Genomic DNA, 71,620 nt, shown 5'->3' with positions numbered 1-71,620 from the left:
TCTCATGTTAGGATGCAGTACCGGTGCTATAGGGAGAGCTGGTCTTGCTGGGATCGTTGGAATCCATGGATCTTCCCATACCTTGACTTCATAGCCTGAATGTATCTTCTGTCTGATTCCCGTTAGAAGCAACTTTCGCGCAGCACTAATGCTAGACCACACGTATGATGGGTTACTAGCAGAGATTACTCTGAGAGGTGAGCTCATCTTGTAGTATCTTCCCCTTAAAACCCTGGCCACCAATGAGTCTGGGAATTGAACTAGTCTCCATAATTGTTTTGCCAATAAAGCCAAGTTGAACTCATGGATCATACGAAATCCCATCCCACCCTCTTCCCTTGGTAAACAGACTTTTTCCCATTTCGCCCAGTGGATCCCTCTTTTTGGTGGGTTTGAACTCCACCAGAATTTAGCAATGGCACTTGCAAGGTTTTCACATATCTCCAAAGGGAGCAGGAAAGTAGACATTACGTATGTCGGAAGAGCTAGGAGAATAGATTTAATCAACACTTCTTTTCCTCCTTTTGAGAGCCATCTACATGTCCATCCGTTCACTCTATGCATCAGCTTATCCTTCAGAAACGCAAAAAGTTTGCACTTAGAGCCACTGATGTCTTCCGGGATCCCTAGATACGTACCCATTCCACCTTCATTTTGAATTCCCAACACATCTTTAATCTCTTGTTTACTTGTTGCAGTAATCCGCTTACCAAAGAGTAAGGACGATTTATCAAAGTTGATACATTGGCCTGACGCTTTGCCATATTTCCTGACTACTTTCATTACTTCTTCACATTCACGGGGCTCCGCCTTACAGAAGAAAAGGCTATCATCAGCAAAAAGAAGGTGGGACACCGATGGACACGCGCGTGTAACACGCATCCCCGTTATCTTCCCTTGGCTCTCTGCATGATTGAGAAGGCTAGCGAGCGCTTCCGTGCATAGAATAAATATGAAAGGAGACAAAGGATCTCCTTGACGTAGACCTCTGCCTGGAACAATATTTCCCCTTGGCTCTCCATTTATGAGGACCTTATATTTCACCGACGAAATGCATCTCATTATCCATGCGATCCAAATTTCTGAGAAGCCCATCTTGCGCATGACAGCTTCAATAAAAGATCATTCCATCCTATCATATGCTTTGCTCATGTCAGTTTTAATGGCCATCCTCTTATTGCGCCCACTTGGTTTAGTCCTCAGAGCGTGGAACATCTCTTGTGCGATCATAATATTGTCTAAGATCTGTCTCCCAGCAACAAAGGCTGACTGGGTTTCCGATATCAGGCCTGGTAACACTTTCTTTAATCTCTGACATAAGACCTTAGAGATTATCTTGTAGATGACGTTACACAAACTAATGGGTCTGAACTGAGCCATCGCATTAGGCTTTTGTATCTTCGGGATGAGGCATATATTTGTATCATTCAGTCCACTCGCCATTGTTCCCTCAAAGAGGAATTGATTAACCATAAGAGTTAAATCCTCCTTTACTATATCCCAAAATTTTTGATAGAAATGCGCAGTCATCCCATCTGGCCCAGGGGCCTTTTCTGGATGCATAGCAAAAAGCGCTAATTTGACCTCCCATTCAGTGACCGGGGCGATAAGATTGTCATTCATTGCACCAGTGATCGTGGAAGGAACTTGAGCTAGCGCCTCTTCAATGTCCTCTGGATTTGATGATTCAAAAATATGTCTAAAGTAACTAGTAGCAATGGCAACTAGTCCTTCTTCATCCTCAACAATATTCCCATTCTCATCTAAGAGCTGTGTGATCTTATTTCTTGCCCTTCTTTGCTTTGTCAAGGCATGAAAGAATTTTGTGTTTCTATCTCCTTCTCTCAGCCAGAACACCCGACTTTTCTGTTTCCAGAACATTTCTTCAGCTTTAAGAGCATCAGAGAGTTCCTTCAAAGCTGCTGCAATTTCTTCAGTTGGGGCATTATTATCTGCATATAAACCCTCCACTTTTTACTTAAGGTCCTCCACTAATTTCGCCGAGTTGACATTATGTTGCTTCCGCCACTCACTCAAAGCTTTTCTACAACTGGAAATATGTTCCATAATCGTTGCATTGGGAGGAAGATCAGGAGATTTCCATCCCTCAAGGATAACTTGTCTTAGCTCCTCATTATCCAACCATCTTTTGTCAAACTTGAACTTTTTTGATCTTCTCATCGGCTTTATAAGAATGTCTGCCAGAATCGGATGATGATCCGATCCCCATAACCGCATATACTTCACCGCCGAATGGGGAAACTTTTCATGCCAATCTGCATTTCCTACTGCTCTGTCTAAGCGACATCGAACAGTTGATCCGCCTGCTCGCTTCCCCACCCAAGAGAGCATGTCCCCCGTGAAAGGAAACTCTAGCATCCCACAATCATGAAGCATCTGCTTAAAAGGGAGGAATGAACTATCAGGACGTCGTCTTCCTCCTTCTTTCTCATTGTGACATATTATTTCATTAAAATCTCCAATCATGAACCAAGGTCCATTTCTTGTTGTTGAGAAGCGCGTAAGACGCTCCCAAACTTCGTCACGTCTTTCTAGTACAGGGTCTCCATAAACAAATGTCATATAGACTTTTATTCCATCTATGACTGCCTCAATGTCAATCATACGGTTATTTGAAAATAAAACATTAACTTGAAATTCATCCATAAAAAATAAAGCTAAACCTCCGCTGAGTCCAAGTGGCTCAACAGTAAACAAATGATCGAATCCTAAGTTGGCTTGAATGTTTTGCAACAGCAGCCTCCTATTCTTCGTCTCAGAAAGGAACACAAGTCCTGGGCGATGCTTCTGACACATCTCCGTAAGGCGTCGAACTGTGAGGTCGCTCCCTATCCCTCGACAGTTCCAACTGATTGTCTTCATTGATGACTTTTTGGGGTTTTTTTGGACCCCTCCAAACCATTTTCCAAATGAGAACTAGCTTTTGATTTTTTCGAATCGCTAAGGCGATTCTTATTATGTGTGGTTCTCTCATAAGAAGAAAACCTGGACGAGGAATGTTGCCTTTTCATTGGAGAACCCTTGCTCAAAAGCCGTGCCTTTGTGCTTTGCAAACCCAGCGGAACTCTACTTCTTGAACGACTCCTTGAGGACCGAGCTCCTGGGCGATCCATCCTAGCAGCAAAGCGTGATGATGATTCTTGAACGCATTCCACATCTTCCATCGTCTCCAGTTCCGCTCCCAATAAATCATCTTCATCACAATCCATCGTCATAGCATGTTAATCTTTCTCGCCAATACCCGCAATGTCCATATCCTTTAGTGCATCTATAACCAGATCATCACCTTTGGGGGATTGTTGCATTGCCTTCTCCGTAGGAGAGAAAGTCATTGATCGTACAATTTCATGTCCCCGAACCGTAACGTTCGTATCATCAAGAGCGATACGTGATGGTGTGACAATAGCACTAGCCAGTTTCTTCCCACTACTGTGTCTCACGTTTTCAGATCTTGAGGCCACCACCACGTCTTGATCACGAACATGTTCCTGTGCAGCAGAGGATTTCGATGCTCCGCCATTAATTTCTAACGACCTATCAGACGTGTGAAGGCCACCAGACCTGGATTGCTTCTCCCTCCACTGAGACGTCGCACTATGCTCATAGGGAGCAAACCGGCGACCATATCTAGCTGCATTAGTCTTGCCCATCACATGACTATCAACTGACCGACGTCCATTTCTCTCACGGTTATCATAACGTCTGTCTCGATTATAGCCTTCATGAGCAAAAGAACTCTTATATTTGAGCTCTCTGTCAATGCGATGTGAATAGTAATCGTCAGACCTATGCGCTGTAGAGGCAGCCCCATAATGGTATGGCCTAGATAACATACGGTCCTTAGACCCATCCATTATTGGCTGTCGTACTGTGTTGTTTTCTGGTAACTGAACACGATCAAAGACTCCAACCTTAACTGTTTGCGCCTTCATCATCTCCACCTTCTTCGAGCAATAAGACTCTTCATGGGTAAGCAGGCCACATACAGTACAGTGTTTAAACAATAAGTCATACTTGATCGTGATGGTGACTTCCTCTCCAACTGGGGATTGCACTTTCTTCTTAAACACAAGAGGCTTCCTTGTGTCAACATCAATCAGAAGCCGGCCAGCCTCAAGCTCAATGGTATCAACATGGCCGAGCTTTCTGCCAATGTTTTTTAAATTTTTCACTGTCCCAAGATGCAATGGAATTCCAGATATCTCAACCCAAAAAGGTATGATCCATGGATAGTCATCATGAACTATCGGTTCCCACCGCACCAACACAAACATACAGAAATTATAATGGAAGGGCCCCTGCTTAAGAACAGCTTGAAGATCCTCCTCAGATGCAAAGTTGAAAAGAAATTTCCCATTACCAAGATCATTTGCCGTAATTCGATATTGCATCTTCCATTGAGTAGGCATATACTGGATAAGCTTCTCCACATTTTGCTTCTTAGGGTTTAGACCCTTTCCAATAAGAGACATACGATACTCTCGTATTGTGTGCGCATCATCATCATCAAACAATAGGATTGGTTCATCATCTTCTTCATAGAGAATTCCTTTCCCTTTGAGATCTACCATTGGAGTAGCTCTAATACGATTTGAAGAACCCATACAATGATATGGCTTTTCTACCCCTTGGAATGCTAGATCGTAACCAAAAGAGTTTCTAACGCCAAGGTGGAATAGAAACCGGTGACTTGGGGTAGAAGACAACGAGATTGACGACGGGGAACGAATCCAAATCGAGTAGCAAGACAAACGGAGGGAGAGAGACGGGTGATCTAACGCCAAAGAGCATATAGATCAGGAGAAGATCAAAATCTCAATGAAGATCTTGATCTGAGTCGCCGCCATGTTGTGTCGCCATTGTGTAATGTTTCGTTTTATGTAGATCAACTAGTTGTTTGCATATACATGTCGACTCCATAGACCAGATACTAATGAATCCTTCACGTGTACACGAACTAACTTGATCCGGTAACTGGTTAAATTGTTTTCCGGTTTTTGGATAACCGATTATATAGTTGGTACTAAATTTTAAACCTTTATATTAACGGTGAACTTTTTGTATTCTTAAAATTTAGTATTACTTGTGGTGAAAGTAATAGAAAAGTTTTTATTCATAACATAAAAGTTTTTTATATAGGAGATTACACCGTCGTAGATAAATGGAAAAAGTAAAAATCATAATCTAACTAGGAAAAAGGAAAACATAAAGACATAAAGAAAAAGAAAAGCTGACCGACTCTCTCTTTCTTGGGCCGCTGATGGTATAATCTCTTGGTTATGAGTCATCCACAATCTGGTTCATAACACTCCCCCTTGGATGCCATAACCATTTAGAGCTTGTAGTGTGCTTTAATATTGTCTCATTAAAACCTTACCAGGAAAACCCAATTGAGACAAAAACATGGTGAACGAAAAAGAGTACAACACACATTACTCCCCCCTGATTTGGACATTACTGAAGGTCCATCTGACCTCTCCAATTTTCTTCAATCCGTGGGTGATGAAGATCTTGGGCAGAATATGCTTCGTCCTCGAACATGATAGTTGGTTCTTCTTTACCATCGGCCATGCCACAATCTGATCGAACATATTGAGTCATCGACCTCAAATACACACACACGAAATCTTGGATGATGTTGCTATGATATGCACGTACCACCATGTGTAAAACATAACATGTCTGAAAACAAATCAACAAAACCAAATAACCCCTCTTTGGGCTGGTTAGTATAAAATAAACCAAAATCAAAGGCTTCTTCATCATCTTTCTTATGGACCAAACATATCAGTATCTAAAACAAGACTTCTGCATCGTCCATCTCAGGACTAAATGGACTTCTTTATCGTCCACCTTTGGACTGAATGGATCAGTGTCCAAAACAAGTGATCTCACGCCCATGTACTAGATAATGGGTGAGACTGGTCCATATTAACTCTCTTGAGTACCCTTTTCTGTATATACTATTTGATGCACAAGGATTTCATTGTTAATGTACTCAAACTGTAATCTCAAACAAAACTTTGTTTTCCAAGATCTTTCATCTCAAACTCTTTCTTGAGATATTCAACTGTTTGAGAAATTGTATTCAGAGGATACTAGGATATTCAGATCATATACTTTGATGATTATCAATATTGTTCTCGGGAACTTGTTGTACTTTCAGCTCAATACCCTCTAGTACTTTCATTATCCAGTGAACCATATAAATATGCAGTCACTACATCAATTTGCTGCAAGTCTAATTTTCTCTCTTATATAGCCAGACTTATGAGAAATCTAAAAGTAGTTGCATCCACCACATGGGAGTATGTCTCCTCATAATCTATTACTGGTCTTTGTGAGAATCTTTGTGCAACATCAGCTTTATATCTCACAATTTATATTCCTCACACGACCCATTTATATCCACTGGTTTTAACATCATATGGCGTCTTAATCATATGGCCAAATACGCATTTCTTCTTTAAACTATTTAACCCCACGTTTCCATTCAATTCAATTTGTTCTACGAGTGCGCACTATTATATTGACGTGGATTCATGATCATCGCTTATATTCATAAATTCAAGTGCTACCTTGTATGCAAATAAATCATCTTATGTCGACATTCCTTATTGGTTCCATTATGTTCCAAACATGATATAATCGATTGAGATTCATTATTATCAGGACCTTTAATACTTTGCAGCTTGGCGTCCCAAGCTACATTGTTTGGTACTTTAGAGCCGGCCGGCCTTATCTCCATGTCTGGGATGGTTTTCTTAGTAACCTCGGATTTGGATTTTGATTATCATTATCTGCACCTTTCTTTTGTTTCCGAGGATTCTTATCTTTTGGAACCTATTGGTCTACCACATTTCATACTTTGTCTAGACTCTGTAGCAACTTGATTGTGTCTCTTCTTGGGCATCAAATTCGTTGGTGCTTTACAAGCTGGTTTATATATGAGTTAGTCATTCTTTTTTAGGTCAGCAAATGTGTCTGGCATTTGATTAGCTAGCTTTGTAAATGTATAATCTTTGCACGTCTATTTCACATTCTTTAGTCCGAGGATCTTGCCAAGACATTGATGGTTGATTCCATTCTATTTCTTTTACCATTCTTTTACCAGCTTTATTATTTTTTTCTCCTCCTGGTCTTAAAATAATCTGTGTACCTGGCCTCAAATATAATCACCCATAGTTGGCTCAAAGTACTTTATTATTGTGGGAGAATCATATCCAACATATATCTTCATCCTCTCTTTAAAGTCTCATCTTAGTTCTCTGTGGTGGAGCAATTAGTACATAGACAACACATCCAAATATCTTATGATGGGGTATGTCTGGCTCTTGACCCGTTAATAATTCTGATAGGGGATATCTATGCTCACTGAATGGCCTAATGTGTATTAACTTAGGTGCATGTAAATTTCGTGTGGCCCAAGCTGTGAATGAGAGTTTTGACCTCATAAGTTATGGTCTATCAATCAGCTATTTGCGTTTTAAAAGATTTCGGCCAAGCCGTTCTTGGTATGGACATGTATCACAGAATTTCCACACTTACCCCATGGACATACCATAATCATTTAAACGCTTGGGACATGTATTCACCAGTATTATCTAGACATATAGTCTTTATTATGAAAAAGGGGCTCGTAGCCGTTTTACTGGTGATGGCCTAATGAGTTTCCCTTGTGTACATGCTACACACGTGAGATTCTTTGGGTTAACTCTTCTTATCTTTTAATGTGTGCCTTTTGAATATCAATTTTTGCATCATGTTTGGACCAGGATGGCCAATCCGGTCGTGCCATAAAGTGTATATTTTCACAGGCTTTTAGCCTCTATCATATTGATCTATGCATAGTCTAGGTCAGTAGAGAATGCAGGTATAGTCTTTAGGACTTATTATGGCTTTGGGCGATTTTATACATATATCTGAAGGAACTCTTTGTTTCTTTCGCCCATTGTTTCAATATGGAAACCATTCATTCTTATATCTTTAAAACTTAATAGGCTGCTCTTTCTCTTAGAGCTGGGTGAAGATAAGGAATCACTGATTTCTAGATGCATACCCTTCGGCAATAATATATTAGCCTAGCCATAGTCTTCTTTCAGACTGGCGATACCTGCTTTAGTACTTATATTGGCGTTTTTCAGTATACTCATATAGAAAAATCATTCATTCATTTAATCTAAGCAGACAATGTAATAGAAATAAATTCAAGGAGATAAAAATCAGAGAAAGCATACAAGCAAAGCAATCACACAAGTTTGATGTCGAAATCAGATTATCAACTTGATTCTTTTAGGCAATAATAAGTCTCATATTCCATAAGATCATCTTGATCATGTTCGAAATTATTTGCACCATCTTTATAGACCAAGTGGGTTTCAGGATTCTTCCCTTTCAGACTCTCTTTGATAGAGGTCACAAAAATGTTTGGGAGTCCTTCACATCTTAGCCCAATGGTTCCCCATTCCACATCTATGGCACACTGATTTGGTCGAGCTTTGTGGTTTAAAGGATATACCACGACCACTGCCTTGACCATTGCTCAAATTGGGTTGATACCCACGGCATCTTCCGTAGTGATTCCCATGCCCAAATGTGTTATAGTGGCCATGGCCACGTCCTTTCCACCCTCCACGGCTATGACCGTGTGGTCTATCATTCTGGACGTGGTTACCTTTTTTTTCTTATGCGGCCTTATTGGTATCAGGTAATGGGGTTAATCCAGGAGGTCTCAATTCACTGTTTCTCATCAGTAATCCATTATTTTGCCCAGCTAGCAACAGACTCATCCACGGACTTATAGTCCTGGATTCTAGGATTCCTCCAATCAAATAGGGCCTTTGGTAATAACACCGTTCTTTGGTGATCATATCTCGATTTTTTAACTCTGTCCAAAGGTCTAGAGGATTCTCTATAGTCAGATACTGATCTTTGAGACTCTTAATAAGATGATGGCTAATAATTAATATTGCCATGTATCAATCTTTCTCATTTGGCATTATCGCCTTTTGTGATTCATTCACCAAGTCTTTTGACTTTAGGATAAACTCAGTATCCATTGCCCATTTCAAATAATTATCTCCTGGGAGATTTAGGGCAACAAAATCCAAGTTGATTTTCGATATCTCAAATCATATATCAATCAATTTTAGATCTCATAAAATATTTAACATACGGTCATAAACAAGACATGCTATCATGTCAATACATTTCTAATAAGCAAACAAGCCACACGGCCAAATGTGATATAATGCAATAAGGCCACACGGCCAAAGTGATATATGATGCATAATAAGTCACACAGATTTATCAAGCAAGGGTATCGACCAAATAAGTAATTTCTATATGTTTTCATGCGGCCATATGGTTATAATGCAAACCTAGCATACTGATTCTATATGTACAGGAGTGGAATTATGGAACCTCAATTTAAAACAATCTTATCATGCAAATGTGATAATAATCAGATCATGCAAAGGTGATAATAATCAGATCATGCGCATAACATAAACATGTTGGTCAGGATGATATATGATGCAAACTGGCCACACGGCCAAGTAGATATGATGCACTCAATCTTAGCAATTGGATTCTATATGTGCAAGGGTAATATTAAAACATTCAATCAAGGTTTAGCAATTAATCAATCAATTTCAGGTATGAGATTTAGCTAGACTAACAATCAGATTCAATTAGGTTTTATCAAGACTAGCAATTGGATCAATAATCAAAAATAATCAAACGGATTCAAGCATTACACAATTTAGGGTTTCGATACAAAAATAGAGGTTCAATCATGAAAAACCAAAACAATCAGTTTCAAAGCTGATTCTATCAATTTTATTAATCAGTTTCAAGGATGATATTTATCAGTTTCAAGGCTGATATCAGCAAGATGGAATCAAGCAATCTGATTTTAGGAATACGCAAATTAGGGTTTAGGGTTTCAATTCGAAATTAGGGTTTTATCAATCAATCAGCTTCCAGTAAATAATCTTAAACCTCAGAACAGTTGATTATACATGAAACTATCAACCTAGTATAATATGAAACCTCAAAACATTCAATTCGGATTATGCAATACACGGATTCTATTTTTGGGTTTATCAATTCGAATTAGGGCTTATATTATAAAATATTCTAACATGCAATATTAAACCTCAAATCATTCAATCAGGTTATAAAAACTATCAATCCTAACTCACACGGATTTAAACCTCAAAGAAACATCCAATCAATCAAATAAAACAATTCATGCACACGTAATTTTACAGATTTTAGGGTTTCACTTTGAACATTAGTTCATTCGATTCTGGGTTCTTAGAGTTTATATATACCTTAAACCTTTGATGGGTTGAATGGACCACCAAGAGAATGAGCTTACGTGGACTGGTACAAACTGGAACCTTACGCGGACTGGTCCAAACTGTTTCCTTGCGTTCCGCGAGCTGAGATCGGGTACACGTTGAGATCGAAAGTGATTAGGGTTTATCGATAGAGAGAGAGAGAGAGATCGATGGAGATTCAGATAGAGATCGAAAACTTAACTTGGGTTGAGCTGATCGGGATCGTTGGTACGCGAGCTGGTACTTGCAGTCAAAGAACTCGTAGATCTGGAACAATTTGATAACAAACTGGAACAGGCTGATCGTACAATCTGGAATAGTTGAGGCGTACTGAAACTTGCAGAGATCAGTCCACAGATCGATCTTGTTGAGAACAGTGGTCGAATACAGATCATGGTCATGATCAAAGAGAGGTGATCGATAGAGATTAGGGTTTTAGCAATGGATAGATATTTAGGGTTTATGGTCGATATTTTAGCTTAGGGTTTTAGAGATCAATCGTGCTGATAACGTGTTGTGAAAGTAATGAAAAGAAAGTAATGAAAAAGTCTATTTTTATTCATAACATAGATATTCCTTATATAGGAAATTACACCGTCATAGATAAATGGAAAAAGTACAAATCATAATCCAAATAGGAAAAGAGAAAACATAAAAACATAAGGAAAATGAAAAGCTGGCCGACTCTCTTTTTTTTGGACCACTGATGGTATAATCTCTTGGTTATGAACCATCCACAATCTGGTTCATAACATTACTTATTTTTTCTTTCCTTTAACACAATGAATTGTTGTTTTATGATCGTTTCTCGTTTTGAACCCATCTACTTATTTGTAATTATTAGACTTATTTAAAAGTTTCTCAAAAAGAAAAGAAAACTCAATTTATAATTATGTAGTTATTATACAACTTACAATACCAATCGTTTTGTTTATTAGAATATCCTCATAAAAACATAGATACGTTAGTCTATACGGGCTTCAAACAAAATATTTAAAAAAATAATGTGAAAATTCGGTTCAAAGAATTGGTTTTCGCTTCCGAACATTATTTTGTTCTTAAACGGCTGCCTAACAAAAACAGAGAACCTTACAAAATAGCCCTTTTTTGGTGTAAATGTCCTTTAATTCTTCATTAAAAAATGCATGATTTAGACATAAAAATCTTAGAAATGTAAATCTCTTATATATTCTCTCTCACTGGTCCTTAAGGTTGTGTAGAATAATCTATCCTAGAAACATCTCCTTAATCTGTATAGTAGATCGCACTTCACCCCTAAGAAAACGAACACATACTCAATACCCAATCGTTACTCAATTAATTCTAGATATCAGGTAATAGAAAACCATCAGAGGGAACTATTTAAATTATTTCATCATGAACAATATATATGTATATGTAAATGATCTTTAGTAACATTTGATTAGCATACTGAACCGACATTGAGATACAACGCGCTGTGAACAAACACAAATAAATTTTGAAAACAGCAAAAAGATTTAAAAAATTTCCAGTTGAGGTAAATATCCGCTTAAAGTTTGTATATTGATTATGTGAATGAATAAATTTACAATATTTAGCTTTATATTTAACCTCATATTTATACTAGTCTCAAAATTTGATATTTTTTTTCTTTTAGAAAAACACTTTTATCTCATTAAAATCACTTTTAAAATCTTAAAATGAATACTGTGGCACAAAGACTTTGGGTCCCCACATTTTCTACATGTCCATCGTGATCACGGAGATTTAAATCACTTCTACAATTAACAAAATGTATTAAAATATTAACGCATACTGCTTGAATATTATATAGATGATTTAGGCCTCTGAACCTGAATCTGGGAAAGTTAATCTTTTTTTATTGAGAAAGGACTTATGGGAAAGTTAATCTTACAAGTTACAATTATTATTTGGACAGATATACAATTTGTCTTTGTATAAATTTATATATCAAGCCATGTGGCGAATTGAAAAAATATTACTCAAGTCTTATTGTCTGGAGAAAACATAAAAACATCTCTTAAGCTCTACGTCTATTTTCTTATTAAATTAGACCAAACAGGTTCTTTACATTATCTAGACCAAATATTGAATGCTTTTCATGCACTTTATTTTATGAGATATTTAAAGTGTTGTGCATTTTCCGGTAAAACGTCGTAATCGTTTATTCGTAATAACATTTTTGTAATCTCCAACTGTTTGGCTCTTGGGAAGTCACCTGGGTCGTGCTTATACTTTGATCCAACCATAAATATCTTATACTTTTATTAGTATATGCGACTCGGCTATAAATTCTCATTATTGGAAATAGGAATTCAAAATTAGATCAATATATATTTATGTTGTTGAACTGGCAACATTTTGAATACCTTTTCCACTTTACAATCCATCAATTAAGATACAGCCGATATATTGAATGAATGCAAATGTGACACATCTAGTCTAGTTAAATCAATTGGACATCTTGTCTTTGCTCCCACTGAGCAACAAGCCGTCCCAACCGACCTCAATATGACTCTTATTGTGCCACATGTACACCTTAAACCGTATCACGGACAACACCTCCAAACAGAACACTACCTACCCTTGATTCCTGTCTCGCCCCATCTCCATCCAACGGTCCTTATTCACTGCCATTGATGGCCCACGTAACTACGTAAGGCTCATTCGATCCAGCTCGTGTGTCTTCGAGTCCTGGCAAAAGAGTGAATGAGTGAGTGAATGGCGACATGTTGAAGTGCGGTTTTTAGGTGCGGATTTTGAAAACCGCATTAATTCACCAATCACCTATTTATTAACCAATTTGCGATTTTCCAAAAGAAAAAAAAAATCTCTGCGGTTTTCTAAACAAAGCATGAAAAGCATTCAATATTTGGTCTAGATAATGTAAAGTTAAAGTTAATCTACATGCAGTAATATGTACACTAAAAGGTACTAGTTGTTGCAAACTTAAAGAACTGTAAAGCTTCTGTATATTATTAATGAATAAGTGTTTACTTTATATAGAGATTACAAGAGAGATAAATAAAAATACAATAATAAGAAAAATTACAAATCATAAACATAACGAATTAGGAAATATGCAAGTTGTAGCCGCATCTCTCTCCTCTCCAAGTCTCGCGGCCGCCTCTCTCTCTTTAGGGTTGGACCGTCTCTCTCTCTAAGTGTATGGGCCGATTATGGACCGGGCCAGTTATGGACATCCACCAATTGATTTATAACACTCCTCCCTTGGATGCCATAACTATACAGGGATTGTAATACGCTTAATGTTGTCTCATTAAAACTTTATCAGGAAAACCCAGTGGGACAAAACCATGATGAAGAAAAAAGAGTACAACACGTACTACTCCCCCTGATGTGAACCTCAGTGGAGGTCCTTCAGCCTACGCATCCCAATCTGATGCGTGAGCTTCCTGACCGTGCAGGTAGGAAGTGCCTTGGTGAATAGGTCAGCTGAATTGTCACTGGATCGTACTTGGACGACTTGGACCTCACCGGCTTTCTGAAGCTCGTGAGTAAAGAAGAACTTAGGCAATATGTGCTTCGTCCTATCACCTTTTATGTAACCGTCCTTGACCTGAGCAATGCACGCAGCATTGTCCTCATACATCACGGTTGGCTTTTTGTACTCGGCCATCCCGCAATCAGCTCAGACGTGTTGGGTCATCTACCTCAACCAAACACACTCGCGGCTGGCCTCATGTATGGCCAAGATTTCCGAGTGATTAGATGAAGTGGCCGCGATGGTTTGTTTCATGGAACGCCATGATATGGTCGTACCTCCATGTGTAAAGACATATCATGTCTGTGATCGAGCTTGATGTGGATCTGATAAATAACCAGCATCAGTAAAGCCAACTAAACCATCTTTGTTATGGTTAGTATAATATAGACTCAAGTCTTTTGTTCCTTGTAGGTAACGAAGAACATGTTTGATCCCATTCCAATGCCTCTGGGTCGGACAGGAGCTAAACCTATATAGTAGGTTCACAACAAAGCTTATATCAGGCCGTGTGTGAGTTGCCAAGTACATTAAAGCTCCTATGGCACTGAGATATGGCATTTCGAGACCTAGGTCATCTTCATCGCCCATCTTGGGACGGAATGAGTCAGTGTCCATGCCGAGAGACCTCACGACCATGGGACTGGTCAGAGAATGGCAATCGGCCATATTGAATCTCTTGAGTACCTTTTCAGTGTATGTCATCTGATGCACAGGGATCCCATCATTTATGTACTCAAGTTGTAATCCCAAACAAAATTTTGTTTTCCCGAGATCTTTCATCTCGAATTCTTTCTTAAGGTATTCAACCGTTTGAGAAATTGTATCCAGCGGTTCCTAGGATATTCAGATCATATATTTCGATGATTATCAATATTGTTCTCGAGAACTTGTTGTACATTCAGCTCAATACCCTCTAATACTTTCATTATCCAGTGGACCATATAAATATGCAGTCACTACATCAGTTTGCTGCAAGTATAATTTTCTCTCTTATATAGCCAGACTTATGAGAAATCTTAAAAGTAGTTGCATCCACCACATGGGAGTTTATCTCTTCATAATCTATTACTGGTCTTTGTGAAAATCCTTGTGCAACATTAGCTTTATATCTCACGATTTCTATTCCTCACAAGACCCATTTATATCCACTGGTTTTAACATCATATGGCGTCTTAATCATATGGTCAAATACGCTTTTCTTCTTTAAACTATTTAACCCCACGTTTCCATTCAATCTGTTCTACGAGTGCAAACTCTTATATTGACGTGGGTTCATGATCTTCGCTTATATTCATAAATTCAAATGCTACCTTGTATCATCTTATGTCGACATTCCTTATTGTGTTTCATTATGTTCCAGACATGATATAATCGATTGAGATTCATTATTATCAGGACCTTTAATACTTTGCAGCTTGGCGTCCCAAGCTACATTGTTTGGTACTTGTACCTTAGAGCCGGCCGGCCTTATCTCTATGTCTGGTATGGTTTCCTTGAACTCGGATTTTTTTTTATCATTCTATGCACCTTTCTCTTTTTGTTTTCGAGGATTCTTATCTTTTGGAACTTATTGGTCTATCTTGTATAGACTCTGTAGCAACTTGACTGTGTCTCTCTTAGACATCAATTTAGTTGGTGCTTTACAAGCTGGTTTATATATGACTTAGTGATTCTTTTTTGGGTCAGCAAATGTGTTTGGCATTTGATTAGCTAGCTTTGTAAATGTATAATCTTTGGACATCTATTTCACATTCTTTAGTCCGAGGATCTTGCCAAGACAATGATGGTCGATGTCATTTTGTTTCTCTTACCAGCTTATTATTCTCTCCCCCTAATGTTGGATAGTCGGATCCATTAAACTTTGCAATCCGTGTTCTTGGCCACTAAATAGATCACTCATATTTGGCTCAAGGTACTACATTATTTGTGGGAGATTCATATCCAACATATATCCCCATCCTCATCCTCTTCTAAGGATCCATCTTAGACGGCACATATATTTGTGGTGACTTATCCAAATATCTCAAGATGTTATATGTCTGGCTCATGACCCGTAATAAATTTGAGATTGGAATATCTATGCTCACTTAATGGTCTGATGCTTATTAGTTAAGATGCATGTAAATTCGTGTGTCCCCAAGCCTTGGACTGAGAGTTTGGACCTATGGGTAATGGCCAATACAGATTTATAAAAAGATTCAGCCAAGCTATATATAGTATGGACATGTACGGATTTGTCCTCACTGCCCCCTCATGGACATACTATAATCTTTAAGTGCTTTGGGACATCATGGCCTAATGAGTTTCCCTTGTGTTCATGCTACACACGTGAGATTCTATGGGATAACTCTTTGTGCCCTTTCCAATATCAATTTCGCATCATGTTTTGGACCAGGATGGCCAATCCGGTCATACCATAAAGTGTATAATTTCGTGGGTAAACCATTCTGGTTACCATGACTATTGCCTCTATCATACTGATCTTGGCATAGTCTAGATCAATAGAGAATGCATGTATAGTTTTTTAGGACTCATTATGGCCTTGTGCGATTTTATACATATATCTGAAGGAACTCTTTGTTTCCTTCGCCCATAGTTTCAATATGGAAACCATTCATTCTTATATCTCTATATAATCTCAGTGGGTTTTTCTGGGTGAATATAAAGCATCTAAATGTTTGCCCTTATACATATCTGGCCATAGCCCTTAATGTGTACCATACCCGCAAATCATATTGGCGTTTTCAAAAATCATTCATTCCTTTTATTAAGTTTTAATAAAACAAGTTCATAGAAATGAAAAACATAGAAATGAAAAAAATCAAAACAAAGAACATAGAATTTAGATTACAAATGTCGAAATCAATCTTCAGTTTTTTTATAGATAATCTAAAATTTCATAATCCATAAGATCGTCCTTCTCATGATTGAAGTCGTTTTCATCATCTTGGTAAGTCATATGGGCTTCAGGATTCTTCCCTTTCAAGCTCTCTTGATAGAGGTCAACTAGATGCTTGAGAGTCCTACAAGACTTAGCCCAATGATTGATCGTTCCACATCAATGGCACACGTATTTCTCTGATTTAGTCGAGTGTTGGGGTTTGAAAGAAGATCCACGGCCACGACCATGACCTCGTCCAAATGAGCCATGGTCTCGTCCATGGTCTCGACAATTTCCTCGCCCGCGGCCAAAGGATCTTCGACCGCGGCCACGTCCGTTCGATTTGTCTCGACCACGGCCATGCTGGCCGTTTCCTTGTACGTGGTTGGACTCTTTATTGTCCTCTGTAGCGTGTGCATCAGGTAGTGGGGCTGATCCAAGTGGTCTCATCTGACTGTTTCTCATTAGTAATTCATTGTTCTGCTCAGCGAGCAAGAGACAAGAAATAAGATTAGCATAGGTTTTGAAACCTTTATCTCGGTACTGTTGTTGTAACAGCACATTGCTTGCATGGAAAGTGGAAAAGGTTTTCTCAAGCATATCTTGTTCTGTAATACTTTCACCACACAGTTTCATTTTAGAAACAATCTTAAACAGTGCAGAGTTATATTCGTCCACAGACTTAAAGTCTTGGATCCTCAGATTCGTCCAATCAAACCGAGCTTTTGGTAAGATCACCGTTCTCTGGTGATCATATCTCGATTTCAATTCATTCCAAAGATCTAGTGGATTCTCAATGGTTAGGTATTGATCCTTGAGACTCTCAGCTAGATGATGACGAATGATCAAGATGGCTCTGTAACGATCCTTTTCATTGGCATTATTGTTCTCGGTGATACACTCACCGAGTCCCTTGGATTTCAGGATGATCTTAGCATCGAGCGCCCACTGAAGGTAATTGTCTCCAGATAGATTTAGGGCAGCGAAATCAAGGTTGTTGATTTTCGACATCTGAAGTTATAGATTAATATTTTTAGATCATTTAGGAATAGTTTTTAATGTTTAAACGATTAGGGTTTTATGTTCAAACAATCAAACAAGCCTTCACAGCCAAGATCTATGCCTCACGGCCAATGAGCAAGCCGCACGGCCATGGATGCAAACTAGTTCGTTTTTATGCATTTAGTTTGTCGTGTAATTGCAATCCTAACATGGTTTGTTTCTATCAGTTCATGATGCAATCAAAACAAGCAAACCTATCGGCCAAGCAAAGATCAAGCCACACGGCTATTTGATTCAATTCAACACCATTTCTAGAATAAATTCTAAGAGTAATTGCAATCAATCAATGTGATTAAGTAATGGTATGAATGCAACAAGGCCACACGGCCACGAGTATGATCAAGTCTAGAACAGTTTAACCTAATATGTAGTTTCAGATTTCGATTTTAAAATAATCTAAACTAGGTCATTAGGGTTTTAGTTTAAACAACCTAAACAATCAGATTCGAGTTTGAACAATCCTAACAATAGTTCTAGGTGATCAAATCAACCAATCAATGTTCAATTTCAAACAATCAAAATCGATTTTCAGAATTAGGGTTTTAAGGTTTCGATTTTATTAACAAGCAATTTCAATTTCAGGATGATCAAATTCAACCTCAATCAATCAGTTTTAATTAATCAATAGTTTTCAAATTAGGGTTTAGGGATTTCGAAAATTTGATCTTAGATCAAATGGATTTGATTTGAGATTCAAAACCTTTAAGGTTCTGATTTTAATTGATCAATGGATCAATCTCGATTTTTAGGGTTTGGGGATCGAACTTATAGAGCTTTGATTTACTCGCTTAGGGATTGATCTATTATCCCATGGCTTTCATCTTAGAGATTATATTTTAGGGTTTCATTCTTTACAATCAACCAAATTCGATTCATTATGTTCTTAGAATTCGAAATACCTTTAGTTTAGTTGTTTGTAGAAACCGGACCACCAAGAATGAACCTCGAGCTTAGACACGATCGGGACGCAAGCTGGCTGGGACTCGAGCTGTACACGAGCTGTCTTGGATGCGAGCTGGAACAGAGTCGCGAATGGATTAGGGTTCGTCGGTATCGTCGGGTTCGGATTAGGGTTTCAAAGCAAATCGGCGCGCACTATATCTGTGCGTGAGGGCGCGTCGGTGGTCAGATCGACAAGCGGTTTACACTGACTGATTTGTCTCGGCCAGGGCTTCGATTTGATATCTTGATTGTTTTCTGGGTCCTCACGGTTTGGGAGAACGGCCTCTTCGAAGTTCCGAGGCAGATTCCTTTTCATTTAGGGTTTTAGGGTTTTAGCGATTTGGTTTTAGGCTCAGGGTGTTAGAGGCTATCGTGCTGATAACTTGTTGCAAACTTAAGGATTTAGAACTGTAAGTTTTTGTATATTATTAATGAATAAGTGTTCCCTTTATATAGGGGTTACAAGACAGATAAATGGAAATACAATAATAGGAAAGATTACAAATCATAAACATAAACGAATTAGGAAATAGGCAAGTTGTAGCCGCCTCTCTCTGCTCTCCAAGTCTCGCGGCCGCCTCTCTCTCTCTAGGGTTGGGCCGTCTCTCTCTCTAAGTGTATGGACCGTTATGGACCGGGCCGGTTATGGACATCCACCAATTGATTTATAACACTAGTATGTTTAAAAATGGGTTGTAATAAGGCTAATAATCTTTCTTGATTTTGATAAATTATATGAAGCAAACATATAGGGTTTTCATTACACATCTTAATTAATAAAGAAACTATACAGTATAGTTTTTTTTGTATTCACTATATCTTTATTATAGCATTCAAACAATACTTTACATCTTTTTAACATTAATATCCAAATATTTAATTTAAACAAATATCAAACATTTTTATATTTTATAAGAGATAAATAAAAATATTATTACAATTCGTATAAATTTCCCAAAACCGGTGATCCAGAATACTTAAAATATAAATTATGTACAAAATTTTTAGTTCTATTTAATTTTTTTAAAAATATTAAAAATTTAATTTGTATTTTGTATTGTAAAAATAATTTTTTTAGTTAAACTTATATTAAAAAGAAAATTTATAAATCAGAAATTATATTGCAAATCAGATTTAAAATTTAAAATTATAAAAAATATGATGACATTATCACTAAACAAATAACTTTAATTTCTAATCGTATTAATATATTTTATTTTACATTATTTTCTATCAAAACCACACTACTTTTTTTTATCAAAACCGCACTATTTTTTTTTCAAATCCGCACTTGTCCTGCAAACCGCATGAACTGCGGTTGGACCGTACCGTACTTTAATTCCGCACCGCTTATATTACCAAAACCACGGTTACCATTCGGACCCTGAGTTTAGTTGACCCGACCCATATTTCTCTGTAGTAAACGGATACTTCCACGGTGTCGTAGTAAACGCCAACGTTCTTTTGGTTATGAGCCGTTATCTTGAAGGTTGCTTATATGAGAACTCGTGGATGTGGACACGGGGTTGGTGAGGACGCAGACTGATCCATAAGATGAAAAAAAACATTGCCTAACATACAAAAGTTATAAGAAAATGGCATATATGAGTTTAAAGACTCTTGTTGTGAAGCTTTCTTAGGACATCTCCAACCCATAACACTATTTTAGTGTCAAAATCACACCATTTTAGTATAATTTTAGCATTAAATTTTTTTTAGTATCCAACCACAACACCAAATATTACACCAAAAAGAATATTCTTTATAATTATATTATTAATATTCTTTTAGTTTTAATAAATAATAATTATTATATAAATATATTATATAACAAAATATTATATTAAAATATTAATAGATTTCAAATGTAAATATATTATATTAAAATATTACTTTTTAATTTCGTAATTTAAATTTTCAATGTTTAAATTAAAATTTGTTATGTATTTTAAATTTTCAATGTTTACACTTAAGAGATAACAAAATAATTATGGTAAACTTATTTTTATTTAAAATAACTGATGCAACTATAAAAAAGGTAATATAAATCAAATGTAGTTAGATAATACTGAAATAACAGTTTTTGTTTAACAAAAAAAAAACAGTTTTGATTTAACAAAAAAACAGTTTTGAAAAAGAAAAAATTGCCGTTGCTACAGTGTACCACCAAATATGGCGTGCCACTGTAGCAAGAAAGAGAATCATACTATAATGCCGTCATATTTACAGTCTCGTTGGAGAGAAAAAACATAAAATTCAACATTATCTTACCGTTTTACCGTCTGGCTGGAGTTGACCTTAGACCTTGTGAGTCGGCTGATGGGTCGGATCTTACCGGTAAGGAGTCGATCTGGTTATGCATTTTTTATTTTTGTGTTAATGGTGGTGGGTAAATTGGTAATGGGAAGTAATAATAAATAATGTGAATTGAGTGGTGGCTTAGTGATAAAAAAAAAAAAAAAAAAAAGAGTGGTGGCTTGTGAGGTTTATGTAGTCAAACTAAAACTATATAATCGGTGCTATTCTAAAATAAAGCCAAAGGTACCTTGGATAAATATAATGAGTATATCATATTGGGAAGAAAATAATTGACAACTAAGTACATAAATGATGATATTTGGTGTTTGTTTTCAGGGAATGAATGATGCTAAAAAGAGGACGATGTTGAACCACAGACATGTTGGTTTAATTCATTTACTTGCTATTAACCAAACTGAGCCCATCACATTATCACTTACTCAGCCCAATGCAATGTATGAGGAAGCCCATCATCAGGTGGAGAAAAAACACGCTCAAGGCGTGGGAGAGGAAGATACACGACGAAGGAGTGTGCACGGCTTGACTGCAACGGTCTCATTTCCAGCTCACCAAATCGTCACCACCAATAGATTCGACGTGCTCCAATCAGGTGTTAGGGCGTACTAGAGATAAGGATGACATATTTGTATAAATAGATGATGGGTTGTAACGTTGGTCTTAAGTTGAATATCAAAAAAGCATTTCAGTAAAGTGATTTCTCCTTCCATATTCTTGTGTTTCACATGGTATCAGAGCTCAGCAAGTAAATCCTGAGCCATGGCCGAACCACCAGATCAGATCTCCACTCCATCTCTGAGCATTTCACAATGCGTGACGTTGAAGCTTTCTTCCACAAACTACCTTTTGTGGAAGACACAATTCGAGTCTTTTCTCTCCAGTCAATCGCTGCTAGGGTTCATCAACGGGTCCTCTCCTCGTCCGTCGCCAACTGTTCAAGTCCGAAATGGTGATGTTGTGATAGAGGAAGCTAACCCTGAGTTTGTTAAATGGATTCGGCGCGACCAGTTGGTTATGGCTTGGCTGTTTGGGTTGTTTTCAGAAGAAGCTCTTCGTTCCGTGTATAGTCTCACCTCCGCTCAGGACGCCTGGTTCAGTTTTGGGAAGAAATACAATCGAGTTTCCGCTACCCGCAAGCTCGATCTTCAGAGGAATCCACAAGGTATGTCAAAGAAAGACAAGACCATGACTGTGTATCTGAACGAGGTTAAATCTGTTTGTGATCAACTTGATTCTATTGGATGTCCTGTGTCTGAACAAGAGATGATTTACGCTGCTCTCACCGGTTTTGGTCGTGAGTATGAGTCTATTTGTACAGTTATTGAGCATTCTATGGACTCCTCTCCTAATGCAACCTTTGAAGATGCCATCTTTAAACTTGTCAACTTCGATGACAAGTTAAAAGTGTACAATGAGGCTGCTACTCCGACACCTCACTTAGCCTTTCATACCAGTCGAGGATACTCCAACAGAGGTCGTGGTTTCTTCAATAACAAAGGAAACAGAGGACATGGCTCTGGTTCCTACTCAACCAGAGGTAGAGGGTTTCATCAACAGTTCTCAGGAGGCAACTCCGGTTCCAGACCAACCTGCCAGATCTGTGGTCGATATGGTCACACAGCTGATCGTTGCTACAACCGATTTGATCAACAGTTTCAGACTCCAGAGAACCTTCACAATGTGATAACAACTATGAAACTCTATGATCAAGTCCAGCTCTCTGGTCAAGAATGGTCTCCAGACTCAGCTGCTTCTGCTCATATCACAAATGATGGATCTCAACTGCAATCTTCTGCGCCTTATCTTGGTAACGATCAGGTTATAGTTGGAAATGGCGACTATCTCCCCATCACACACATTGGGTATATTCCTCTGCACACGCCAAAAGGTATTCTGCCTTTAGATGATGTTCTAGTGTGTCCAGCTATAACTAAATCATTGCTTTCTGTATCAAAACTCACCTCAGATTATCCGTGTGAATTTACATTTGATGATGAATCTGTATTGGTTAAGGACAAGGTGACAAAGCAGGTGATAACTCAAGGTCACAGGCATAAAGATCTCTATATTCTGAAGGATACCCGGTTTCAGGCTTTCTACTCTACGCGTCAGCAAGCTGCTTGTGAGAAGATTTGGCACCAGAGGCTTGGCCATGCTCACTCGGATATTCTTTTTCTTCTTTCTAGAAATAAGGCAATCATTTTGAATAAGGCAAGTGCCAAGTCTGTTTGTGATGCATGTCATTTTGGGAAAAGCTGTAAACTTCCCTTTCTTGAGTCTGATTTTGTTTCTTCACGCTCTTTGGAGCGTATACATTGTGATTTGTAGGGTCCAAGCCCAGTGATTTCTAATCAAGGATTTAAGTTTTATGTTATCTTCATTGACCATCACACAATATTCACTTGGTTGTATCCATTGAAGCAAAAGTCAGATTTTTACTCACTCTTTGTCAGTTTCAAGCAACTTATAGAGAATCAATTTCAGAGTAAAATCTTACAGTTTCAGTGTGATGGTGGAGGAGAATTTCTCAGTAAGCAGTTCTTGATGCTTCTGTCTCAGTCCGGTATTCAGCAACGCATCTCTTGTCCTCACACGCCTCAGCAAAATGGTTTAGCAGAGAGGAAACATCGGCATTTGACAGAACTTGGCATTACAATGATGTATCATGGCCGTGTTCCTCAACAGTTTTGGGTTGAAGCTTTCTTTACTGCAGTCTTTCTGATTAATCTTCTACCTGCTTCTCCTCTTCCTGACCACAAGAGTCCTTATCAGATGTTGTTTGGCTTCCCTCCGGTGTATACAGCTCTAAGGTCTTTGGATGCAAGTGCTTTCCTTCACTACGTCCTTACATGCAGAACAAGCTTGATCCAAAGTCCTTAGCATGTGTCTTTCTTGGCTATAACGACAAGTACAAAGGATATCGATGCTACTATCCTCCAACTGGGCGAGTCTTCTTAAGTCGCCATGTTCTGTTTGATGAAACAACTTTTCCTTTTGAAGATATTTATAGAAGCTTTCACAAGGATACAAAGTCTGCCTTGTTAAATGCTTGGAGAGCTGCTCATCTTGCAGCTTCTCCAGTGGTGTCTGAATCTACGCCACCCCTTTCTCAAGAGGAGATTCTCCCCTCGCGTCATCACGTTTCTCCTCCTGTTGGAGACAACCCTGTTCCACCTATTGTAGCTACACCACCCCTGCCTCCACCTAGTCTGGTTCATAATGGCAATGTTGCTCCTCCTACTCCTGTTTATTAACAACAAGATCCAGTAGAGCAAGTTGTTCAGGAACCATCTGTTCATCCAATGGTTACTCGGGCTCGCTCAGTCATAGTGAAACCAAACCCACGCTATGCCTTGTTTACTGTGAAAGATGAGTTTACAGAACCAAGATCTTTGAAAGAAGCATTGAAACATCCCGGTTGGAATAAGGCTATGGGAGTTGAGATGGGTAATATGGAAGAGACTGAGACATTTGGGCGTGTTCCACCAGAAGATGGTCAGAATCCTGTAGGATGTCAATGGGTTCATAAAATCAAACGGAATGTTGATGGTACAGTGATGAAGTTGAAGTCAAGACTTGTGGCACGGGGTAATGAGCAAGAAGAGGGTATCGGCTTTATTGAAACCTTCAGTCCAGTAGTCCGTTCTGCTACAATACAGACAGTCTTACATGTGGCAGTCACAAAAAAGTGGCCATTAAGGCAATTGGATGTTCAGAATGTGTTTCTACATGGTGATTTAAAGGAAACCGTGTTTATGAAGCAACCATTGGGCTTTAAAGATCCAGAAAAGAAGGACTACGTTTGCAAGCTTAAGAAGGCGATATATGGACTGCGACAAGCACCACGGGCTTGGTTCGACAAGTTCAGTAATTTTCTTCTGGACTTTGGCTTTGCTTGTAGCTTTCCAGATCCTTCTCTGTTCATCTACCATCGTGGATCAGATGTTATTTACCTTCTATTGTATGTTGATGACATGATTGTCACCGGGAACAACACTGATCTTCTTGAAGGTCTTCTCAAGCAGTTGAATACAATATTCAGAATGAAGGATCTTAGATCTGTTCATTACTTTCTTGGTATACAAGTGCATCATCACTCCGATGGCCTATTTTTGAATCAAGCAAAGTATGCAACAGATCTTCTTATTAATGTTGGCGTGAAAGATTGTGCTCCGGTTGAAACACCATTACCTCTGAAGTTTGATAAAGTTCCTGGTCAAGATGAAACGTTCTCAAATCCTTCTTACTTTAGAAGTTTAGCTGGAAAGCTTCAGTATCTTACACTCACTAGACTGGATCTCCAATTCTCTGTCAACTACATCTGTAAAAAGATGCACATGCCAAGTCAGTCTGATTTCTCTCTTCTCAAGCGGATACTACGTTATGTCAAAGGGACTTTGGAGATGGGGATCAGAATCAAAGCAAATATTGATTCGACGTTGGTGTGCTATAGTGATAGCGATTGGGCAGGGTGCAGAGACACAAGACGGTCAACCGGCGGCTTCTGTACTCTCCTCAGGTCCAATGTTATATCTTGGTCAGCTAAGAGACACGAGACAGTCTCTAAATCGTCTACGGAGGCTGAATACCGAACAATGTCATTAGCTGCTTTGGAGATAGTGTGGCTTCAAAATCTTCTGCGTGTGATGGGACTGCAGCAACAGAGGACTCCGTTACTTCTCTGTGACAATCTCTCGGCTGTTTGTCTTACGGCAAACCCGATGTTCCATAAACGGACCAAACACTTCGATGTTGACTACCATTATGTGAGGGAACAGGTTGCTCTGAAAGCTCTAGAAGTGAAACACATCCCTGCTTCTAAGCAACTTGCGGATGTTTTCACTAAGTCCCTTGGTCATGAGGCATTTTTCAAACTGCGAAGCAAACTTGGTGTTTCCTTGCATCCCACGGCAAGTTTGAGGGGGTGTATTAACCAAACTGAGCCCATCACATTATCACTTACTCAGCCCAACGGAATGTCAGAGGAAGCCGATCATGGAGACAAAACACGCTCAAGGCGTGGGAGAGGAAGGTACACGACGAAGGAGTGTGCACGGCTTGACTGCAACGGTCTCATTTCCAGCTCACCAAATCGTCACCACCAATAGATTCGACGTGCTCCAATCAGGTGTTAGGGCGTACTAAAGATAAGGATGACATCTTTGTATAAATAGATGATGGGTTGTAACGTTGGTCTTAAGTTGAATATCAATAAAGCATTTCAGTAAAGTGATTTCTCCTTCCAGATTCTTGTGTTTCACACTTGCTTCATGGACTTTGGCCCATGGCCGGTCCTGTGGAGTGTGTAGCAAGAAGAAGGGTCCAGAGCAGATTGACAGATACGGTGTTGTTCTCTTTATTTTATTGCCGTTTCGTTAGCTGAGACCGAGTCACAATATCAAATTCGCCTTTTGTGTTTGGTTTGGCAGGAAACTACAGGAAGAGCTAAGTAATGAACTCGACCTGCAAATCAAAGTAGCTGAAAAACCGTCAGTCTGGGAACTCCTCCGTGTTCGATTCATTCGCCTACCTGACATCATCATCAAGGTTTCTTTCTTTTTTATTCCCATTTCCATTTATCAAGATTACTGATTCTAACTCTCTGTAGCCTTTCAGCTGCTTGTATGGTACATCAGTCGGGTATGGAGATATATTCGTGGTAAGACCCATCATACCTAACCCGAATATCACTTGGAGTGTCTTTTGACTCATGGACAAATCTAGGTAACCTATTCTATTTTTCATACCCGAACCAACCCAAGACGTGCATGAAAGATCCGACTCAAAAAAAGTGTGCTGATTGTCAGATGAGAATACAAGAAAGAAGATTTGGGGCAGGGAGGGCCATGGGAGAAGCAGAATCTTGAGAACTACTTTGCATGTACAAGTTGGATCACGTCTGATTATGGGATGGTCCGGTTATGACTCGCTCATAATTTCATGTTCACCCAATGAACACAGAGAAACGACAAGATCAAAACGAAAGATTAGAACTATCATGATCACACCTTAAAAGAGGGAAGCTTTTGTTTGTTATTACTAGAAACAAAAGAGAGAGGTACAGAGAATTAACACATGACTGAGATTGTTCAAAGAGCTCAGGATATAACAAAGATAAGTCGTCCCCTGGTTATGCAAATAGACATCAAAGGTTGAAGAAGCTTAGTGGATTTGGTTATACATTGCTTTGCTTATACATCTTCGTGTCCAACACTTGCTTCCCGCACATTGCACACACTCCTGCACAACCATGAATGAAACAAAAATTCCATCATTTATTGGGTTACTCCACTATATGGCTATATATAATTAGAGGTAGTATAACAGATAGGTAGATGTATTTACTGATTTTTACCTTTGCTATAGGCACATGTGTGACAATATTTACCATCTTGGTGCACTTGCTGCTTGCAAATCATGCACTTCGTGGTAGCAGTACCGTAAGGTGTCCATCTACAAAGTAAATAACCGTCAGAATCAGCCAAGAAAAAACAACAACAACACTTATCGACAATTATAACTACTTCTTCAATAGCGAGCACTATACCACTACAACACGTAGTTTTTGCAAACATTTGATCTTCCTAAACATATACCAATGTTGATTCTACGAAAACCAACAGAAAACGAAACCAATACTCAACTCAGGAAAGACGATACAAACATCCAATGAGAACTTCTACACTAACTAATGCACTGATGATTCTTAGAAGAAACAAAACAACACTCAACTCAAACTAGAACAGAACTCGCCTTAAAAACTACAAAAGTATCACCTTTTCCACTATAACTTCAACATCTACTAATGAATCTTAGAAAGAGCTAACAAGAAACAAACCAATACTCAGCCTTAAACAAAGACAATACAAAGATTACACCTTTAAGGCTATTTCGATGTTAAAGGAAGGAAGGAAACCTGTTCTTCTTGGAGAGAAGTTTGTTCTCGTTGATCTTGCGGCCACCACCTTCGGTAACATTACGAGCACCATCCTTCCACTTATCTGGAACTATCACCTTTGATAACTTCTTCTCACCTAAACAACAAGCAAAGATTCATACAAAAAGGTTCATGCTTTGCACTAATATAACAGATCTGAGAAACCAAATCGAATCAGAAATCATACGGCAAATAAAATCGATCTAGAGATCATTAGGTTTTGATGATCGATCCAATTCGATTCGAATACGGAATTGAAGATCTGAGATGAAATAAGAGGAGGTTGACGAAGGGCTTACACTTATCGCACACCATCTTCGTCGTCTCCCCAGATATTGATGAAGAAACCCTAGCGCCCAATTCGATTTGACACGAGGGAGAAGCTAACTCCTTATTTATTTATTAACTTTTATTATTTTATTTTTCCTTTTCTGGAAAGTATGGTTACCGTTTTGTCGGTTAAAACGCGCGACTAGAGGCGGACTCGCGTTTCGTTTCAGCGTCACCCACCAATTGCAAAATAGCAACCATAGGCATCATTACTTAGATCATCTCACGAAAATTCTTAAAAAATATTACTAAAATATAAATATTCATTAAATATTTGAGTATTTTAAGAAATTAAATATATTGAGTATTTTAACCTATGAGTAATTATGAAAATATTGTAAAATCTAAACTAAAAAAAACTTTATATTGTGTTACTCATATATCTTTGTATGCGAGAAAGCAAAAAAAAAAAGAAGTAAAACAGAAAATAGAAAAGGCTGAGATTGAGGTCTTACAGTATTTGTTTTTTTCAATGTTCAACATATATATAAAAACAACCTTCACATAAACATAAACATAAATAAATAGATATATAGATATATATATCTCAAAATGATGATTAATAATAATAATTGTCATTATCATACACAAGAGCTTCATAATCTTCTCCACTTAAGTCCGATCTGACGAGACAATGTAGCTTATCCTCAGTCCACGAAGCCATTGCTTGTTCCTTACGGCGACCTTTAGATTTGTTGGCTGACTTTTTAGCCGGTGAGGCATGGCAATCACTGCACTTGGACCTTTCACATCTTCCTGTGAATTTCGAGTGGTTAGTCGGTTTTGATGGCACTTTGGTAAATACTCCAAAAGCTGGTGGTGAATCAAACCGGTTCACAAACAGTTTTGCGGGTCGCGGGTTTAATTCGGAAGGAAGAACCATCAATGTCCGAACAACACCGTGTTGGCGACCTTCTCTCTTCATTTTTGCTTATTTTGATTTGAGACTTGATGCATTGTCGAGTTTAACAATGTGTGCATATATAGAAACTTGAACTTGGGGAGGGGGAAGCACTGCGTACCAAATGTGTTTGGGACTCAAGAAAATGCGAATGGTCAACTATACTTGTACACCAAGAAATTCTCATCATTTTAATATTGGTTTTTGGGGTTTGTTTTTGTTTATTTGGTCGGCATTATGTGGGGGACTTCTTAAAAGTCCTTTAAGATATTGAAACCACATTGTCGATTGTTATAATTGATAACAGAGTCATTATCATGAATTTTGAGTGAACCGGGAACAGTTTTATGACATTTAAGCTAATTATTTCAAAAACCATAATTTTGAACTAATTATTTTTTAAAAAAAAACTATTCGTGACAAGTCATCCCATTCGTCGTGATTCGCCACTGGTTGTTCTTCCTTATTTTTTTTCTACATCCTGTTTTATTTGCTTACTAAATGTTGTAGAAAAAAACCAAAGATCTGGAATGCAGCTTGGAGCTGAGGGATTCACGGTTGGATTGCTCTTGGCGTTTGTCACCAATGTGCTTGTGCTAGTTAGGAACCTCACTGCTCAAAGATTGGTGATTCTTTTGGCTCTGTTCGTATCGTTCTGGGCTGTGAAGAAAGTTGTTTACTTGGATGATTGGAAGACCGAATATGGGATTCATCAGTATTTGCCATCGAGTTGGCTTTGAAGAAACGTCCTTTACAAGGTAATGGGTTTAGGTCTCGAAAATATCTCTGGGCAAGTTGCGTTTTTGATGGAACCCAAAGACTTAGAAACACTTTTACTGCAATTTTCTTTTCATATCCTTTACTCACAATACATCGATGTCTATAAATACAGAAGAAGACAAAGTAACTACCCATTACTATCACACATCACTAGTGGAAGACAATTCCATTAACTCAGAAACAATTATAATATCATGTTTTCTTACTCCAAGCCATTGGTTTACTTTGGTTAACCATTTGACTCTCATCAGTTTTGCTCGAATTGTTTGAGTTAATGTAGTGCAATGTCAGATGGTTTGTACTCATTACTGCTATACTAGTTTCTTTTTTTTGGTAAAAGCTATACTAGTTTCTTGTTAGTACTTCATCTAATATGATCAGGAATATGGAACTCTAGTCTATGATATGTCAGCATACAACGTTGTTCATTGTTCTGTAGGCTCCATGTTTCAGAAGGTATGAAAGCTAGGAAGTTTTTCTTAATGAATGTAAATTATATTCAATCAAAAGTTTGTGTTACATCGGATGCTACTTTATTTTGAAAGCGTCGTTTGAGCTTTTGTTTTGTTGTTGATCTTGCTCTTTTCTTTTAAGTTTTCAGTTTGATGTCTCCGAAAATTTTACCACCATCTCCTGTTGTTATCTGTTTGAGAATCAACCTGAGTCAAGATCGGTTTAATATTGAGTTCTTTCATCCAATCTTATATGATAGAGATATAGTTTCGTTTTATACCTTTGTTAGCTTTAGCCTATCAACATGACAGGCTTGTGCGCGTGGGCACCATCTTATTTTATTCCTGGGAAAATCGAGACATGGCTTTGTATTAAGTAAGACATTCGTAAGATTATTTAAACTTGAAAAATCGAATCACGCCTCTCAAATGCATTACACAAGTGAAGTGGTTATACCTCTGATTGTTTGCTGTGATGCTATTTTTTCTAACGATGCTATTTTTTCTAACGAATCTACAGCCAATAGTAGTTTTATGACTTTATCCATATGATATTTTCTTATGACTTATTCTTGAAACTCTAGGTTCACCAACCAATAGGATTTCATTGTTTCAAATTCGATATCTTTTAAAAAAAGAAAAAAAATATTGTCAAATTATATTATTTTTTAAAAATTAAAATGTAAAAATAAATAAATAAAAAATAGTAGTAATTACAAAAAAAATATTTTTAACGTCGTCATTAAAACATTAAACTCTGAATCCTAATCCCTAAACCTTAAATACAAAACCCTAAACTCTAAACCCTTAGACAAACCCTAAACTCTAGGATAAATCTTAAACTTTAAATCAAAATCACTAAACAATAAAACACTCAAGGGTTTAGGATTTAGGGTTTAGGGTTTAGAGTTTTAGGGTTTAGTGTTTTTATTTAGATTTTAGGATTTATCCAAGGATTTAGGTTTTACCTAACGGTTTAGAGTTTACCCAAGGGTTTAGGTTTTACCCAAGGGTTTAGGTTTTACCCAAGGGTTTAGGTTTAGAGTTTAGGGATTAGGGATTGGGATTTAGGGTTTAGTGTTTTGCTGACGACGTTAAAAAGATTTTTTTTAATTCTTTTTTCTGTAACTACTATTTTTTACTTTTTTTTATTTTAAAAACATAATATAACTTGCCAATATTTTATTTCCTTTTTTAAAAGATATCAAATTTAAAATAATAAAATCCTATTGGTTGGTGAATCTAGAGGTTCAGGTGAACCCAAAAATAACTCTTTTCTTATAACTACCAACTCTGTCCAACTCCCTTTTGGCTTTTCGTTATATTGGCCCTTTAGTTTTAGTTTTAAAATTTCTGGCTCCACAAAGCGATTAGCTCTTTTATGTCATCGTGCTTGCAATGCATGATGTAGGTTTGCGGTAAGCATGATGAAGGCTTGCGAATTCACCCTATTCGGGTTATTCAGTTTTAGTTAGTTTCGGTTAGCAAACAAATTTAGTTTCGGTTAGCAAAAAAATGTGCTGAATTAAACAAACAAAAATTTGGTTCCACATTGCCGAGTACTAGGGGCATAGGAGCCAGATACGTTATTGATATATTGTGTTGTGTTGTTTTGCGTATGAGACTTTGCCGTTTGTTTTATTTTATATATATTTGTTCTCCGATGTTATCTATAATGGTGAAGATTGGGATTTACAGGCGAAACAACTTGATTAGGTTGATATAAAAATGACCAAATAATTCATATTTGTTGTTATTTTCATGGCTTATCTCCGTATTGATTTGATCTACTATTAGTGTTATTAGCGCTTTTATGTTTGAAGTTGAGGTTTATGGGTTTTGTTGTGATTAGGTAGGTAGTTTATTAGTATATAAATCAAATAAGTGCTAAGGAGATGATGTACTTTGTGAAGTTATTGAAACTGTGGACTAGATGTGATTGTGAGTAGAATTGTGTATTATGTGTTTCGTGGGTTTTCTTTTTGGTAAACCTTAGGTCGCTTTGTGTGGCTAGAATACGTTGTGGTGAGTTTATGATTTTTTTATTTATTTTTAGTGTTCAAATGGCTTATTGCGAAGGTACGATTATATGTTTGTTGTTTCTTTAAATTTGTTTTAAAAAAATGTTTGTGGTTTTATATGTGTTGCGGTTAGTTTTTGGTTGTGGTGGTTTCTTTGAGTTCGAGGGAAGGTTATTTTAAATAATGCAGAGTTTGTAACTGAAGTTGCATCTGAAATTGAGATATAATTATAATCATGTGTTACGTTTAGCAACAACACAAACTTAATATAATTTGTTGTAATATTTTTCTCCTAAAAGGTTTAATTCTTTGTTTGGCTGAAGGAACTCTCCGAATTGTTTTCTTTTCAGAATATCAAAACATACAAACACTCCAAAACAACTCTTATGATGAAATGTCTTTACTTGAGTCCAAAACTTTGGCTAGTGGTAGTTTGAGAATTGATTCATCGTTTATCTCTTGCTTTCTATTGAACACATGAGGTTTCATTGGATTATTATACCTTAAGCAAAAGGAATCCGATTCTATATGTAACAAATACTACATCATAAAATTTAAGAATCAAGAATAACTGCGACTATTGTTTATTTTTTTATCTTTTTCCAACATGGAATTGGAAAATCGAGTTTTGATAAGTAACAAAATCAAAAGCCAAGCCAAAATTGTTCATCGTTGTTTGCAAGCCTTGGGTCTCTCTCTGTTCGATCACAATTCAACAAAATCACAGCTTTTTTTTTTTTTTTTTTTTTAACCTGGGAGTATCCCAGGCCCCCGGAGAGGCCCAGACTAATCCCCAAGTGGAGGTGCAGCCCACGGATAGATCTTCTCTCCGGGTATTCAAATGTGCCCTAAAGCGTAGGCCCATATCCGTGTGGGTGATAGGGATCGACAGTTCGCCACAGCCTGGTGTCGAACCCGTGAGCATGACAATTGGCCCCCAAGGTTCGCAACCAAGTGTGCTACCTGATCCCGTCAAAAAATCACAGCTTTCTTCCAATAAACCAGATGTTTGTTTTCATGTTAGAGGAGACAAAAATCTTTAATATCAATGCTTTTAAGAGAAATGTTTTTTTTTTGAGCAAAACTTTTAAGAGAAATGTTAGTACCATGAATTCACAGAAAATTCAGAGAGAACATCAGTAAGATCTTGGCCGTAAGTCACTAACGTTTTTTATGGGAAATAGAAGAGTCTAGAAAATTTTACCTCACAACCCATAATCATAAATATAATGCCACTCTTTTGGGAAATAGAAGAGTCTAGTCATCCTACTTCTAAAGCCGCATGTAAAGACAGAGGGTTTTGTGTAAAGTGAACCTTTCCAAACTCTGATGTTGATATAATTGCCAGGGTTCGATTATTTTCGGTGAATTCGTTGCAGTATTTGCTATTGATTGCTATGGGATTAACCTGAGAAGGAATGGTATATCAACAAACATGAAAAAGTGATTATTATATTTTTAGGAATATTTTTGACCAAGTACCGTATATAAACTTCCAGAAACATCGCCAAACTTTTCAATGACTCCAGAGACAGGGACATGAAAGCCATGATAATCCTGTAACAGTTTGTGAAGAACGTATCAGTGACTGTAGAAGTGTTTTTTAGCCTTTTGAGAATCGTTATTTTAATACGGAAATAACTATTCTAGTTGTGTACCTGAGGTGCTAGTCGGAATATCACCAAAGATCCATCAAGAAAGGCATTTCGATTCACATTCTTCCCAAAGAGGCCTCTAATCGAAAACTTCCGGCCCTATCAACATATCAGTTAACATCATTTGCTCTGAGAGTTTTCTAAATATTCGCAAAATAACAGTTATTATGGTATATAGTAAGCTACTATGTAAACAGTTTTACCTTGATCCAGAATCTGGTGCTGTCCTCCACTGACTGGAATACCATTAATCGACAATCAGCAGCACATACAGCAACATCATCACGGTTCATGTATGCCATTGTTCTCGCACCAGGTTTCAACTCCCTTATGAAAAATTCATCTGAATGTAATGTTGAGACTATAAATACGATCTCCTTTTCTACCTTGAAGTGCTGCAGAGGATACTTGACTTCAGCCATGTTTATTTGATCCTGCGACAGACAAAACCTCATTTCCAAACCAACACACATTATAGCTTGATAGAGAGAGTAGTAACTTTCCATACCTTAAAGAAGTTAAGAAAGCTGGCAATTTTTAGGGCGGATTCAACTGTGTTCATTTTCTTCCCCTGCTTCTCAGAAAGTTTATGCAGAATCTCCTTTGCCCCTGGATCAAGAAGATATAAATCAAACCATGCAAGCTTACGTTGTTACAATGGATTCATGAAGAGAACGCGAAGCTTGTATGCACAAATGAAACTATATACAATAGCTTATCACATAGGTTGCATTTGAGAAGTAAAAAAAATGCTAATTAGTTTACCTTGATCCATAAGTCTAAGCCCAAATTTTGGACTGGTAAATAGCTATCATGGACAGAAAAATCTTTGAGTCTTATCAACTCTTCCACAAGCCTCTTAGTCTTCCTGTCAATCACCTAAAGCAAGAAACGACAAAGACTTGGACATTTGAGCAAGAGATCATGAGACTTAACAAAAGAGAGGACAAAGAATGTGAGAAGCACTTGAACCAGTATTCAAATCAACGTCATAAGTAGATAAGCGTTTCCATTCACTTAGTTTGAACATCCATCTGAACATAATGAATATGGTGTTGTTACTTAAGGAGAATGTATTAGTTTCTGCGTGGTTATTAAGTTTATAAGAAGGAGAGACTTCTCTCTCACCCATATGATGCTTGTCTATCAGTCAAAAACCTACCAGTCATCACTTGATTGCCCGTTCCTTCGTCAAAACAGAGAGTCAAATTTGAGATGATAATAACAGAAATCTAAGAAAAATAACAGAAACCTTTGACCAAACGAAATTAAGGTTTTTTTTTTACCTCATCTTTTGCTACAAGCATAAATGGAGAAGCAGAAGCCGAAGCAGGATCGTTTGATTTCGATATCTGACTCCCCGGAATGGGAATAGTCCGCAGACCAAAGATCTCGAGTAGAACAACAAACGGGCCGAAATGAAAACCTAAAGCCCATGCAAAACACGAAACTTCAGGTAGGAAGAAAACCTCACGCGAGGTAACAAAAAAACGGCACGCAAGTTGAGAAAAAACAGGAGAAGAGACCCACAAAACGCTGACGTGTCGCCTCATTATATTATAGATTTCAATTAATGAAAATTTTACTAAAATTAACCGAAGTTTTTGGTTTCAGTTTAATTTTGGTTTCGGTTAAATTCTTTTTTTGGCTAGCTCAATTTTTTTTTCAAAGTTTTCGTTAAAGTTTTAGTTAGTTTGACTTTGATAGTTTGATTAGTTCGGTCTGGAAATTAGTTAAGACTGGCAGGGTTGGATTATATTTTTCAAAAGAAATTAGGAAACCCTAATTGATTGCCGAATCAAACCAATAAAATATTTTTATCTACTTAATTAAAACGAACTTGAACTGAAAACCAAAAATGAAATACAGTGGCAATATAACAATTACTAAAAAAGATTATGATCATTCCTAAGATGTTGATTTCTACTCTTTACGAAAAAAATGCCACACATAACTACTACAATCAGTTACATTTTTCTGACGGGATAGAAGATTTAACCCAAAGGCAAGAGGTGTCTTGAAAGTGACTAAGCACAATTTTCAACATATATAAACAAAACCAACACAGCTGTCTCACCAAGTCACATTGTCTGTTATCACAAATCTACAATTTAAGACAATGACGATTGCATTACATTTGTATACATAAATATAGGAACTTAAAAACGTGAAGGCCACAACTCAAATATCTCAAAATGTGTAAATTTACAAATCTATAAAAAAATGCTTGAGGCTAATCATTTGATTCGACAGCAATATTTATTTGTGTTTACTCTTTGTATAATATATTAATCGTTGTTGATTAGTTATAGACTTTATACTTAATATAATGATAAATGACAGCTTTGCATCTATCTCATTAAAACATGATCATTTGTAGAATTAACCTTATATCATTGTTTCATCTATCTAAGCAGTTAAGAGGGATTAAAATCCTAACATCATTGTTTGAAATTAACCTTACATATATATGAACAGGAATTTGTAATATAAAATGTAAAAACTATTTACAATTATGTTAGATTATTAGCCATTTTACGATCAAGATTATAACTTTTGCAAAGAAAATGATCGAAAACAAAACCCGCGCGGTTGCGGAGATCCAAATCTAGTATCGATTGAAAAGGGAAGTCATTTGTTTATTCAGCAAAAAGAACATACGTCAATGAAGATTTGTGGACTTGAGACTTGAGAGAGTATATCATTCATCACATACTTTTCAAGTTGCTAGAACAAATCTTTGATTGCATTTGTGTATATATTGGTTTAGTTTTAAATGATTTTTTAAACATTTATATTGTCTTAGTTGATAAAAAAAAAAACTATTTCCTACCAAAGCAGCAAATTATGTAGTTGAACCAGTTTAAAAAAAAAAAAACATATACATAAGTTTTCAGCGGCTTTGCTGATTTCCTCGAACGGCGAAGATTCGAGTTTATGGGTCTAGTAGTTGAACTAAAACTCGTGGAATGGGTAACTGATCACCTAAACCTTTAACTAGTTTACTTTAGACAACATTCTTGAAATAAAACATTGTTTCCCTTTGAAAAATAAACTATTTGTTATGAAAGTCATATAGATACAGCGCCGCATAAGTTGAAAATATAAAAGATGTGGGGTCCACTGCACTATTTGCACAGTAAATTTCTTTTCTATATATATATGATCGATTCGATCATTTGTAAATCATCACACATCGAAAACTCTTCTCTTCCTTTCAATAAAAAACTCTTTCTCTATATCAGTGTTATCTTCTCCTACGGGTATAAAATTTTGCTTCATTTAAATTCCTGCGATATAATAAAATACAAGTTCTTTTCATAACACGTTATCAGCACGATCACTCTGCGATTCGGTAAAATTTATTTGTATCATTTATACCCTGTTATAATGGTCGGTATACCGCCTCTACTATTATTTATATAATGTTATAATGGCCGGAATACCGCCTATATTATTTACTAGTAATTTAATTTATTTATTGGTCGGCCGAGCCGCCTTATATCCTGTTTATTATTTATTGGTCGGCCGAGCCGCCTTATATCCTGTTTATTATTTATTGGTCGGTCGAGCCGCCTTATATCCTGTTTATTATTAATTGGTCGGCCGAGCCGCCGTATAATTTATTTATTATTTTGCATTGATCGGCTGAGCCGTCGCATGATTTGTTGTCATAATTTTTTTACTTTTTAGATTTGATTGACCGTTTAATACGATATTTTCAGACTGATTTTTAGTGCACTCGATTTAGCCCCAACGGTCACAAAGAATTTTTTTCAAAAATTTCCCCTTTCTCCAACGGTTATGAATAGTGTTTTTCATCTATAAATACAACTCATTTTCACTCTATTTCATCATCCAAAACATTTCATCTTCTCTCAAAAAATTTCAAATCGCTCTCCTCCGATTTTTCATTTCAAGAAAGATGATTCGCGCACTTTTGTTTTTATGTGCCATTTTTATTTGTGTTTCTATTTATGGTTTATTCGTTGGAGAATTTACTCCAAGTGAATTTAAGATGAATATCGGTTTAATTTTCTTTACATCGCTTCTCCTTGTAATTGCTTGCATGATTAATGTAAACAGTTTCTTTTAATATTAATAATATTCTAATAATTTTTATTTATATGCTTTAGAAATACAAATGGCAAAAATCGAGAAACTTCAGTTTCCGGCATTGGAAGTAACTGGGACAAACTACACGGCATGGGTTACAAACATGGAGCTCCATCTAGATTCCGAGGAAATACTCGGAACAATAAAAGACGGCAATATATCAACCTCTCATGAAAAGGCTAAGGCCGTGATATTTCTGAGAAGGCATCTAGATGAAAATCTTACGCATGATTATGCGAGAACCAAAGATCCCTTAGATCTTTGGAAAGCTTTGAAGGAGAGGTTTGATAACCAAAAGAAAATTACTCTCCCCCATGCACTCGATGAGTGGAAAAATCTACGATTTCAAGATTTTGAAAAAGTGGAAACGTACAATTCCGCTATATTGAGAATAGCGGCGCAATTAGATTATTGCGGTAAGCCTGTCTCGGAAGCAGAAATGCTCGAGAAAACTTACCAAACGTTCCACAAAAATCATTATGTTCTACAAGAACAATATAGAAATTGTGGGTATACGAGGTTCTCTGAACTCGCTGTGGCGCTTATAATAGCGGAGAGAAATAATGAACTCCTCATTAAAAACCACAATGCCCGACCCACGGGAACCAAAGCATTTCTGAGGTAAATGCAACGGATATAAAAAATCCGGAAAAAGGAAATTATTCCTATCGTGGGCGTGGTCGTGGCCGTGGTCACAATCGTGGTTTTGGTCGTGGTCGTGGTTATCGATTTAACCGCAACCATGAAAGGAGTAACAACCCAAGAGGAAGGGGATCCAACACATGGAATCGATCTGATCGGGTAAAAGGGAAAGAAACCCAAGAAAACCCTACTCATAAAAATGAGAACGTCTGTTACAGATGTGGATCGAAGGGACACTGGTCTCAAGTATGTCGAACTCCTCGGCATCTATGCCAATTGTACCAAGAATCTATTAAAGGCAAGGCAAAGGAAGTAAATCTCAATGAACACCTTGTGGGTACAACATCGACATACCTCGAATCCTCTGACTTTATGGGAGATTTCGACGAGGCCACTCATCAAAATATTTGAAGTGCTTGTACTGATCAAGCTTAATAATGCCTAGTGATGCCATAAAATATTATGTATTTCACTTTCAAAATATTGTTGTATTTCAAAATATATAATGTATAATTATTGTGTACTTGTTATTGATGAATAATATGTTTAATTATGAAAGTTTATTTTCTTTATTAATATTAACTGTGTGTTACAGAAATGGATAAGAAAGCAAATGGAACAACAACTAAACAAATTGGTAGAGAAGTTTGCATACCAGATAGTGGCACAACGCACACTATACTGAAGGATAAGAGATATTTCTCTACTTTAAAGTCAGTAAAAATGACTGTAAACACAATATCAGGTCCTACAGACCTGATCGAAGGAATTGGCAAGGCGAACTTTATGTTGCCTAATGGAACAAAGTTTTCCATAGATAATGCCTTATATTCTCCAAATTCTAAGAAAAAATTGTTGAGTTTCAAAGATATATACCGTCAAGGGTATAACACTCAGTCTGCAACTGAGAATGGAAAGAAGTATTTATATATAACTTCTGAAAAATCAGGCAAAGGCCTTGTACTGGAAAAGTTTCCAGAACTTCCTTCTGGATTGCATCACACTTATATTGATGCTATAGAATCACATCTTGTGGTCAAAAGAAATACAGAAGATGTTACATTATGGCATGATCGTCTTGGTCATCCAGGCACTACAATGATGCGAAAAATCATTGAAAGCTCACATGGTCATTCAATAAAAACCCAAGATATATACCAAAGTAATAAAATGACATGTGATGCGTGTGCTCTTGGGAAATTAATCATAAGACCATCACCAACCAAAATTGACAAAGAATCACCAAAGTTTTTGGAAAGAATCCAAGGTGATATTTGTGGACCAATACATCCACCGTGTGGACCATTCTACTACTTTATGGTATTAATCGATGCATCGAGTAGATGGTCACATGTTTGTTTGTTATCATCTCGAAATATGGCATTTGCGAGATTTCTAACTCAGATAATCAAATTAAGAGCACAGTTCTCAGATTATCCAATTAAAAGAGTTAGATTAGATAACGCTGGTGAATTCACATCCCAAGCTTTTAATGATTATTGTATGGTATCAGGGATTGAAGTAGAGCATTCTGTTGCTCATGTTCATACACAAAATGGTTTGGCAGAATCATTAATTAAACGGCTGCAACTAATTGCAAGGCCATTGATCATGAGATCAAAACTCCCAACCTCTGTATGGGGACATGCTATTCTGCATGCAGAAGCACTAATTCGGATAAGACCAAGTGCATACCACAGATATTCCCCATTACAGTTAGCATTTGGAAAAGAACCAAATATCTCTCATCTAAAAATCTTTGGTTGCGCGGTTTATATTCCAATAGCACCACCGCAACGTACAAAGATGGGACCGCAAAGACGGTTGGGAATATATATTGGCTATGATTCTCCATCAATAATAAGATACCTAGAAACACAAACTGGTGATGTGTTTACGGCACGATTTGCCGATTGTCATTTCAATGAGAAAGAATTCCCAACTCTAGGGGGAGACAATAAACAAGTAGGAAAAGAGATCAAATGGAGTGTACCATCGTTATTACACCTTGATCCTCCTACGAAACAGTCAGAACTAGAAGTTCGACGTATCATGCATTTACAAAATATAGCAAATCAGCTACCAGATGCATTTGCTGATACCAAAATGGTAACTAAATCACATATACCCGCTGCAAATACTCCTGCTCGTATTGAAATACCACAAAATGGTGGAACGGCAGTTGATACACGTGAATCAGGAACACGTTTAAAGCGCGGTAGACCTATTGGTTCAAAGGATAAACTTCCTAGAAAACGTAAGGAATGTGAAAAGCATGATACTCCCAAAATAGCGGAAAATATTTTGGAAGAAGCGAATTGTGAATCGAACGACAATATAGAGCATCATGAATCTGAAGGAAATCACGAGATTTCTATCAATTACATCCATAATGGAAAGATATGGAAACGAAATGAGATGGATGATATTGATGACGTTTTCTCATACCTTTTAGCAAAGGAAATAAATGAAGAAAACGAAGATCCAGAACCAAAGTCTGTATATGAATGTCAAAAGAGACATGACTGGATAAAATGGAAAGATGCAATTCAAGTCGAACTAGATTCGCTTAACAAACGAAACGTATTCGGACCTATTGTGCTCACACCCAAAGATATAAAACCTGTTGGGTACAAATGGGTGTTTGTCCGAAAAAGAAATGAGAAAAACGAGATTACAAGATACAAAGCTCGTCTCGTAGCCCAAGGTTTCTCTCAAAGGCCAGGAATTGATTATGAGGAAACTTATTCTCCTGTTATGGACGCAATCACATTTAGATTCCTGATGAGCCTAGCGGCAAATGAAAATTTAGAAATGCGTCTCATGGATGTCGTTACGGCATATTTATATGGATCATTAGATACTGATATCTATATGAGAATCCCAGATGGATTTAAAATGCCAGAAACGTTAAGTTTCAAACCTAAAGAGTTATGTGCAATAAAATTGCAAAGATCATTATATGGGTTAAAACAATCTGGACGAATGTGGTATAATCGTCTCAGCGAACACTTAACAAAAGAAGGATACACGAATGATCCTATATGCCCTTGTGTTTTCATAAAGAAAACAACATCCGGATTTGTGATAATCGCGGTGTACGTTGATGATCTTAATATTATTGGAACTCAAAACGAAATCCAAAAGGCATCAAACTATCTGAAAGGAGAATTTGAGATGAAAGATCTCGGGCAGACAAAATATTGTCTAGGATTACAAATTGAGCATTCTCGAAAGGGTATATTTGTACACCAGTCTACATATACCAAACGAGTATTGAAACGCTTTAACATGGATAAAGCAACTCCTCTTAGCACCCCGATGGTCGTTAGATCACTTAATGTTGAAAATGATCCGTTTCGACCATCTGAGGAAAATGAAGAAATACTTGGTCCTGAAACTCCATACTTAAGTGCAATTGGAGCTCTTATGTATCTTGCAAATTGTACTCGACCTGACATATCTTTTGCCGTTAATCTTTTAGCGAGATTCAGTTTGTCTCCTACGCGAAGACATTGGAATGGAATTAAACATGTCTTTCGTTACCTTCAAGGAACAACTGATTTAGGCTTGTTTTATCCTAAAAGTTCAAAAGGTCAAATGATTGGTTTTGCAGATGCAGGTTATTTGTCAGATCCACACAAAGCTCGATCCCAGACAGGATATGTTTTTACAATTGGAGGCACCGCCATATCTTGGCGTTCTCAGAAGCAGACACTTGTTGCTACTTCTTCAAATCACGCTGAGATCATTGCACTCCATGAAGCAAGTAGAGAATGTGTATGGCTAAGATCAATAAGCCGACACATCTGTTCAAGCAGTGGGATTGACGAAAATACGGAGCCAACTATTCTATATGAAGATAACGCTGCATGTGTTGCTCAAACGAAGGAAGGATATATCAAAAGCGATAAAACCAAACATATACCTCCGAAGTTCTTCTCATACACTCAAGAGCTCGAGAAGAATAAAGAGATTGAAGTAAGATATGTTCGATCATGCGACAATGCAGCCGACCTCTTCACAAAATCACTCACTACCTCGGTATTCAGAAAACACATCCATAACATTGGGATGCGCCATCAGAAGGATCTATGACTGTTCATTCGAGGGGGAGCTTACGTAGTTGTACTCTTTTTACCTTACTATGGTTTTTCCCATTGGGTTTTCCTGGAAATGTTTTTTAACGAGGCAACAAAGACGTTAAGCGAGAGCGAATAGTGACTCCTCCTTGCACTATTTGGGGTCATATAGAGACAGCGCCGCATAAGTTGAAAATATAAAGGATGTGGGGTCCGCTGCACTATTTGCACAGTAAATTTCTTTTCTATATATATGATCGATTTCGATCATTTGTAAATCATCACACATCGAAAACTCTTCTCTTCCTTTCAATAAGAAACTCTCTCTCTATATCAGTGTTATCTTCTCCTACGGGTATAAAATTTTGCTTCATTTAAATTCCTGCGATATAATAAAATACAAGTTCTTTTCATAACACTATTTTTATATTTCCTAATAATTGAAAAGAATATAGTTTGTTGTTATCTAATGTGCCACTACTCTTTCATGTCTCCCCCTATATTTTATTTGGCTTACTCTTACGTATCATTCCAATCTTGAACAAAAAGAGCATTTTGTTCCTTTTCTTCTTCATCTTCAATCATTTCTGGTCTTTTTCCTTTCCTCGTTCCTTTCGTAAACCAAACCTTTTTTGTTCATTTTGACATTATCGTCCAAGTGTCTCGGATTCGAGCATGTCAACAAGATTCAAAGGGATTTATCAGAAGAGCTTCAAGTGTTTCTCCGACATTTCGGGTAAATCGATTATAAATACATGTGTTTATAATTTTCCTTTGGCCAATTCATATAAATGATTATGAACTCATTACATGTGTTTTTCAAAAAAAAAAAAACTCATTACATGTGTTTATAATCGGTTAATTTTTATTATAATAATCGACTATAAATGATTACTTGTGTTTATCAGAAGAACTTCAAGTGTTTCTCTTCTCTGACATCAATGGGTTCTTCTAGTTTAGCTTTACTAAATGGCCATATAAATATTTAAATGATTAACAAAATGAATTAATGAGAAATTCTTTTTGTAGATGAGAAGGATGAGGAGATGGATATAGGTTATCCTACAGATGTTCGACACGTGTCACATATCGGTTGGGATAGTTCATCGAGTAGTGCACCGAGTTGGGTGAGACATTTTATTTTAGCAATTACAACGTTAATCGATGTTGGTTTAGTCTGAACCGGTTTATTATTTTTCTTACAGCTACGTGAATTCAAGACGAGCAACAACGTTTTTGAGCCAAATTCATCGTGGCCGTTTACAGGCAAGTTTTATTTTTCTTGTTTACCATAAACTATAATGATTTTTTCAGAAAAAATAATATAATTATGTTATTTTAAAATTATATAGATTTGAAATCAGCCATGGAAGCATTTGGAGAAGTTGAAAGCAGCAAAGAATTGGGGAAAGAATCAACGAAACAATACCTGAAGAAGAAGCTCTCTTCAAAAGCCTCTAAGTTGTGTAATCCATGGTCACCAAGATTCTCAAGATCAAGCAAGGTCATTGCTTGATTATTTTAACTTTTAGTTCATTGCCGTTGTATATATAATAATATAGAGAATATAGTGAGATATCAATGTTGTTGTTTTCATTCGAGATATCTATCTTCAGAAGTGTGTACATATTAATATTGAAAGCGTCTTTGCAATGATATTGGAATTGCTTTACCAAGTTCTTTTTTGGTAAGTTGAGGTATGATGTTTTAGTAAGGTCTTATGATGTTTTCAAAACCACACAAAGTTTTACATTTTCCTGAATTTAGTATCATTTTAGCTGTTTCTACAAAATACACAATTATTTCATTAATATTTTGGTGGTAAACTAATTAAGTTTGAAAATTATTAAAAATGATTCATTTTTTTGGTCGAATAAAAATGATTTTTTTCAATAACAATTTTCGCAATTTTTAGTTTGAAAATATATCTATCTATTATTTTTTTAAACATGAGATTGCATGCATAATTTCTTACCTATTGGTCTGTATATTGGTATTTTAATTTTCAGAGCTTTGGCTTTGCTTTTTTCTTGTAAATCAGGGTACTAATTAATATCAAATTTATTTATAATGTCTTTTTTAATTTTATAAAATGCTACACCCTGAATATGAGTTTGCTCAGCTTCCAATTTATTTTGCTATTTTTACCTCAAAAATAGAAGAATTCTATAATAGATGTGAAATATGTTTTAATGTATTTCTTTAAAATAGCAATCTCTAAATATAGAGTAAAAAATGTTATTTCGTTTTCTATAAATAGAAGAAAAAATAGAGATCCCTACTATAAGAGAAAAAATAGAAGTAGATTGGAGCAATTTCACCTCTAAATGCTATTATAGAGATGAAAATAACAATGGGTTGGAAATGCTCTAAGTAGCTTTACAAAAGATTTCGTACGAGTGAACACTTTAAAATGGTCTTATATTAATATAAGAGCAAATCTCTTAAATAGACAATTTTCAAGTTTTGGTCACAAAAATAGATCACAAGAAGGAAAATGACCAAAATGTTTCATTTAATAGATAAAAGGACTATAATACCCTAGATATATAAAAAAATAAAAAATATAAAAATATAAAAAATAAAAAAATAAAAAAAATTTATACTTTTAGATTATATGTTTTCAAATTCGAACTTTTTTATAAATTTTTTTTTTGAAATTTTTTTTTTATTTTTTTTTTCAAATTTTCTTTTTGAAACTATTTTTAAAATTTTTATTTTCAAATTTTTAATATTTATTTTTTATTTTATAAAATTTTAAACCTCAATCTTCCTGCTCTTTAACTCTAAAGCTAAGATTTGGATTAGTTAACCCGAGAGGTATAAATATATATTTACTTCTTTAATGAAATATTTTGGTCATTTTGATCTTTAGAATTTATATCTGTAACAAAAACTTTTTTTAGTGCTGGAGTATTTCTCTTAATATAATATACCACAAAAAAAATTCTGAAAAAGTAGCGCAAATTTGATATTTCGTATAATATTCATCTCTACACTGTCGTTTACGTATATTCATCTCGAAAAAATCTTTGATTTGCTTTTTTTAAGAAAAACTGATTATTTTGTTTACTATTTCGAAGTCTCTGTTAAAAAAGAGAGAGAGTACAAATCTATTTAACATGGTTTTTGTTTTGGGTTTTCTGCAAAAAAAACCCTCAATGTGATTTTTTTTTGCAAATTAATTCGCGAACTCAAAAACCCACGGGTCAACCCTCCAAGTGTCAGTCAAACCGCAATATAACCCTCAGCCATATTTATGTGTATTTGACTGTGTATAATTTTAACATTTTTTCAATACTAGGTCGTTTTGGCGCTAATTTTTTAATGAAAAAAATTTGTTGAATCCCACATTCATTGTGCATTTACGCAAGCTCCCATGTCCGAGAAAAACAAGGTCATTTCGTTTTAGAAATCTATATAATTGCGTTTGTTAAGTAAACAAATATATTTGTTGGCCGAGATGGTTATATAACATGCACATGGTATTTAAGGTTCAAATTTCAAACCACGAGTTCAACAAATTTTTTTCATTAAAAAATTAGCGCCAAAACGACATAGTATTGAAAAAATGTTAAAATTATACACAGTCAAATACACATAAATACGGCCGAGGGTTATATTGCGGTTTGACTGGCACTTGGAGGGTTGACCCATGAGTTTTTGAGTTCGCAGATTAATTTGCAAAAAAAAACCACATTGAGGGTTTTTTTGCAGAAAACCCTTTTGTTTTTGAACTGATTATTCTATTTAACATGGTTTATATCAGGGCTAGTTCCATATCTCCTTCTCCTAGTTTGGGTTTGAAAATCCTTTTCATATTAGCTTCCAATTCTAAATTCTATTCTCTCTTTTTATATGCCCATGTTTTCTTCATCTTTGTAGTTCTCGGTTTGATATTTGGATTGCATCTTGTGACCATTAATATTATTATTATTATTATTTTTTTTTTCATTATTGTTATTATTAAACAATGGAAGTTATAATATCTGCACTAACTTTGTGATTTATAGGGATTGCAATTGGATTCAATTTCATTAGTTTTTTATGGAAATTTTGTTAAGATCAAATATTTCTTTACTATCTTTTTGTATAAAAATATACAATACGAGTTTTTTTTAACCCTGGATTTATCATCATAGAAGTTTTGGGTTAGAACCCAAACGAGGACAAAGCCTTAAAAGTACATCGAAACAGAGTACGTGAGATAAGCGAAAAAAAAAAAGAAAACACAAAATTGCCATTAGGCAGCAATACATCAAGCATATCTCTCGAGACCAGAGTCAGATAGAGAGGAAAATCATGGTAATGTACGAACCGCTTCCCGAGCAAGCAAATCCTGGAGCCAAGAAGGCCCACCTGTAGCAACATAAGATTGAAAGCGACTGTCTGTAGTGACACTGGTAGCAACCAAGGTAGCCACTTTGTTCTCCTCATTAACTACATGGTTTAGCCTCCAATCTTGGAACGTGTCAAGTCTCTGAAGGATTTCTGAGACCATTCGTTCTACTTGGGGGATTGAAGACCTCCTAATGAAAGCATCTTTAAGAACATCCGAGGAAGTTTCAAACATGATCTTATCAAGCCTCAAGCTGGCCATAGCTTCCACTGACCATAGAAGTGAACTGAGAGAAGCCATCAAAGGGGTATCGGATCTGGAAAACGATCTTCTACTATGGAAAACCACTGATCCTACATCGTTCCTGACAATCGAAGCGCCTCCACTATTATTTGAGCTAGCCACCCACGACGACGCTATATTGCACTTCACCCAACCTTGGAGAGGTTTGACCCATACAGGAGAGATAATGTTCCGTGTTACCGAAGAAGATAATCTCTCTTGACTCCTAGTGTGCAGATCTCTCCATATTTCTGCTTCCATCATAGCTTTATCCAAGATCACAGTGGGGTTTATTCTCGTGTACTCAAAGCAAAAACAGTTCCTAGCCTTCCATATATGCCATAATATCCAAGGGAATGCATAGCCAGCCTCAGGAGCTAGCCTATTCTTCTTAGTGAAGGATATCAAGTGATGCATGTTCAAGAAAACAGAGAGAGACCAAGACCCTGAAGGTGGCATAGGCACAGAGGACAAAGCCCAAACCTGCTGCGCAAAGCGAGAATGGAAAAGAACGTGACCGATGTTTTCAGTACCTTCATGACACGATGAACATGTTGTGTCTAAATGAATACTTCGAGATCATAACCTATCCTTAACAGCCAAAGCTCCTGACAGGATACGCTAGAGTATATAATACTGAGTTTAGTTTTTGAAAAGTTGCACTATAATGCTTGAATTCTAGGATCAAACTTTATCAAAAAAAAAATCAAGGATCAAACTTAAATAATTGCTTAATATATCATATTTTACCTAAAGTTGAAAGACTAGGTGTGACTGGTGACCATTTGAGTAATACTGTGAACAAATAAAAAAAGAACGAAGAAGAATAAAATTAAAGGAATGAGTGAGAATGATTGTTCCTCCTCAAAAATAATGAGGAATAATTTTGCTTTGTTATTCTCGTAGGGTTCGACTGGTGACCATTCTGGAAACAAGAGGAACGAATATAAAATAAACGTAAAGGAATAAAATTGCAGGAATAAAAAGGAATGGTTGTTCCTTCTCAAATTTAACAAAGAATACTTTTGTTCTTTATTTCTCTACAAAAAAAGATTGGTAAAGAATGAAAAGAAAAATTTATGGGGATTTGCCAAAAGTGACTCAAAACTTTTTTTGAATACAAAATTGTACCCCAAATTCAATCAAATGCAAAAGTAACCCAAAAGCCTATTGAAATTACAACAGCCCTCTTGTAAACAAACAAAAAACATGTATTCAGTTTTACCATTATAACCATCCGTTAGAGAAGACTTACAAAGAAGTCATCCTAGAGACTTCTTTGTAAGTCTTCTCGTTCATTAGATCTTAAAAATAATTTTATAAAAAATATTTTGATGGGTAAAAAATTGAAATCATGTAATAATAAACATTTCTCAATGATGTAAATTTAGTTCATCTGAAATTGAATTATTTTCAACATAGTTGAGTGAATGTATATTGGCTCATGAGTCATTGGTTTAGGGTTTGGTAACATATGTTATAGTATTGTATGTGTCTTTAGGGTTAGATTCCGAAATCTTACCTTCATTTTTTTTTCTTTTTCAAATTGACTCATATATGTTTAGTAACTATCTAATAACTTGATTTAAACACTTTCTAAGTTTTTTTTTTAAGTTTAAGAAAGTGTTTTTTGCATAGTTAATTGATTTTAGGGTCTTGAAGACTCACAAAAGACTTAAAAAGAAGTCTTCAGACACATTCCGCCTAAATTTTAGTAGAATTTATGGTTCCCGCCTAAATTTTGGAATAATTTAGGTTTTCCGCCTAAATCAAAGTCTTCCATAAGTCTTCCAGGAGTCTTCCATAAGTCTTCCAGGAGTCTTCCATAAGTCTTCCAGAAGTCTTCCAGAGAGAGTCTTCTCATGTATTAGATCTTAAAAATAATTTAAATTTTTTATTAAAAATATTTTCATGGGTTAAAATTTGAAATCATGTAATAATAAACGTTTTTTCAATGATGTAAATTTAGTTTATCTGAAATTGAATTATTTTCAACATAGATGAGTGAATGTAGATTGGTTCATGAGTCATTGGTTTAGGGTTTGGTAACATATGTTATAGTATTGTTGGTATCTTTGGGTTATATTTGAAATCTTATCTTCATTTTTTTCCCTTTTTCAAATTGACATATATATGTTTAGTAACTACCTAATAATTTGATTTAAACACTTTCTAAGTTTTTTTAAGTTTAAAAATGTTTTTTTTTGCATAGTTATTTGATTTTAGGTCTAGAAGACTCACAGAAAACTTAAAAGAAGTCTTCCAACACATCCCGCCTCAATTTAAGTAAAATTTAGGGTTCCCGCCTAAATTTTGGAATAATTCAGGTTTTCCGCCTAAATCAAAGTCTTCCATGAGTCTTACATAAGTCTTTCATGAGTCTTCCATAAGTCTTCCAGAAGTCTTCTGGGTCGAAAATATTTAACCTAATTGGAATTTTTGTCTCCATATATAAATAAAATTTACACATTCTCTTTCTTCCTCTCAAATGACTGCAACAAAAATGTAATGTTTCTCACTCTAAAACTCTCAAACCTCTCTCTAATCTCAACTTTATATCCATTTCCCACTTTTTCTTATGTCTTCTCACTAATTTATCTTCTTTTCGCAGATTTTTCATTACATGGTTCCTTTCACTCTTTCAAAGGTAGATCTCTAAATTTTGGATATGAATTTATGTGTGTGTTTATATGTTAGATTCTAAAAAACTATAGATTCAACATAGTGTGACTGTTTTGTTTATTTTGTAAGCATAAAATTTTCCGTTTTTAAAGTTTTTTCTGTTTTGAAGTTATTTGAATGTTTTTGAATTTGCAGGTTTTTCCAGATCTGAGAGACTTTGAAAGACTTCTCAGAAGACTCTCAGAAGACTCTCGGAAGACTTCTCAGAAGCCTTCTTAGAAAGTCTTCTAATGCATTTTATGCTAGAAGACTTCCCATGAAGTCTTCAGGAAGTCTTCGGAAGTCTTCTGCCTAAAGTGGTATATATTTTGGATATGTATTTTGTGTGTTTTATATATTAGATTCTAAAAAATTATAGATCCAACCTAATGTGTCTGTTTTGTTTATTATCTAAAAATTTATTTTTCAAGTCTTCTCTATTTTGAAGTCATTTGAATGCTTTTGAATATGAAGATTTTTCAGATCTGAGACAGATTTTGGAAGACTTCTGGGATAATTCGTAGAAGACTCTCAGAAGACTTCTTGGTAAATCTTCTGTATTTTATGCTAGAAGACTTTCCACGAAGTCTTCAGAAAGTCTTCTGCCCAAAGTGGTACAAAGAGATGATGTGAAGTGGAGTCCAAGCTTATCTATGTTGAGGAATAATATCTGGCTGTCTAATAATTTTGTTCATGGTCTTTTTATGATTTGTATGTGTAATATTTTAGTTGTGAATTATTTTGTAAACTTTAAGAGATGTTAAACAAAAGAATGGTAAATATGTTCATGTTTTGCCAAAAGTACTTGACTTCATTAAAGTTATTGATGCAACATACTAAAAAATATTTTAATCATTCTACCCACACATAACAAAACACAACAACACAAAAACATAGTAAAATTTGCTAAAACTAAGAGAGAAGACTTCTCAAAAAACCTTAGTCAAATTCACAAAAGATCAAAATTGAATTTTAAGTGAAAGTTGGAATTTTAAATCTCATGGAAGTTAAAAAATTTATCTTATGAGGAAGACAACACAAACACAGAACATCAACTTAATAAAACAAAATCATCGGAGAAGACTTCTTATGAAGTCTTCTATGAGGAAGACTTACAAAAGACTTCTCCGTTTAGCTAGAAACATTATTAAACATCAATGTTTGTAATTTCATAATTATCACCTATAAATTCGATTCAGTAGTCCCAATATTGACTAATAAACATGAATTAGCAAGAAGATATTAAAATTTCATTTTAATTTTGGATAAATTTGAAGTTTAATAAAAATTTCCGTAGAAGACTTATTTTGAAGTCATCCACGGAAGACTTCAAAAGAAGTCTACTATGTGTAGTGTAGACTTCAAAAGAAGCCTTTTATTTAGGTCATTTTGCAATTGCAAATATACGAAAGAAGACTTCTTAAGAAGTCTACTCTACAGAAGACATCTTCGGAAGTCTTCCTTTGTAAATATTGGCTTACTTTTGAAATTGAATTTTTTTTGAAATTCCCAAAGAAGACTTCTTTAGAAGTCTTCCGTCGGATGACTTCTCTAGAAGTCTTCTCTCGCGGGCAAAGGTTTGACCAAAACCCAGAATTAAACTCGAGAAGACTTAAAGAAGTCTTCTCATTGATATTAAATTTTTTACTATTATATTTCAATTGCAAAAGTAACCCACACAGACATCTTCCGGCATTGAGAAGACTTAGGGAAGACTTTCAGAAGACTTTTGTAGAAGTTTTCTCTTGGAAGACTTCCTTAGAAGTCTTCTACAAAAAGTTAAATTTCTGACCAACTTCGGTCAAATTTAAAAGTAACCTGTTTATCTGAGAAGTCTTCTCTGGGAATTTCGAAATTTTTTGTTTACAAAGGAATGTTAGAAGACTTCTAGGGAAGTCTTCTATTAAAACACACACAAAAGGTCAATTGCAAAACTAACATATGCATTGAAAGAAGTCTTCTCGATGAAGAAGACTTCTTTAGAAGTCTTCTTCGTCGAACAGATCTGAAAAATAAAATGTAGTTCGCGATTTCATACCTTGAACTCGTGAGATGACTTGCGTGGTTTCTCCAATCACTCAGAATTTCACCACAACAACTACCTACTCGTTAATCACCAAGAATCGTGAGCTTATGAACCTTACATAATTTGTAATCAAAATCTTCAGTTTTTTTAATGAATTTTGAGAGAAAGTATAAGATATGTGGTTTGTGTGGATAAGAAATGAAAAAGGATGAGAAAAAATCGAAACTTTAGGGAATTAACACTCTCAATTTGGTAGTTCATGGTGGTTGAGGTATTGATGTCAATGGCAAAGTTGTAAATATTTGGTGAAGATGAGGATGGTAAGGTAAAAGCAAAGTTTCGAAAAAAACATAGGTTATTTTTTAGGTTGACTTGAAATTTTGAATCATTTTTGAAAGAACCCCAAAAATTTATTCCTTGTGAATGGTGATATTTTTTAAGAACGTTAGGGAATGCATTATTTCTCGCCGTTCTCTGGTCACCATTCATACCTTACAAAAAAATGAATGATAAGGAATAGAAAAAAAATTAATTCCCTATGAATAGTATATTTTTATGGAAACCATAAGGAATTGAATGTTCCTTCTCATTCCCTTGGTCTGACTGGAACCATTCGGGAAACAAGAGGAACAAATAAAAAAAGAATGTACGGGAATAAAATAGCAGGAATAAAAAAGAATGGTTGTTCCTTATCAAATTTAACAAGAAATAATTTTGTTCTTTAATTCTCTACAGAAAAAAAAAGAGAATGAAAAGGAATGAGAGAGAATTATTATTCCTTGTGAATTGTAATTTTTTTTGGGAACGTTAGGAAATACATTATTCATCGCCGTTCCCTTCCCTGGTCACCATTCATATTTACAAAAGATCTATATCTAAAAATCTATCCTACTAAAATATATTCGTATCATGGTAACTTGATCGATCCAATAGTATTCTTTCCATCATGGGGTCTTCCAAAAAAACATCCTTCAGGTAGTCCGAAGAATACACAATCTTTCTGTACCGAGCCACCTCATTGTTCTCTGGTACCTCCGGTAATGTCTCGATAACCGTATCATCAACTGGTCCATAGAAAATAGGGACATAAATTCGGTTACACGTTAAGGCAGATACACTTTTAGCCTAAAACCAATTTGTGAGAAGTGAAGTGGTTTATTTATCTTATATATTACTAAAGATCTCTTCAAATGTAAGATGTTAGAGATTTTATTTATTTACTTAAAGATATAAAATGATTTCACATTTCTATGTAATTAAATGGTATTATTCATATGTTATATGTTGCGCTGCAACATGATAATCAGATTAAATTGCTTTAAATTAAATATAATATATATATATTTTTTTTGAAATAACTTCTTTATATTTTTTCTTACTTTCTCACTCAAATTTCTTATGATATTAAACATAATAACATATAAATTTAGAATGGCTAACATATAATAAAGCTAATGAAAAGGCAAAACAAATTAACATAATTTATAAAATAAATTTCTCATGAATGTTCACAATCCGATTGATCTATCATTTTTAATAAACAAAAGCGAATTACAACAAAACAAATTGGTGTAATCTAACCAAACAAGACTCACTAAAACTGTATATTTCAATTATATATACAATATAAAAATGTAATTATTTTACTAAAATATGCCACTATCTATATGTATTTAAATAATATTTTTAAATTTATTTAGTCTGAAAATTATACCAAATGATAGAAAATGGCTTTTACTTTCTAAGAATTTGTCCCCAAAAAAAAAGCGTACAAATCATGTACCTTTTTATCAAATAATTAATAATTACTTACTTGCATTGAGAAGGCCATGTAGTAGCGAAGTCAGGGTAACCTGAGAATTCGGAGTGGAGACTTCGAATTGCATAGGAGATGCAGCGGAGGAGGACGAAGAGCGGAGGCAGCGAAGCGACTCGCTGCGATGAGTTGGCGAAGGAAATCCGAGCTGGGAGTTAGAGATCGGCGATGCAGGCCGTTGAAGAGATACAGAGGGGAAGAGATAGAGAAACGAAAGACTTCATCGGTTTTTTTTCATCCTCTGGAATCATGATTAACCCAGGTTCTCAGGGTGGGGTTCTTAGCTTCGGTTAAGAACCGTTTCTTAGCTTTTAACTAAGAAAAGCTAAGAACCGATTCTTAAATAAAAGATATAAGAGCCGATTTTTAGCTGAAAAGTGTTAAAAAAAATAAAAAAAAACAAAAAAGTGTCAAATCATAAGTTAAGAACCCCAAATTAAGAGCTCAGGTTAATCATGATCTTTATCGCGGTATGCTATACCGGGTCACTAGGTTTTTTTGGTTTAAAAAAAATAAAAATTAGGTAATTAAGTTGAAAAGTCGCTTAATCTAGAGCGGAAGGGACGAAGTTTCAAGGGGCACATGTCATTCATACAAAATCTCTCTCTCTCACTACCGTCTCGTCTTCTCTCTTTCTCTCGAGGCGACACCGAAGGCGAAACAGAGATCTCTCCGCGACGATGAAATCTCCTCGTCGATGGCATCAGCCGGAGTCTCTATCGGTGGAATCGTCGCCTCTCTCTCTTTGGTTGATGATTCCGCGTCTCCCTCGACGAATCCGCATCTCTCTCTCTCTCGATCTCGTCGACGATTCCGCGTCTCCGGCGCTCTCTTCGACGATTCCGCCTCCCTCTCGATCTCCTTGACACCTCCGCGTATCTCTCGATCTCCTCGACGCCTCCGCGTATCTCTCGATCTCCTCGATGCCTCCGCGTATCTCTCGCTCTCCGCGTATCTCAAGCTGATCACTCCACCTATCTCAAGCGAAATCAAACCGAAAGAAAAAGCTAAGTTGTTTTCCTTTTATGTCTGAATCATTCGTTGTTAAATTGATTCGTTTGTTGTCTTGCATGTGTCTCTTGGGTTTGTTTATGTCTTCTGATTCAACTCGGTTATGCTCTGTCTTTGTTTGTTAATCATTCTTGTGATAGAAAAAAGTCTGTCTTTGTTTATATCGATCAATATTTGTTTCTTCATGCGTCTCATGCGTTGCTTGTGCTTGTTTGTGTCTCGTGATTCAACAGATGATGTCTCTGTGTCTCAATATATCAATCGGGTGTGCTGGATAGTTTATGTCTCTGTCTTTGTTTAAGTCGATCAGTTCTTGTGTTTGTTTATGTATACTGATTGAAGAGATGACGTCTTAGTATTTGTTTCTTAGTCTTTCTTGTGTCGGAATCGTTCTAATGTTGATTCTGTTTCTTGCGTTTCCTTTTCAGATGGACGGATAAAAAGACTTGAAGTTTATTCAAAGAAGAGGTCTGTTGTTTGGACGGATGAAGAGGCAATGAGCATTTCAGGTTAGTAGCCTTTGAACCGTGAATTGATTGTGAATCTGGTTAGATAGAAAGTAGGTAGATAGCAATTGATTGTGAACCGTGAATTGATTGTGAATGTCAAACCGAAAGTCAAAAGCTGAAGTGTGATTAATGAGTTAGATAGCAATGAATGTTAGATATATGAGTTAGCTAAATGTCAAGTCCATATGGTTGTGGGTGTGATCAAAGCGTTAAACGCTTTCTCTCTTCTATTAAACATACTCCTTCTTCTCTCTTTCTCTTTCAAACTCGTTTTCCTTTCTATTAAACACACTCCTTATTCCATCTCTCTTCTTAGACAAGTTCAGATATGGATTCCAATCCATATAGGAGTTTTAATTTTGTTGATCTTCTTCAAAGTCAACAAGAAACTGGCATCGGTTCAGAATCCTTCCCTATTCCTTTATTTGGGACGCAAGCAACTGAAGGTTCAAACTTCGAACCAGACAGTCATGTGGAGAGTAGAGGACGACACACGTGGACTCCAACAGATGACAATGTCTTCATCAGCTCTTGGTTAAATACCAGTAAAGACCATGTGGTAGGGAATGAGCAACGGTCGGTTTCTTTCTGGAAAAGGATAGCAGCCTACTACTCGGCTAGTCCTAAGATCGCATCACAGTGTAAGCAAAGGTGGCACAAGATCAACGACATGGTGGAAAAGTTTTGTGGAGCTTTTGAAGTAGCAACTCGTGAGAAAATCAGTGGGCAAAACGACACTGATGTTCTCAAACATGCCCACAAGATCTTCTTCAACAACTACAAAAAGAAGTTCACATTAGAACATGCTTGGAAAGAGCTTAGACATGACCAGAAGTGGTCTGATCTTTCTTCTGCTTGCTCTCAAGGAGATTCCAAAAGGAAGAAGTTAGATAACGGCTCGCACTCAGCCTGCTTACTGGCTGACGATGGAGCAACTCGACCCCCTGGTGTTAAGGCTGCAAAATCCCGTGGAAAGAAACAAGTCAGTGATGGGAAAGACCTTGATGAGTTTCAGAAATGTGGAGAATCAAGCAAGAGGATTTGGTTATTAAGGAGAAGCTGTCGAAGATGAAGCTTCTGGACAGGCTAATGGCAAAACAAGAACCTCTAGATGATGGTGAAGAAGCTCTGAAGAAGAAGTTAATTAACGAGTTGTTGTTGTCTAATTAGGTCTTGTGATTGTTCTTAAGTTTTAACTTTAGATTTTATTGTTCTTGTTCCTGCTCTATTTCTTAAGTTCAAGTCTCGCTCTAGTTGTTGTAATGGTGTGGTTATTGATTTTATAAAATGTTTTAAGTTATCCTCTTCTTGTTGAGTTATCTTTGAAGTTAATGTTCTTGTCTCTTTACATGATGCTTGCGTGACAGATTGCAGCCTTGGACTGGAGCGAGTCACGGATGCTTGGGTGACAGAGTGCAGGCTTGGACTGAAGCGACAGAGAGATGTTTTGTAGTCTCAAGTTGAGTGTATGTATGTGTCAAGTTGAGTGTTTGTATGTGTCTGTGTCTTGTAGCCTTGGACTGGAGTTGTAGTATCAACTTGATGTCATCTTCTTTATTTATAACAACAACAACAAGCTCTTCTTCTCTTTATATCCATCGCAACACAAACACATCTTCTCTCTTCAAACATAACAACAACAAACTCATCTTGTGTCCATTAGACAACAAAACCATCTTCTCTCTTTATCTTATTAAACAACAAAACCATTTACTCTCTTTATCTTATTAATCGCCAAACAACCAAAGCCATCTTCTCTCGTAGTGCCATTATCCGTCTTTAAACACCAGACCATCTTTTTATCCTTTAAAAAACCAAACACTTTTACCATCTTATTTTAAAAAAAAACCAAACACCAAAACCATCTTTTTTAAAAATCCTTTAATCACCATATATGGCTTTTTCTTCTCAAAATCCTTTAGATGAATCTTTTGATGATGCATTTGATGAGCTCTTTGATCAACATTTTGATCAAGCCTTTGAGAATTTAACCATTCATCGTGATGAAGAAGAACAAAGAAAAAAAAGAAAAAAAGAGCGTATATCGAAAGAAATCGTGAGGAATTGCATATTCGTTTATGGAATGATTATTTCAGTGATACTCCAATGTATCCTAAAAGTTTCTTCCGACGCCATTTTAGAATGAACAAGCCATTGTTTATGCGCATTGTTGATCGCCTCTCCAACGAAGTTTAATACTTTAAGCAAAGGCAAGATGGTCTCGGAAGGATTAGTCTCTCTCCCCTTCAAAAGTGTACGGCAGTCATTCGTGTGTTGGCATATAGTTCTGCGGCTGATGCGGTCGACGAATACCTCAGGCTCGGTGAAACAACAACTCGGTTATGCGTGGAGAATTTCGTGGAAGGAATTATATATTTGTTCGGCGAGGACTACCTAAGAAGACCAACACCGGCTGATCTTCAACGTCAACTTGACGTTGGAGAGTATCGTGGATTTCCCGAGATGATAGGGAGCATCGATTGTATGCATTGGGAGTGGAAGAATTGTCCCACCGCTTGGAAAGGGCAATATTCTCGTGGTTCGGATAAACCAACAATCGTTTTAGAAGCAGTTGCTTCATACAATCTTTGGATATGACACGCGTTTTTTGGGCCTCCAGGTACCTTAAACGATATAAATGTTCTTGATCGCTGACCTGTTTTTGATGACATAATAAATGGTCATACTCCGGAAGTCATTTACTATGTCAATGGAAGAGAGTATCATTTGACTTACTATCTCACCGATGGTATTTATCCGAAATGGACAACTTTTATCCAATCTATTCAAATACCACAAGGGCCGAAAACAGTTTTAGTTGCTCAACGTCAAGAAGCTGTCCGAAAGGATGTCGAAAGTGCTTTTGGAGTCTTGCAAGCTCGCTTTGCCATTGTTAAAAATCCATCACTTTTTTGGAATAAAGTCAAAATTGAGAAGAATATGAGAGAATGTATCATACTCCATAATATGATAGTAGAAGACGAACGAGATGGATACACTCAATTTGATCCTTCAGAGTTCCAACAAGCAGAAGACAACGGAAGTTCACATGTCGATCTCACGTATTCTACGGATATCCCTACAAATATCGCAAATATGATGGGTGTTCGAACAAGAATTCGTGATAGACAAATGCATCAACAGCTGAAAGATGATTTGGTTGAACATATTTGGGAAAAATTTGGACGTGACGAAGACGACAACTGATCTCCTATGCTTCTTTCAAACAATTCTCATTTATTGTAATAATCTTTGTTTTCATGTTTTTATTTTAAAGTCTATGTTTAAAATGCTATCTTTTATTATGTTTTATGTAATAAAAAAATTAAAATTAATAAAAAATGTTTAATAATTTTTTTTAAGAAACCTAAAATAAGAGACTTGCAATGAAGGAGGAAATAATCTCAAGGTTCTTAATCAACTCTCTTACCAAAATTAACTCTTTAAATACTATTAAAAATAAATTAAGAGACCCATTAGGGTATTAAGGATAAAGATGTTCTTAGAGCATGATTATTGGGGGTTCTTAACGGAATATAAGAACCTGTCTCTTAACTTTTAACTAAAAAAGTTAAGAACCGGCTCTTAAAACTCTTATTTAAGAACCGGTTCTTAGCTTTTTTAGTTAAAAGTTAAGAGACGGATTCTTATATTCCGCTAAGAACCCCACCCTAAGAACCCCCCCCAATAATCATGCTCTTATAACTCCTAATTAGAAAACGGTTCTTATGTTAATTACAATTTTTCATTTTTTTTAAATCCTAATTATGCTAAGATACCTATCTAAGAGACCTGGTTAATCTTGCTCTTCATGTCCTTCACGAGGATACTGAAACTTGAAAAAGTCTCTCCACTGCAACACACTCTCTTTGAAAGGAGTGAAACTTGTTGTCAACCACGCCGTCTCCCGGACTTCCTAACACATGATTCTAAGAAACTCTTTGTTTCTAAGAAACCTCTTTTGCTAAGAACTTTTCTCTATGTTAATGCAATACAAAGCTTCCCCAACCTATTTATACTAACTAGATTTCGCGGCTCTCTTCCCCAAGTAAAGATCTCCAAATCTCTTTGTTAATCTTCTTTTTCCTTTTAAGCAAACTTCCTTTTGCCTTAATGATCAACTTCCTCTTCAAGCAAACTCTCTTTTGTTTAATGGAAAACGTCCATTTCTCTTCACACATATATTTCCTTTCCTTTTTCAAGTTCAAACAATCATACACAAACTGTAATATAACTCCATCTTCATGTAACATGTTATGTACTACCTCTTGTAGTACTCCACAGACTATTACATCAACATCGTAGACCATAACACCCCGAGAGATACTACAAAGTAAATGGTAGCTATAAAAGAAATCGGGGACATTACAAATCACAACACAATTGTAGTTTCAAAAAGATCAAAGAGTAAACCAAAGGGGAAGACATAACTATTGTTTTATTCACCAACCATGAACCATGCACAGCTTGGAGGAACGCTGCAACCTGCAAAAGACCAATCCAAAAGGCAGAGTTTGTCACCAACGTGCCCAAGATCTTTACTATATTCTTCGCTTTTCCTTAAAATAAAAATGTTATTTAGAAGTGCTAAGTATAAAAATGTTATGCAGAAGTGCTAAACTTGGATAATGATTGAATTGAGCTCACTTTTCATTTTGACCATATTCTAAGCTTTGGATTACATAAAATCCATATGTATGATAGATAAGACAATCAAAGTTTCATTCTTGTTCTAGACTAAGACACAAGAATAACAAATAAAAATTTATGTTTATGTGTTTTTTTTAAAGACCTTTGATAATGTTTGAACAATGAATCTCATCTCTCTTTCTAACCAACAATTAGTTTTTGATTTTTCTATCTTGTTCAAGTTATGATTTTTCATTGTCTGCAACTCTTTATATAGACTACTAAGGGTTACAATGGTTAGTACCAACAGATATAATTGTTAACACCAACAATTATAATAGTTAGCCAAAAGTTAAAACTGTTAACACTAACAATTGAAATGGTTAGTGAAAGTCACAATAGTTCTTTACTGAACAAAAATTTATATAGATTTTTAGAGCTACAAACAAAATTTATAGAGATTTAGGTGGTCTTACATGACACAATATCTGTCTATGCTGCCTTCTGCTCTTCAGTGATGTTTTCTTTATATCCTCAGGCACAGCTTCAAATTATTCATCAATGTATTTGATACCTAGTTGGTGAGCTCAAAAACTACTATGGGCTTTCTATAACATCTTTTCCCTCGGCCTTATACCTTTCAACAAAAGAACCCTTACAAAAACTGAAAAAAAATATATATTATTTCCACCCAACGACGACGTTTTGGTACCATTTTATAAAATCACTAACCTCAGGTGAAGAAGATCAAAGACGAAGAACATTTGAGTTCCGTTGAATGCAGATGAAAGACTCGTCGTAGTCTCCTCTGATCGAATCCGCATTATCGATCTCTCTTCTGAATTTCGAATTCTCAATCATCCAGTCCGATCCACGACTCACCGATTTGATCTGACGCTCTCCGGTTGCGATTACACCCACCCGCGGTGGTGATCGGCGATCATCGAGATGTCGTGGGGGTTAGGGTGGAAGAGATCGTCGGAGAGTTTCCGTCTGAGTCTCTCTTACGGCGCGGACGATCTAAACGAGGATCCAATCCGATCACCGTCCGCTTCTCCGTTCGGATCTCCGACATCGATAACGTCATCCGCCTGCTCGTCTCCCTCCGCGGTGGAGGATCCGGAACTAGGTTTCCGGATCGATTTGGACTGGACGGCGGGGGATTCCGAGGACCAGGTCGCGTTACGGCTCGAGTCGCAGCTGATGGTGGCTTTGCCTGCGCCGAATGATACGGTGGTGGTTGAACTCAACGGAGAAGGCGAGGAAGTTGGGGTGGTGATGAGAGTTGAGAAACGGAGAGAGCCTTTGCGAGCAGTTACGTTGATGAAAGCGGCTGGCTCTGGTCAGCAGTATGATGGTGTAGGGGTGTTAACGAGGCTGATGAGGTCTGATATGATGCCTGCGGCGATTCCTGCTCCGGCTATTGATGTTGCTTCCTCTTGTGGGGAGCATTGGAAGACTGTGACCTCGTTGAGTCTATCTGGTGTTGGTTTGTTGGTATGGTATTTTAACGTTTCTTGATTGTAATGAAGAATGTTGTGATAAAGCATTGAACTTTACTGAATTGGGCAGGTAATGCCTGTTGAAGTGACTGAGTTGCCTCTTCTTGAGAAGCTTTGCCTTGAGAACAATAAACTTTCAGTTTTGCCACCTGAGATAGGGAAACTGAAAAACCTTAAAGTTCTTAGAGTTGACAACAACATGCTTATCTCTGTTCCTGGTGAGCTTTACTTGCTTATACTTGTTATTCGCATCTTAATGCTAAAAGAGAATCGGTATGTACGATGTTAGTTTGAACTCTTGTGCAGCGGAACTAAGACAGTGCGTAGGTCTTGTCGAATTGTCCTTGGAACACAATAAACTCATCCGGCCTCTGCTTGATTTCAGGTCACTTTGGCAGATAGCTGATATCTCTATTTTTCCATTTCTTGAGTTTAGTAGGTAGGAGGCTGATTTTTTATTTGATTGAAATGCAGGGCGATGGCTGGGCTACGAATACTACGGCTTTTTGGTAATCCCCTTGAATTCCTTCCAGAGATATTACCTTTGCATCAGCTTCGCCAGTTGTCTCTTGTAAATGTCAGAATTGTGTCTGATGAGAATCTTAGATCAGTAAATGTACAGATAGAGGTAAGAAGAAAACTCATCACACAATCTCTCTGCCATTTTTTACTCTCTAGATGATTAAGTTTGTAGGCTAAGAGTTCGTTTGCATGATGCTAGACAGAAAACACTTCCTATTTTGGGGCATCTAGGCACAAGCTAAGTGCCTTCTCTCCCCTTATATTCCGTTCCTCTTCGTGTCACCATCCTCTTCTAGCATCTACATTGGTGAAGATAATGCAAGATGAAGGAAACCGTTCTGTTATTGGTAAAGATGAAAATGCAGTGAGACAGCTTATAAGTATGATAACTAGTGACAATCGCCATGTGGTATGTTGGTTTTTCTTCTCTGCTATTACTAGAAAATAAATTTATACTTTCTTTTGGGAACAATCACCATAACTACAGGTTTGATAGGTTGAGCAAGCATGTGTTGCTTTATCATCTCTTGCTCGAGATGTTAGCGTAGCAATGCAGCTGATGAAGTGTGATATAATGAAGCCAACTGAAACTGTTCTGAAATCTGCGGCCCCAGACGAAGTGATATCTGTGCTACAAGTCGTGGTCACCTTAGCTTTCGTATCTGATTCTGTTTCTCAGAAGATGCTCACCAAGGATATGCTGAAATCCTTAAAATCTTTGTGTGCTCATAGGAATCCTGAAGTAAGATAGCTGCATTTTTGGTCTCCTTATAAGAAGAACCTGCAGCTTTTTTCGACTGAGTTTTCATTTTCCTTAGGTTCAAAGACAAGCCTTATTGGCAGTTGGGAACTTGGCCTTCTGTTTAGAAAATCGTCGTATTCTGATTACTTCCGAGAGTTTGAGGGAGTTATTGATGCGATTGACTGTCACACCTGAACCACGAGTCAATAAAGCTGCAGCTCGAGCTTTGGCAATTCTTGGTGTGTTTCTTGTGTGCTATATTGGCGTTATTGTTCAATACTCTTAGCTGGGATTTACATATATTTTTCTTCTGATGACAGGAGAAAATGATATTCTGCGACGTTCCATAAAAGGTAGGCAAGTACCAAAACAAGGACTGCGTATACTCACCATGGATGGAGGTGGAATGAAAGGTCTTGCAACGGTGCAGATTCTCAAAGAGATTGAGAAGGGAAGTGGCAAGCGTATACATGAACTATTTGACCTTATATGTGGCACATCAACAGGAGGAATGCTAGCTATTGCTCTTGGTGTCAAGCTTATGACACTGGAGCAATGTGAAGAAATTTACAAGAATCTAGGTGTGTAGAATTCCCTTGGATTTGCAGCTTCGTTGACTTACTGGTTCTGGACTTTACTTTGAATGATTTTTCTTTAGGAAAGCTTGTTTTTGCTGAACCTGTCCCAAAGGACAATGAAGCTGCAAGTTGGCGGGAAAAGTTGGATCAACTATATAAAAGTTCATCGCAAAGTTTCAGAGTTGTCATCCATGGATCCAAGGTATATACAGATCCTTTGGTCTATTCATAATTTCTTCTTCTCTAGCGACATAAAATTAAAGAGCAGTCCTTTATTGTTTTGTTTATAAGGATTTATCAACTTTTATGTTTTTTGGCGTCTTGGATTAGTGTAGGATTTCCTACAAACTGTAAAAAGATATGCTTGTAGAAAATCGAATAGCTCTTGTTGGTTCCTACATGACTTGGAATCAGGTTCTAAAATATACTGTCTTACAGCATAGCGCAGACGAGTTCGAGAGACTGTTAAAGGAAATGTGTGCTGATGAGGATGGGGACTTACTAATAGAATCAGCTGTGAAGAATGTTCCGAAAGTTTTTGTCGTATCTACTCTTGTTAGTGTGATGCCTGCGCAACCATTTATATTCCGGAACTACCAGGTACAACACTTCACTTTTTCATTTTTGGTTATTTCCGTATTCTCTGTTATTTTGCTAGGAAGGGTATACCACTTTACATTCTCCTTTCTATACTTCTCTTGTGTATCATATGCTCTCTGTTTTCTGTTTGCAGTATTCTGTTGGAACTCCGGAAATGTCATATGCATTTTCAGATCATTCAGGCGGCAGTACATTAACTTCATCAACTGCCAGTGATCAAGCTGGCTACTACAAGCAAAGTGCGTTTATGGGAAGTTGTAAGCATCAGGTTTGGCAAGCAATACGCGCATCATCAGCTGCTCCATATTATCTTGATGATTTTTCAGTCGGTACAAGTCTACCTTTTTCTTTTCTAGTTTTATCCTTGAGACTTAAAGTAAGCTTTACGCTGATATTTTTTATAATCTTTGTTTGCTTTTCAAATCGCTTAAGATTCATACCGCTGGCAAGATGGTGCAATAGTGGCAAACAATCCTACTATATTTGCCATTAGAGAAGCACAACTTCTATGGCCTGACACAAAAATTGACTGCTTGGTTTCGATTGGCTCTGGCTCTGTACCAACAAGGGTAAGTCGTGTTTTTTTCTCTCTTAATTGTGAAATTTAGTTGATTGATTTGTGGCTGGAAGTGACAATTACAAATGGTCAAATTGTTAAAAGTCTTTGTTTATAAGATAAAACCCACTGAAATACATAGGGCTAGTAAAAGCTGGCCGTCTTTATACATAAGGCGAATAAAAGCTGATCATATTTATAATGTTTAGTAATTTTGTCAATGTTTATCTAACTATCTTGTAGGTACGTAAAGGTGGATGGCGTTACTTAGATACTGGACAAGTACTGATTGAGAGTGCTTGCTCAGTGGAACGGGTTGAAGAAGCTCTAAGCACATTGCTTCCTATGTTGCCAGAGATACAATATTTTCGATTCAACCCAGGTAATGCGCAGCACTTACAACGTGCAATAACATTATATCCTCTTGAACACCTAGGAAAACTTAAATTTTAATACATGCCAATTATTATAATGTGGAAGTGTTTTGAATCTAGTTAACCATGTACATAATACATATGTTTTATCTATGCAGTTGATGATCGTTGTGGAATGGAGTTGGATGAGACTGATCCAGCGATTTGGCTAAAATTAGAAGCTGCAATTGATGAATACATACAAAGCAATTCCCAAGTACTTAAAAACGTCTGTGAGAGATTAACACTCCCCTTCCTAAACGATGAGAAGTGGTGTGAGAATTTGAAACCACGGTTTATGAATGGAAAGCAATCAAACAGAAGAGGTATATATTTCCAAATTATATGCGCTTGATAAAAACCTTCTCAAACTACTAGCTTAGTTAGTGACTTAACATTTTTATGACAGTAGAGAGCAGTCCTTCTCTAGGATGGAGACGCAATGTTTTGCTTGTGGAGGCTCAGCATAGTCCTGACTCAGGGAGAGTTAAGCATCACGCTCGTGCACTTGAGTCATTTTGTTCGAGTAATGGAATAAAGTTATCTTCACTACATGCTACTCCTGGAGGTCCGAAACCATCTCCGGGAACTGCATTCCCCACACCATTTAACTCTCCTCTAATAAGCGGAAGCTTGCCAACGAGCCCCCTTCTCTTCACTCCTGATCATGGCCCACAAAAGTTTAACAGGATTGACATGGTTCCACCACTTAGCTTGGACGGAGGTCATGCTGGAAAGACCATTTTGTCGCCTCCATCATCTCCTCCACCAAAAAGACAACTCTATCTTCCATTACGTCAAATGCATGAAAAGCTACAGAATTTACCCCAAGTGGGGATTATACATCTCGCGCTTCAGAATGATTCTAATGGTTCGATCCTAAGGTAACATTCAAACTTCTCCGTTTTCACCACAGAACCCTCAGGTCTAAAATGTTGATTTGGAGTTAATAGACATATTTGCTTTCTGGTTTCATTTAGTTGGCAAAATGATGTATTTGTGGTTGCTGAACCTGGAGATCTAGCGGATAAGTTTCTCCAAAGCGTCAAATTCAGTATATTATCAGTCATGCAAAGCAATCGCCGAAAGGCTGCATCAATTCTTTCCAACATCTGCTCAATCTCGGATCTGGTGCGTATCAAGAAATGCTTCCAGGTTGGGAATATCATCCACCGTTATATCGGACGCCAAACCCAAGTAAGAATATGCTCTCATTTCTAACTTCTCTGTGATGTTAGTATGCAGTTATTTTGTTTGTGATGTTACTTGTTAATTTCATTTAAAAAGGTGATGGAAGATGATCAAGAAATCGCAGCATTTATGTTCCGCAGAACCGTCCCTTCGACCCACCTAACTCCTGATGACATTCGCTGGATGGTAATGGCACTCTGACCTTTGTACAACAACCAAAAAAAAAGCTATCTGCTAGTTTCATGTTGACATATTCTTATTCTTGCATTTCTAAAAAGGCTATTTCTTCAAAAATAGTGTCTGTAAACTTATATTCAAGTTTGGTTGCTGGTTACAAAATCTCGAACCTCAAAAAGTTAGTGATGAGCATAAGAAAGGCCGATAAGAAGAAGGCCCACATGTTCTGTTTTCATGTTTGTAAGAAAAGATTGTACATACGCTTATGCTTGTAAGCCTATTCTGTGAAACAGGTAGGAGCATGGAGAGACAGGATAATACTCTACTCAGGAACATTTGGACCAACACAAGCTGTAGTTAAAGCCTTCTTAGACTCTGGTGCCAAAGCTGTGATTGGTCCTTCAACCGAACCGCAAGAGACACCTCTAATCACATCTCAAGGTTCCCCATTTGAATACAACATTGGAGAAAACGGTAAGTTTGAGATTGGAGAAGAAGAAGACGAAGAAGAAGAGGAAGCCGAAAGGGAACAGATGGAACCACCGACCCCGACAGCGACAAGTGACTGGGAAGATAGTGACCATGAGAAGATGAACGGAGACGACAATAAGTGCTCTGGTCTTTGGGAAGACGAAGAAGAGCAAGTGTCTGAGTTTGTTTGCCAGCTATATGATATGTTGTTCAGAGAGAATGCAAGTGTCGATGTTGCTCTTCAGAAAGCTCTTGCCTCTCATCGGAAGCTGAGGTACACTTGTCATCTCGCCAATGTATAGAGAGGAGACAACAATCTCTTTTTTATTAATTTTATACTTTTTTGACCAGAGGGAGAAGAAAACTGAAAAATACAATAATTTGTTCGTTTCTGCATATCAGTAAGTTTCTTGCTTATAAATCCTTAAAGAGGTACAAGAAATAAAGATTTTCACAAATTTTGGTAGTGAAAATCTCTTTATGCCTTGACTTCTCACTCATATTTTTTGTTTATAGATTTGAATAATTGATAGAATTGTATTATACTTTTTGCTTGGGATGTGAATTGTGAATATACTACAAAAGAAGAGAATCACATGTGTCATCAACAATCTCTATAGGCCATAGGATTTGACTTTTGTATTTTTAGGGTTTGTCTTCTCTGTTTACATTTATTTGGAAGAGGCCAGCATACCTTGTGGTAAGCATGTAAAATTAAACTTATTTTATACGTATGATCAGCATAATAGATAGAAACACATGTGGCGTATAGCCTATAGGTTGATTGTTTTTTTTTTTTTTTTTTTTTTTTTTTTTGATAATTCAGGGGTTCCCCACTTACGTGGATCATTCCACTGGGCCCGGTTAGGCAGCGGTCCACTTCACCCGGGAGGGCTTTACCTGGGCTGGAGACAAGGTCCAACACCCAGTACCGCATTTGGTGACAGAATGGGCAGTTCGCCTCCGCCTGGCGTCGAACCCGTGAGCATGACAATTAGCCCACAGGATCCTTACCAAGTGAGCTACCTCATACCGTCAAGACATGCTAAAAGAGTTTCAATGCTCACAAGAAAACCATACTACCAAAGATACTTATGAACTTCAATTATATCTGGAAAAAAAAAAACAAAATGAGTTATCATTTCATTGCTGTCAAGCCTGAAGATAGACAAAAAAAAACGTAACTGAAAATACCAATCTCGTAATGGTCAGAGCCATTATATATCTTTCATTCAGTGAGGCAACGCTGCTTCGACTTCATTCCACAAGTCGACATTTCTGGTGAACTCTTTCACTTGAGCAATGAGCTATTTTGCCTCTTCAACCTTTGAATCCTTAGCTAGTCCATTAACAAGCAACTTCATGATTCCAAAACTCGGAACCCAGTTCTTCTCCATACTCTCCATGCTTACCAGCAATCATCAGACCAAAGCTAACCTTGTCGGCTCTATCCCCTTCTTCTCTGCAATAATGGAGTAAGACGAACTAGCAGAACCCTCCATACTTCTTTGTCTTCTTGACATCAAGTTCGATCTTATGCATCTCTTCTTTGTCTTCTTGACATCAAGTTCGATCTTATGCATCTCTATGTAAACTCGTTTCGTTTCCTCGTAATCCTTAGCTACCACGCAAGCGAAGAGAAGAGCGTTCAATGACTTTACCGTACGAGGGATCTCTAACTTCTCGGGCTAACTATGGTCAAGCATGTTCGCATGAGCGTAGTGAACAATGGCATGAACAGTGAAACGCTCCATTTTGAGGTCGTTTGGACGAATCTTGATGACATAAGCACAGCAAAATGGAGATGGAGATGAAAAAGTAAAGATCCTATAGAACCGGGGTTTTGAACCCGACGTTAATCGATCACGCGAGTCAGACGCGCTACCATTGCGCCACGAATCCAGAGACTAATGTATCCACTTGCAATATAAATATTCGCACAATAGTTTTGTAATGTTTTCAAGCAAACTCTAGTTTCTTTCCAAACCACTATTAGCATCGTTAAAAATCTAAGCAATAATAACATCAGTGTCAACACATAATACATGATTGTTTGATCGGAAAACGGTAATAAATAAGATGTGGGTTTAAACAAAGACGTCTTATTAATGGTCGGAGAAAAACGTTCGGTCGGTTACAAGGGAAAAAAAGAGAGTGCGACAGAAAGGAAGCCGGTGGCTCGATGAGCTACCAGAAAAGTGCAACTAACGGCGAGATGAAGCAAAAGTGAAAACCCTAATCTAGCCGCCAAGTGTTAGTCAGTGATTTCGGATCCTTCTCTCGTTGTCTCCCCTTTCCCTTATATAGACGTCCTGATGCCTCGTCCTTGACCTAATTTACGCCATCTCGGTGGGCCTCCTCTGCTGGGCCGAGAAGCCCGTAAGCGTCCGAGCAGCCGCTGAGCCGGATGTACTTCAGTCGATGACGATCGACTAAAAGTACTCAAGAGTCAAGCCGAGAGACATGACTCTTGAGCCGACAGATCGAGCCGTCGCTCTACCTAATCCGGGCCAGGCCTTTCTATTCTTCGGGCCTTGTGGGATGGTCAAATCCATCCTCTACAGTAAGTCCCCCCCCCCCGTCCATTAGTGAGCGAAGTGCTTTCTGGCTCGTGTGGATTCTAAGGTTTGAAGGTTTGAAGGTTTGAGGGAATAGAAGGCCTGTCGAAAAGTTGGAGCGGTTGGTCGATGAGTCGCATGGTGTCGTTCTCTCGGAAGCGAGCAGTAGAGGCTTTATCGCTCCTTTTGATCGTTGTGTCGCATGGAGGGTTCTGGAATATTTCTGCTTGAGGCCGATTAGTCGCGGATAATCAGATCCCGATTGACATATCTAGATTAACCATTGGTTTATTCTGATTTTAAGATGACCGACGTCCGATTTAGACGAGAAGCCGAACCGTCGCGAGGGTCCGCTGGATATCTGGGAGAGTTTCGAGGCCCATTTAGGCCCGTTCGGGCTTAATGACGAAACCTCGAATTCCCCCCCCTTTTTTCTCTTTTAAATGCACCGAGAAGTTGAAACGTCGCGAGGGTCCGCTGGATTTTCGGAGAGAGTTTCGAGGCCCATCTAGGCCCGAATAGACCTATTGATGATGCCTCGAGTTCACCCCCCCCCCTCTCTTTTCCTTATAAATACGCAGACCACCTCTCATTTCTTCAAGTTTTCTCCGCGATCGAAGGTACTTTCTCTCTCTTCTTCTTTTATCTCTCTAAGTGTTATAGCCTTTATTCGACGCGTTCTTCGCCGCCTTGCTCTACCATGTCGTCGGCTCAGGGGTCATCGAGGCAGCAAAGGGGGAACTCAGTTGTGGCGGCATCAGCTCCGGCAAGGGGTCCAGACGGATGTTGTATCGGGGATCTCGAGTCGACTCATCACGAGGAGATGATGGACACAGTTGATTTGTCTCGCTCCCAGAGGCTTTTGGTTGCAGATGCTACACGGCTTGCGAGGGAAGGGAGCGAGAACGTCGTCGTGGGGGATGCGACGGAGTGTGCGAGAGACGGACAGAGTGGGGCGGTGCCCATTGACTCGATTACCTTGAGGGTTCGCGAAGTGGAAGACGATCCTTCGGAAGACGACGATTCCGAAGCCGAGTTATTTCCGACGACCTTCTATCCCGAAGGGATTTTCGAGGAGCTTCCTCGACTACATCCTGACTTATTGCGCCCTGCTTTCGTGGCTGGTCAAGATTGGGACGGTGTGGAGGAGATTAAGTCGACCCTGAGGAGCGTGAAGAGGGTTCTTCGGGCCATGAACGCTACAGGCGTGACCTTCCTCATTCCTACAAAGGAGCAAAGGCCTTGGTTTCCTCCGATCGGGTACCAAACAGTATACGATTCTTATTTCCAGGATGACACTCGCTGTTGGTTCCCCATCCCGCGACTGATCACCGCGTACGCTCGGCGGTGAGATATCGCTATTAGTCAGTTACTGAACGGCTCGCTGCAACTAGCCGTCACTCTATCAGTTCTAGCAGAGGAGATTGACATGCCGATGAGCGTCAGGTCGTTCGGGGAGATGACCTCGATAACCGATATGAAGGACGGAACCTACTCGTTGAAGATGCGACCAAACTGCAATGTGTGCGCCGGTTATCCAAACAAAACGCAGAATTGGCAGCGTTCCTACTTCTTCATCAAGTCCGATGACTCGGCTTTCGAGGAACCTCCTCGAGAGGACTATCGGGTCCTATGGAACCGTTCTTGTGGTAGAATATCTAGTCGCGAGCTACATCTGATTTGGTTGATCCTAACGGAACTTTCTTTTGTTGTGCTCGCAGTTGGCCATCCCACGTCTCCAGTCTATCTTGAGGATTTCCTGAAGAGCGTTCGAGCCGTCGCTTTGCTTCGGATCTGCCGTTGGTCGGAGATTACCGTCGAGAAGATTCGCGAGCTTCAGGACCGGATCGCTCGAAGTGCGTTCTCTCGCCGTTTCTGGTTATTATTATTTTTTTATCGCAAAGTTTATTTGTCGCGTCCTTACCTTTCCGCCTTGTGTTTTCAGGAGAGTGGAGATCTGATCTTCCAACCGTTCTTCCTATTCGCACCATGCGACTAGACATCTTCCCAAAGGACATCCAGAAGCAAGTCTCTGAAGCAAA

At 37.1% G+C, this 71,620-nt stretch overlaps 5 protein-coding genes and 1 pseudogene across 7 annotated transcripts; 3 read left to right on the top strand and 3 right to left on the bottom strand.

Annotated features, from left to right (window-relative positions):
* Window positions 1-12,002: 12,002 nt before the first annotated feature.
* LOC125592487 lies at window positions 12,003-21,125 on the bottom strand (annotated as a pseudogene).
* A 5,969-nt stretch (window positions 21,126-27,094) lies between these two features.
* Window positions 27,095-28,534, bottom strand: LOC106391186 (cysteine-rich PDZ-binding protein). Its single transcript, XM_013831783.3, has 4 exons — window positions 28,316-28,534; window positions 27,996-28,113; window positions 27,435-27,532; window positions 27,095-27,319 (listed from the first exon to the last, which is right to left on the bottom strand). Exons 1-4 carry the CDS (start codon window positions 28,329-28,331, stop codon window positions 27,255-27,257), a joined length of 297 nt encoding a protein of 98 aa, XP_013687237.1. The 5' UTR covers window positions 28,332-28,534; the 3' UTR covers window positions 27,095-27,254.
* A 4,429-nt stretch (window positions 28,535-32,963) lies between these two features.
* LOC106394698 (phosphatidylserine decarboxylase proenzyme 2) lies at window positions 32,964-35,836 on the bottom strand. 2 transcript variants are annotated; one of them, XM_013835268.3, is made up of 9 exons: window positions 35,442-35,836; window positions 35,284-35,341; window positions 35,122-35,189; window positions 34,921-35,034; window positions 34,664-34,764; window positions 34,359-34,589; window positions 34,159-34,254; window positions 33,983-34,057; window positions 32,964-33,908 (listed from the first exon to the last, which is right to left on the bottom strand). In XM_013835268.3, exons 4-9 carry the CDS (start codon window positions 34,928-34,930, stop codon window positions 33,762-33,764), a joined length of 660 nt encoding a protein of 219 aa, XP_013690722.2. In that variant the 5' UTR covers window positions 34,931-35,034; window positions 35,122-35,189; window positions 35,284-35,341; window positions 35,442-35,836; the 3' UTR covers window positions 32,964-33,761. The 2 variants fall into 2 exon arrangements, with proteins under 2 accessions (XP_013690722.2, XP_013690721.2); XM_013835267.3 differs by having other exon boundaries at window positions 35,128-35,189; window positions 35,442-35,835.
* A 7,215-nt stretch (window positions 35,837-43,051) lies between these two features.
* Window positions 43,052-44,667, top strand: LOC106394842 (CRIB domain-containing protein RIC9). The gene is made up of 4 exons (XM_013835400.3): window positions 43,052-43,731; window positions 44,025-44,122; window positions 44,201-44,261; window positions 44,348-44,667. The coding sequence occupies exons 1-4, from the start codon at window positions 43,671-43,673 to the stop codon at window positions 44,509-44,511; spliced, it is 384 nt and encodes a 127-aa protein (XP_013690854.1). The 5' UTR covers window positions 43,052-43,670; the 3' UTR covers window positions 44,512-44,667.
* An 11,300-nt stretch (window positions 44,668-55,967) lies between these two features.
* On the top strand, window positions 55,968-56,711 carry LOC111209410 (glutathione S-transferase T3-like). The gene has a single exon (XM_022709294.2). It carries the CDS (start codon window positions 55,968-55,970, stop codon window positions 56,709-56,711), a length of 744 nt encoding a protein of 247 aa, XP_022565015.2.
* Window positions 56,712-61,001: 4,290 nt separating this feature from the next.
* On the top strand, window positions 61,002-67,568 carry LOC106391192 (phospholipase A I). 2 transcript variants are annotated; one of them, XM_048770070.1, is made up of 18 exons: window positions 61,002-61,765; window positions 61,841-61,988; window positions 62,077-62,155; window positions 62,245-62,398; window positions 62,492-62,701; window positions 62,789-63,034; window positions 63,111-63,273; window positions 63,355-63,615; window positions 63,693-63,814; window positions 64,051-64,212; window positions 64,346-64,541; window positions 64,645-64,781; window positions 65,012-65,150; window positions 65,301-65,507; window positions 65,594-66,065; window positions 66,162-66,378; window positions 66,469-66,558; window positions 66,843-67,568. In XM_048770070.1, the coding sequence occupies exons 1-18, from the start codon at window positions 61,217-61,219 to the stop codon at window positions 67,320-67,322; spliced, it is 4,032 nt and encodes a 1,343-aa protein (XP_048626027.1). In that variant the 5' UTR covers window positions 61,002-61,216; the 3' UTR covers window positions 67,323-67,568. The 2 variants fall into 2 exon arrangements, with proteins under 2 accessions (XP_048626027.1, XP_048626026.1); XM_048770069.1 differs by having other exon boundaries at window positions 65,591-66,065.
* Window positions 67,569-71,620: the final 4,052 nt, after the last annotated feature.

The sequence above is a fragment of the Brassica napus genome, chromosome C9, assembly GCF_020379485.1.
Source record: "Brassica napus cultivar Da-Ae chromosome C9, Da-Ae, whole genome shotgun sequence".
Lineage (NCBI taxonomy): Eukaryota > Viridiplantae > Streptophyta > Magnoliopsida > Brassicales > Brassicaceae > Brassica > Brassica napus.
This window is presented reverse-complemented; position numbering and strand designations above follow the sequence as displayed.

Bases quoted from the DNA above. Each gene is read 5' to 3' on its own strand.
- LOC106391192 (XM_048770069.1), top strand. From the start codon at position 61,217: ATGTCGTGGGGGTTAGGGTGGAAGAGATCGTCGGAGAGTTTCCGTCTG. The intron at 62,156-62,244 runs GTCACTTTGGCA...ATTGAAATGCAG, and splicing joins CGGCCTCTGCTTGATTTCAG to GGCGATGGCTGGGCTACGAA. The intron at 62,399-62,491 runs GTAAGAAGAAAA...GCATGATGCTAG, and splicing joins CAGTAAATGTACAGATAGAG to ACAGAAAACACTTCCTATTT.
- LOC106391186 (XM_013831783.3), bottom strand. The intron at 27,533-27,995 runs GTTTCCTTCCTT...TTTACTTTGTAG, and splicing joins CTTCTCTCCAAGAAGAACAG to ATGGACACCTTACGGTACTG. The intron at 27,320-27,434 runs GTAAAAATCAGT...ATGGTTGTGCAG, and splicing joins CACATGTGCCTATAGCAAAG to GAGTGTGTGCAATGTGCGGG.
- LOC106394842 (XM_013835400.3), top strand. From the start codon at position 43,671: ATGTCAACAAGATTCAAAGGGATTTATCAGAAGAGCTTCAAGTGTTTC. The intron at 43,732-44,024 runs GTAAATCGATTA...TTCTTTTTGTAG, and splicing joins GTGTTTCTCCGACATTTCGG to ATGAGAAGGATGAGGAGATG. The intron at 44,262-44,347 runs GCAAGTTTTATT...AAAATTATATAG, and splicing joins TTCATCGTGGCCGTTTACAG to ATTTGAAATCAGCCATGGAA.
- LOC106394698 (XM_013835268.3), bottom strand. The intron at 34,590-34,663 runs GTATGGAAAGTT...TGTCTGTCGCAG, and splicing joins GCTTTCTTAACTTCTTTAAG to GATCAAATAAACATGGCTGA. The intron at 33,909-33,982 runs GTACTTGGTCAA...ATTCCTTCTCAG, and splicing joins TTTCTGGAAGTTTATATACG to GTTAATCCCATAGCAATCAA.
- LOC111209410 (XM_022709294.2), top strand. From the start codon at position 55,968: ATGGATTCCAATCCATATAGGAGTTTTAATTTTGTTGATCTTCTTCAA.